Source organism: Schistocerca americana, chromosome X, assembly GCF_021461395.2.
Source record: "Schistocerca americana isolate TAMUIC-IGC-003095 chromosome X, iqSchAmer2.1, whole genome shotgun sequence".
NCBI lineage: Eukaryota > Metazoa > Arthropoda > Insecta > Orthoptera > Acrididae > Schistocerca > Schistocerca americana.
In genome coordinates, this window is record NC_060130.1 from 275,204,338 (window position 1) to 275,276,426 (window position 72,089).

Below are 72,089 nucleotides of genomic sequence, written 5' to 3' on the forward strand. Positions count from 1 at the left end.
GAAACACTGCGTACCTCACGAGTAGTAATTTCTGGGATGGATGCATCACATTCTCTCATGCCAATAACGCTCCCTCTTTCAGACTCTCTGATTTGAGATTAAGGTTTGCGCATACGTCTGCGAGACCCCCTGCACGTTTGCTCAAGTCACACTGATCCATTACCTTCTGTTTATAGCGACAACGAGAGCCGCAGGCACATTTTACCGACAGGTGGTGTTGCGCCGCGATATCGATGTTGACCTTGAACCCACAGTCTGACATGGTTCAAATGCTAACCATTTCTGCAGAGCATACTAATGCACATGTCCTGCGAATATGAACGTTCTGTCTCTGGTCGTTCATGGTATTCTGTTTTTTTTCTGAACATGTGTGTATATCATTACGGCTGAAGTCGCCGCGCTGCAGTGCACCGTAATTCAGAACAACAAGGCATTGCAATATCGTATTCGATGAAAATGTCCTCCCACGTACTGTAATGTGTGTACGAGTACAGATTGTGACGCAGGAACGACGACATATTATAGCTTGGATTCGGAAATGAGTCGTTTTCTCTTAAATTGAATGGATAAATCAATTTTGATCATTGATACACGGAGTGTGAGAGAGACCTCTTCTGATCATGGATCTATGAGGATAGTAACTTCAATGACATTATCGACCCTAGTTTTAAACTGTGAAGTGTAGCATTACAAAGTTTCACAAGATTCAGATTGCGTAATGGCATTATAATTGCAAACCAATCCAGCTTTCATTAAATACAGGTTTCTGTTAAAACCAACTGCGAGAAAGAAAACGAAACCACCCACTTTCACAGCATAGCACAGTATTTTCTTTCTCGTAGTGAATTTTAACGGAAAGCCCATACGTCTTTCTTTTTTAAACATACATGTAGTCTATGTCCATCCGAATGTTTATTAGAACACCGTGTAAAAAATCAAGTAAGTCAAACAAAAACTTTTCGAGATTGTTGCTAACAAGGTTTCCCCTTTATATACCCGCGCAAACAACAGTTCTGTAAAAACCAAAGGACGAAACTCTTTACTTGGTATCAAATAGATGACACCTACAGTCGTTTGGCCTAAATTATCAGAGTACTCGTTCAACCGTTGTTTCCAATGGTAATTTTTACGAAGAAAAGGTCAGTCTCTATGATAATCATTAGATGCTGTGCGGCATCTGAGGTAAAGGATTGTCACTTCACATTTCCTTCATTGAAGAACTAAATGTGGCAAAACGATGGGTCCGCACGGCTCTCAAATTACACTAATACTATATGAAAAAGGTTGACCTTTCGAAGACAATACATTATCTGTAACAAAGCAACGCTATACGAAATAATGGAATGTATTCGCAGTTGCGAATGCGACCAAGCATATGCTGTATAAGGGGGTAATGACAATGAAAATTTGTGTCGGATCAGGATTAGAAACCGGATTTCGCACTTTACATGAGCGGTCGCCGTAACCCAGTGGTTCCCAATATTTTTGAGACAACTACCCCTGAATAAGCTGATGTAGAAACCAATACCACCAACAGAGTGTAGTGTCTAACTAAATTTGAGAGAGGAAAAAAGATAGCAAGACGCAGTTATTCACAAACGAGCAGGAGAAAAGTCAGTCCATATACACGAAAACAATAAAACACGCTCAGAACAATCCAAATTCAGCAAAGATGACATGGTTTACTAATCTATACTTGTGGACGATTTTCATTGGCAGCCATAGGACTCAAGCTGTGTAATTTGCAAGAAAAAATGTAAGGAAAAAACTCACTGAGGATGTCGCAATTGTGATGAAACATATGTGGGTAGTAAGACAAAACGGTTGTATGCTTGCAAAAAGGCAGAATTATCCTTAATTCATGCTTCTCCAAAAAAAATTTGAACGTTCCAATTCTTAAAAAAAAACAAAAAAAACCAACTTAACTCCTCCCGAACAGGCCATGAAGGCCCTATGGTACCGACCATTGGAGGGGCATGTGGTTAGCACACTGCTCTCCTGGTCGTATGTCGGTTTTCGAGATAGCAGCTGCTACTTCTCAACGTAGTGGCTCCCTAGTTAGCCTCACAAGGGCTGAGTGGACCTCGTTTGCCAACGGAGTTCGGCAGACTGGATGGTCACCCATCCAAGTGCTAGCCCAGCCCATCAGCTTTTAACTACGGTGATCTGACGGTAACCATGTTACCACTGCGACGAGGCCGTTGGCTCTAATTCCTAAAATTACGAGTAAATACACAACATTTTAATAACGTTCAACAAAAAGTTGCCATGCTTTTGTAAGTGTTCTACTAAACCAAGGAAAAAAGAAAATCTATGAGACGGTTGGTATTGCATATTTTTAACAATCTTTTTTATATTCAGTTTGGCCTCAGCTAGTGCACATCGTAAATCGTGTTCCAAGTTCAATCGGTTCTTTGATTTTGTTTTCGTTGCCACCATAGCCGCAAAACCAATTTCACACCTATTTTTCTGTTAATAATGGATACTAGTCACCCAGCTTTCTCCAAAACGTTGCCAGTTCCGTTTTGGAGAAACCTATTTTCAGTGTATTGTCTTCACGTAGTCTAAGAAATTTTGCTTTTGCTCGAATTTCACTGTCTGAAAATATACCTTCTTTCACTGAAAACAGTCTTAAAGCCCAGGCATTTACTTGTCGATTCTCCAGTGCAGGAAGTTAATTACTAATAGAATTTATTGCTGATGTTAAGTCCTGACTTATTTCATTTATGAATGAGCATTTTTCACTGTAGGCATCGAGTATTACTGTAAATTCTGAGAACATCGAAGTGTCTTGAACTTCAACCCTGGGTTGGTGAAGCTCCAACCTCCGAAGAAAACTGTCAACTTTATCTTGTGCCGTTAAAATATTCGTCATATTTCCTTGGAAGATCATTTTCGGAAAGAAAACTACTTCGCCGAGTAATGCAGCATTTGTTCTTTTATACAAAGTTTTTTTTTTTTTTTTTTTTTTTTTTTGCGGCGAAGCAGGTGACTCAACTTTCAGCTTTCTGCTTCCCTTGAATCAAATCTACAAGCGTACACGATTCTTTGCGTGACAGGGCGGAAATGTTAGCCACAAAGAACACTGAAAGTGAGTTTGAACAGTAAGTAATTGCGTACTGCGATTTACAGTAGCAGTGCTGTCATTTTTTAAATACATGCATTGATCAGGCGTTTACAGGAGACAGCTTGGCGAGCACAAGCTCTATGATAAAATAGGGATGGCAGACAGCGGTATGTAGCGCAAAGTGTGCGCTTCCTTTCAAAGCATCACCAGATGTTAAATCTGTGGTGGCCTTTATCACAAGCAGGGCCATTCACCACGCTATGATGAGAGTAAATGCTTTCTCTTTTAATGGGAATACTGCAACAAAATACGTCTCATAGCCTTCTATAAGGATTTTTCTCGCCCTGTGTTTCCTCGGCTTACAAGCTTGTGATCAGGATTATGCCCGTGTTTGAAATCACACCTGTGTTTCCAACGCCTATTTTGCAGCGAAAAAGTCGGCTTGAAGCACATGCTGAATCTACTTCTGTCCTTACTGTGAAGTAACTTTAAATTGTAGCTGTGTACGTCATTTATAGTGATCTTCTTAGGATCATTTTTCAGTGGCAACAGAAGTAGGCTAAAAAAGAATCTTACACACCTATTTATATCTTGACATTACAATTAAATCCAGATCATTACCTGCTATCAGGCGTTGATAAATATGAAAGGGAACAGTTGAAAGCCGGCCGGTGTGGCCGAGCCGTTCTAGGCGCTTCAGTCTGGAACCGCGCGACCGCTACGGTCGCAGGTTCGAATCCTGCCTCGGTCATGGATGTGTGTGATGTTCTTAGGTTAGTTAGGTTTAAGTAGTTCTGAGTTCTAGGGGACTCATGTCCTCAGATGTTAAGTCCCATAGTGATCAGCGCCATTTGAACCATTTATTTGAACAGTTGAAAATGTGTGCCTTAATCAGGACACGAACCCAAGATCTCCTCTTTTTTTCTGTAAGGTATCGTAGGTCAAGGGGCAGAGCGGGCAGGGGTCGTGCTTGGAGGTCTGGCCACGGTGTCCCCGTCTCTTGACGTGATAAAAGAGAGGCAGCGGGAAGGAAACATTGTACATGTATTTAATTTTTTTACTTATTTATTTAATTGAAATGTCCCAGAAGAAAAATCATATATGAAAAAGAAAGGAAAGAAATGTAGGGCCGAAGTGACATCTTCGCCTCTTCACTGGGAGTAATATCCTATCCCGCGAAACTACGTGAACCTGGGACTCCCCACCGCTTCGTGGGGGATCTTGAAATATGCTGCCTAGAAAGTTCGCAAAGTGCGTTTTTTATTTGGAGTGGCGACGGATGATTTCTTGGTATTCTAGTAGATAATGCCAATAATACATGCCCGATATCGACGTCCGCGAGAGCACATAGTGCGATGCGTGTCCTCCAATCCAGCGGATTGCCGACGTTTCCTGCGAGGGGAAGAAGACAGCGTCAGGGAAAAATAAAGCGTCCGTCGCGATCGTGAATTCGACGGTGCGTCGGAGGAGTTCCATGATGCGTTGCATCAGCCGCCAAAAATCCTTTGCCTCACCGCACTGCAGAGAATGTTCGTCGGTGTCCTGCATGCCACATAGCAGGCAGAGTGGGGAATCTACCATGCGAATGTCGTACAATCGTTGGCGGTTGACTGTCTTGCGGTTCATTAATGTATACCAAGACGATCTCGCTGCCGTGGTGAGGAGAGGCGTATGGATAGCTCGCCAAATCTGTCGCCAATCCCGCGTTGGGTATTTAAGTTCGACAACATTGCTACCATGATGACGCCTCAAGTATCGATATATCTCATTGGTAGTGAGGATCCTTGTAGAAGGTATCTGTAACTGACCACAACTAAAATCGGCAAAAAATCGCGCGACGTGAGAGAAAGAAGGCGACATTGTGCCTACCGCCGTCAGCAGTTCAAAGGAAGGGGAAAGAAGCACGTCCAGGATCGCCGACGTGATGGTATGTTGCCGTTGGTTCCATGTTCGTAGCGTCGCTCTCAGGTATAGAGCTAGAGCCTTGTTCCGCACATTCGTGAGATTAAGTCCTCCAAAATGGTGTGGGAGAGTTAAAGCCTCGTATTTGACATTAAACAACATCCCTTGGCTGACACAGTATCCGAAGGCCGCCATTAACCTGCCAGCAATACCATGTGGCATTGGCGGTACCTGTGCCAGGTGCAGCAGTCGCGAGGCTAGATAAACATTAGTGTATTCTATCCTTTGGAGCAGGTCGTGGGTTCTGAGTGAATAGTTGCGTATGTGCAGTCGGACGTGCTGGAGCAGACGTCTGCAGCTCGCCGCCGCTGATTGCCGTAGCGATCGGGTGAACAATACTCCTACGCAAGATGTCCACCGTCGTAAACGGACTGTGCAGAGCGTCCAGCCCTCGACCGATGTGCATAATCTTCGATTTATTCATGTTGACCCTGCTTCCCGCAGCTACTCCGTACGTAGTAAGAACGGCAACCTCCTTACGTACTTCGTTCTCCGACCGGACGAGTATCATCAAGCATATGCACGTGAAGGAACTCGCACGGAGTCGGACGCCTGTTAAGAGTCCGTCTAAGACGCTGCCGGTTTTCGACGAGAAATAATTTTAATCATGTGCTAGCACTCGTTCCATCACGCAGATGCAGAATGTCCTACCGCTGCTTTAACATTGTTTCACGATAACTCTCCCATTCGCCTCATTCTCTAGTGATTATTTCTTGTGTTTTGCATTGATTTTAACAGGGAAACTAAAACAGTTTAAGTCTGACCCGCCAGCCGGCCGCGGTGGGCGTGCGGTTCAAGGCGCTACAGTTCGGAACCGCGGGATTGCTACGGTCGCAGGTTCGAATCCTGCCTCGGGTATGGATGTGTGTGATGTCCTTAGGTTAGTTAGGTTAAAGTAGTTCTAAGTTCTAGGGGACTGATGACCTAATATGTTAAGTTCCATAGTGCTCAGAGCCATTTGAACCATTTTCTTCTGACCCGCCACTGCCCGCACTGAAACTAGATTTATTGTGCGGTATCGCTCCGTGTATATCTAGTAAAGCCAACCAGTGCCCTTAAGTAGTGCAAGGAGTCCCTCTACCAGTTTTTTGTTAGTCACAATTTCTTCAGGTCTAGTTGTCCCGAAGATTCTGTACCGTTTACTCTCCAATGCCATGCATTTGTAGATTAGATGTGATGCAGGTACAATACCACTGGAACTCTGTTCATTATTGACAACCAACTGCCGCACAGAAATTGCCAAATCATCAACCGTCAAACCTGTTTGCTTAATCTCTTTCCTAATCTCAGATATCTCCTTCTCTGAACTGACTTTAAATTCCTGAAAATTCAGTTCTAAGCTCTGTAGTAATGTAGTATGATTATAACTTATTGTTAAACGTGAGTGATTACTTTTGGAGAAGGCACTACCTCAGTTCTCTGTGATACATCTGTCTTAATCTTCTCATGTTCCTACCTTACATCTTGAAAATTATTTTGCAACTGCTGATTTTGTTGATTAGTAACCTCCTGAAATTTGCTTGTAACCTTCTTCAACTGTGATAAATTTTTCTTCAACATCAGAACTAATCCTATCAAAATCTGATTGTAACGTTTCCCTTTATTGCGTACTAAGTACATTAAATTTTCTTGCAACATCTTCAGTAATGGGTTCTCACTTTTGCTCTAAGTTATGAATCTGGCTCTGTAAAGTGGTAACATAAGCCTGCTGTCCCCTTGCATTTGCGTCTAACTTTACAGTTAACTCCTTAGCATTAATCTCTATTCTTTCCGTTAATTTTTCATCACGTCCATGCACACTAATCTCCAATTTCTCACTCTATCCAACCTTTAGAATTATTCTTCAAACCCCCTTTTAACTTCTCATTGTGCTCTCTTGCTTTAACCGTATATTCTTTAAATTCTTTCACTGCCTCAGTGACGGACTATTCGTGCTCTGATTACAGACATTGACTGGAGAAAACTTTGAATATGTCAAGCAGCCGAAGTTGCAGAAACATCTGCTTAAACAACACAACTATTAATATAATCTAGTGGCTTGTAAGGCATGGGTCTGGCCTGTGGGTCCCTGATTCTGATCGAGATATCCAAGGAAATTCTGTATTGAAAATAAAGAATGACGTGTTTCGTCTTTTTGCTAGACACTCCCTAGTTATTGAAAAAAAATCGGGTCAATATTGATGATGGAAAATCGTATTTTCTATGCTATATATCGTAAGATCATGTAAAAGCAAACGTTTTTTATTAATTAATATGTTCAAGTCATTAACATTTCCGTGTTTTCACACTGTAGCTTGGGTGTCCGTCATCCTACGCATCTATGGTTCAAATGGCTCTGAGCACTATGGGACTTAACTGCTGAGGTCATCAGTCCCCTAGAACTTAGAACTACTTAAACCTAACTAACCTAAGGACATCACACACATCCATGCCCGAGGCAGGATTCGAACCTGCGACCGTTGCCGTCACGCGGTTCCAAACTGAAGCGCTTAGAACCGCACGGCCACACCGTCGGCCACGCATCTATGAAAGCGAGGTCGGCGGTCGAGCGGTCGAGGTGTTAGACTACTAACCCACTGGTCCATGTTCGATTCTTGGTCGTGACTTTTGTTCTTTAGATGCTTTTTTCAATGTATCTGATAATGTTCTCATAATAGGAATACTTTTCTTTGTCTTTTATTAAGTACAACATCGGGTGGTGTGATAATAATCTAATAAGTATATATAATGTATTTGCACTTATTTTCATTGTGATATAGAATAATGAAATAAATCAAAAGTATATCATTACGTAATCCTAACTGATCGTTTATTCATGAGTATTCTTGCAATCAGTGAGGTGAAACTTACTATAGAATCAGGCAAAACATAAATATATCTCTCACCATTGCGCAACACACGAATGAAATCTCGCCACATTCAAATGTTTTCTGGCACACTATTCGTGGAATATTCCGTCATCAATAGGAAAAGGGAGAGAAGGAAACATAGTAGGTGAATATGGATTGGGGGACAGAAATGAAAGAGGAAGCCGCCTGGTAGAATTTTGCACAGAGCACAACATAATCATAACTAACACTTGGTTTAAGAATCATGAAAGAAGGTTGTATACATGGAAGAACCCTGGAGATACTAAAAGGTATCAGATAGATTATATAATGGTAAGACAGAGATTTAGGAACCAGGTTTTAAATTGTAAGACATTTCCAGGAGCAGATGTGGACTCTGACCACAATCTATTGGTTATGACCTGTAGATTAAAACTGAAGAAACTGCAAAAAGGTGGGAATTTAAGGAGATGGGACCTGGATAAACTAAAAGAACCAGAGGTTGTACAGAGATTCAGGGAGAGCATAAGGGAGCAATTGACAGGAATGGGGGAAATAAATACAGTAGAAGAAGAATGGGTAGCTTTGAGGGATGAAGTAGTGAAGGCAGCAGAGGATCAAGTAGGTAAAAAGACGAGGGCTAGTAGAAATCCTTGGGTAACAGAAGAAATATTAAATTTAATTGATGAAAGGAGAAAATATAAAAAAGCAGTAAGTGAAACAGGCAAAAAGGAATACAAACGTCTCAAAAATGAGATCGACAGGAAGTGCAAAATGGCTAAGCAGGGATGGCTAGAGGACAAATGTAAGGATGTAGAGGCCTATCTCACTAGGGGTAAGATAGATACCGCCTACAGGAAAATTAAAGAGACCTTTGGAGATAAGAGAACGACTTGTATGAATATCAAGAGCTCAGATGGAAACCCAGTGCTAAGCAAAGAAGGGAAAGCAGAAAGGTGGAAGGAGTATATAGAGAGTCTATACAAGGGCGATGTACTTGAGGACAATATTATGGAAATGGAAGAGGATATAGATGTAGATGAAATGGGAGATACGATACTGCGTGAAGAGTTTGACAGAGCACTGAAAGACCTGAGTCGAAACAAGGCCCCCGGAGTAGACAATATCCCATTGGAACTACTGACGGCCGTGGGAGAGCCAGTCCTGACAAAACTCTACCATCTGGTGAGCAAGATGTATGAAACAGGCGAAATACCCTCAGACTTCAAGAAGAATATAATAATTCCAATCCCAAAGAAAGCAGGTGTTGACAGATGTGAAAATTACCGAACTATCAGCTTAATAAGTCACAGCTGCAAAATACTAACACGAATTCTTTACAGACGAATGGAAAAACTAGTAGAAGCCAACCTCGGGGAAGATCAGTTTGGATTCCGTAGAAACACTGGAACACGTGAGGCAATACTGACCTTACGACTTATCTTAGAAGAAAGATTAAGGAAAGGCAAACCTACGTTTCTAGCATTTGTAGACTTAGAGAAAGCTTTTGACAATGTTGACTGGAATACTCTCTTTCAAATTCTAAAGGTGGCAGGGGTAAAATACAGGGAGCGAAAGGCTATTTACAATTTGTACAGAAACCAGATGGCAGTTATAAGAGTCGAGGGACATGAAAGGGAAGCAGTGGTTGGGAAGGGAGTAAGACAGGGTTGTAGCCTCTCCCCGATGTTGTTCAATCTGTATATTGAGCAAGCAGTAAAGGAAACAAAAGAAAAATTCGGAGTAGGTATTAAAATTCATGGAGAAGAAATAAAAACTTTGAGGTTCGCCGATGACATTGTAATTCTGTCAGAGACAGCAAAGGACTTGGAAGAGCAGTTGAATGGAATGGACAGTGTCTTGAAAGGAGGATATAAGATGAACATCAACAAAAGCAAAACAAGGATAATGGAATGTAGCCTAATTAAGTCGGGTGATGCTGAGGGAATTAGATTAGGAAATGAGGCACTTAAAGTAGTAAAGGAGTTTTGCTATTTGGGGAGCAAAATAACTGATGATGGACGAAGTAGAGAGGATATTAAATGTAGACTGGCAATGGCAAGGAAAGCGTTTCTGAAGAAGAGAAATTTGTTAACATCCAGTATTGATTTAAGTGTCAGGAAGTCATTTCTGAAAGTATTCGTATGGAGTGTAGCCATGTATGGAAGTGAAACATGGACGATAAATAGTTTAGACAAGAAGAGAATAGAAGCTTTCGAAATGTGGTGCTACAGAAGAATGCTGAAGATTAGATGGGTAGATCATGTAACTAATGAGGAAGTATTGAATAGGATTGGGGAGAAGAGAAGTTTGTGGCACAATTTGACCAGAAGAAGGGATCGGTTGGTAGGGCATGTTCTGAGGCATCAAGGGATCACCAATTTAGTATTGGAGGGCAGCATGGAGGGTAAAAATCGTAGAGGGAGACCACGAGATGAATACACTAAGCAGATTCAGAAGGATGTAGGTTGCAGTAGGTACTGGGAGATGAAAAAGCTTGCACAGGATAGAGTAGCATGGAGAGCTGCATCAAACCAGTCTCAGGACTGAAGACCACAACAACAACAACAATATTCGTGGAAAACATATCTGATTCACGTTGTTAAACACGGATCTATCAGATATCAATGTGGATACGTACCAAGCCTGTAAAACCATATGTTGAAAGGCAGGTGCGGGTAACTGGTTATGGGCCAATGTATGTATTTTAATAGGATTCTCTCTATCTTGTAATTATCTGCTCTGCTGTGATGTTGCATGATTCTGAAGTCATGCGATGAAATTCCTTACCTGTCGTAAAAGGTAAACGTTATGCGGTTAACAAAGAGAGGTTCATTTAGATGGTATCACTTTTACGGTGCAGGTCAGGTGAGCATCATCATCCATGGACGTCATATTGTCGAGTGTCATGTCTGTTTGGCCACTCTATGAATCGAGTATCAGGCGAAATTTGTTTTGCTGCACATAAGCTTTCACAACGTCATCCACATACTCAAACCAGCAGGGTAAACAATGCATAGCGCAGCCAAAGTTAAGCCATATTCGCAAACACGAATATGATTCTTATCATCCAAATATGATTGATACAGTTAGGAGGTCAACTTTCCGATTTTGAGCACGTAATATAAACGTTTCCAAATTCCTTCTGGAGAGCTTCAACTTTTTGAGAGACCGGTGGACCGAATTTTCCATTGTGTTTTTGCAAACGCAAGGTCACTGTCAGCATCAGTTTTCCGAACGCAGTGATGGAATATTGTGCAGTGTACGAGTGTGTGACTTCATTCATGCTACCAACAGCAGCAAAAATTTTCTACTCGCCTCCATATTTCAACGTACGTCTCGTATTGACACGATATTCACATCCTGTATTGTCGGTTTTTAGAACAGAATCTCGGCCGCAGATTGCAATTAAGGCATTGGTCTGCTGTTGAAAGTATTCGGCAGCTTCAAGTGCCTTTTCAATCGATGTCACTTATTTCTTGGAAACGTATTTGATGACATGACGGTGGCGTATTCTATGTATCGCACTGGATCTCTTTGCCCACGAGGATGATGCAGTGAGCTGAAAATCACTCTCTTCTGATTCATACTGCATACTTGCTGCTGTCACTCATTGCTGAAAAACTGTTGTTGTTACGTGCTCTGAATGTTCTCTGTTATGAAACATGATCCATCCCTTCACTGACCTCTTCAGCTACAACACTAGCATCACTGGTTCAAATACTATCTAACGCACTAACGATCGTATTAACTGAATCACTATTTGCCACTCTAACGTTTCCCTGAGTAGCAAGTCTGTACAATTTACCAGATTCAGAAGGTGTCGTTGTTTTAGAACAGTTTGCAGAGACTGGTCCGAAGGTACTGCTTGAGGAACGTCACAACTGAAAGTATTGAAAGGCGACAATTTGATCTTGGGTGGCAGACAAGGGGGACGAGCTTCGAAAAGAGAGGAAGTTTATTAGGTGATCTGCCTATGGGGACAGCGTTGCTATTCCATCGGCCTACTGCGGGCTGCTTGTTGGCAGCTAATGATACGTGGTGGGCCGAACACTCGAGAGACTACATGTATTTCCCCCAATGCAAGCCAATGCGTAGCCCACAGACTTCAGTGTTCCATCTAGTGCGACGAACATCATTTTCGCCAGCACATCAGTCCGTAGCACCCGGCTCTCACAAGGGAAGATCAGACACAACGGACCTCAGAGATTCGAGAAAATTTTTAGGCGTAACTCGAAAGCAGCTAGTATAAAACGATTTACGTCATCATGCTCCTGCTTAAGAAAAAATCGAGGTGAAAAGCAATGACGCGGAGTCCGTTTTGGATAACGTGGAATCCATACAATTCTCAAAAATAATAAAATTTGACACATACATTTCAAGCCAGTAGCCTAAAACACTACAGGTAATCGGTGAATTAGTTCATTCTGTCGGTTTCACATGTGCTTGGCTGTTACGCCATCGTTAATCGGGCAGTGTTCGAGCGATCAGCGAACAAACCTACAAATGTCGACGAGGTTGGTTAGATTCTTGGTTAGAATGTACACTCCTGGAAATTGAAATAAGAACACCGTGAATTCATTGTCCCAGGAAGGGGAAACTTTATTGACACATTCCTGGGGTCAGATACATCACATGATCACACTGACAGAACCACAGGCACATAGACACAGGCAACAGAGCATGCACAATGTCGGCACTAGTACAGTGTATATCCACCTTTCGCAGCAATGCAGGCTGCTATTCTCCCATGGAGACGATCGTAGAGATGCTGGATGTAGTCCTGTGGAACGGCTTGCCATGCCATTTCCACCTGGCGCCTCAGTTGGACCAGCGTTCGTGCTGGACGTGCAGACCGCGTGAGACGACGCTTCATCCAGTCCCAAACATGCTCAATTGGGGACAGGTCCGGAGATCTTGCTGGCCAGGGTGGTTGACTTACACCTTCTAGAGCACGTTGGGTGGCACGGGATACATGCGGACGTGCATTGTCCTGTTGTAACAGCAAGTTCCCTTGCCGGTCTAGGAATGGTAGAACGATGGGTTCGATGACGGTTCTGATGTACCGTGCACTATTCAGTGTCCCCTCGACGATCACCAGTGGTGTACGCCAGTGTAGGAGATCGCTCCCCACACCATGATGCCGGGTGTTGGCCCTATGTGCCTCGGTCGTATGCAGTCCTGATTGTGGCGCTCACCTGCACGGCGCCAAACACGCATACGACCATAATTGGCACCAAGGCAGAAGCGACTCTCATCGCTGAAGACGACACGTCTCCATTCGTCCCTCCATTCACGCCTGTCGCGACACCGCTGGAGGCGGGCTGCACGATGTTGGGGCGTGAGCGGAAGACGGCCTAACGGTGTGCGGGACCGTAGCCCAGCTTCATGGAGACGGTTGCGAATGGTCCTCGCCGATACCCCAGGAGCAACAGTGTCCCTAATTTGCTGGGAAGTGGCGGTGCGGTCCCTTACGGCATTGCGTAGGATCCTACGGTCTTGGCGTGCATCCGCGCGTCGCTGCAGTCCGGTCCCAGGTTGACGGGCACGTGCACCTTCCGCCGACCACTGGCGACAACATCGATGTACTGTGGAGACCTCACGCCCCACGTGTTGAGCAATTCGGCGGTACGTCCACCCGACCTCCCGCATGCCCACTATACGCCCTCGCTCAAAGTCCGTCAACTGCACATACGGTTCACGTCCACGCTGTCGCGGCATGCTACCAGTGTTAAAGACTGCGATGGAGCTCCGTATGCCACGGCAAACTGGCTGACACTGACGGCGGCGGTGCACAAATGCTGCGCAGCTAGCGCCATTCGACGGCCAACACCGCGGTTCCTGGTGTGTCCGCTGTGCCGTGCGTGTGATCATTGCTTGTACAGCCCTCTCGCAGTGTCCGGAGCAAGTATGGTGGGTCTGACACACCGGTGTCAATGTGTTCTTTTTTCCATTTCCACAAGTGTATTTTAGTGGTGCAAATGGTTCTGAGCACTATGGGACTCAACTGATGAGGTCATTAGTCCCCTAGAACTTAGAACTAGTTAAAGCTAACTAACCTAAGGACATCACAAACATCCATGCCCGAGGCAGGATTCGAACCTGCGACCGTAGCGGTCTTGCAGTTCCAGACTGCAGCGCCTTTAACCGCACGGCCACTTCGGCCGGCTGTATTTTAGACCTCGGCATTTTCTCTTTTCTTCCTCCAACACATAGTACCCCTTCAGGGAAAACACACAACACACACACACGCACACACACACACACACACAGACGCGCGCGCGAGCTCAGGCGCAGTCGAAATGCTAAGGCCAGCGTATTATGCCGCTAACTAAGTGAAGTTTTCGTGGACAGGTGTTATCGGTGTATGTATAAAACGTACTCAGACTTCTTGCCGCGTCAGTTAAGGATGAAAGAAGTCTGAGAATGTTTTATACTACAGTGGTGCCACAAAAGGCTTCGTTCTCATTAGCAGTGCACGTTCTTCCTTTGTTTTAAAGGAATTCGTTTTGGTCCACTTGGTACATAGATACAGTAGAAGATATGTACTGTACTTATAAAAGTCTGTCAACTGTATGAATTTTATACATGTAATGTTTTCGCAGTTGCGAATATGGACAACCTTCAACTGTGTAATAGAATGAGAACAATGAAAATTTGTACCGGATCGGAACTCGAACCTGGATTTCCCGCTTGTCGCGAGAAGTCGTCTTATCAATAAATTATCCGAGTATTGCAGCTGGATTTGCCACTAACTGTTTTCATGACACATTTTTCAAACAGTATTCACATATACTGCTGGATGTACCAGGAAAATTACATCATTGTACGGCACTTGTTTTAAGAGAAATGACGTCATAAAGACGGAGATGCGTGAAAAACTACTGCATCATGTAAGACGTTAAATTTATAACTTCGTTGCTACTAACTCTACGTGCAACACTTTTCTCAGACAGTATCCACTTTTGCCACTGAATGAAAATACAAAAATATGTCATTGTACAACACATAGTTCTGGTGATATGACGTGATAAACAATGAGATGCGTGAGAGACTGTCCAGGCATGTGTGACATTTAAATGTATTACTTCTTTGCTACTAACTCTACCCAGAACACATTTCGCAGACAGAAGCACGTATACCACTGTATGTAACTACAAAACTGTATCGTTGTACAGACCACATTTCACGAGATATGACATCATAAAGATTAAGCTGCGTGAAAATGAAACTGCAAGGTGAAATTCGCTAGACATACAGGTGAAATACATGTATAAATACACTTGAAGTGTGTCAAATGTAGCTGCACAGAAAGATTTCAGTCACATGTGGTACACATCTTAGTAACGATCAGGAGAGAAATACTGTAGGGGTAAGAATCACCAGCCTCTTACTGGAGTGAGTGTGATAACTTAGAGAGAGAAGGAATGAGAAGATGGACAGACAGGGGGGTAGAAAGAAGAGAAAGTCTCAGGTAAGTGGAGGAGGATGAGGAGGAGAAGGAGATGTGCAGAAATAGGGGAGGGGGAGATGGAAAGAGACTGAGGAGGAAGAGAAAGGCAGAGAGATGGCGAAAGAGGAGACGAACAGACTGAGGGGGAGGACGAAATGGATAGCAAAAGGGAAGAGGAGAAGATAGACAGAGAGCGGGGATAGGGGGAGAAATGAAAGGTAAAGTGCAAGGAGGGAATGGACAGTGAGGTGGAGGAGGAGACTGACAAAAAGAGGGGGAGGGGGAGATGAAGCGAGGCGGAAGGAGCAGAAATAGGGGAGGGGGAAGGAGAACATTGACAGAGAGGGAGGAGGAGGAAATGGACGGAGAGATGTGCAGGATGAGATGGTCAGAAAGGGGGATGGAGGAGGTGACAGAGTGAGGGGGTGGCGGAGATGGACAGAGAGGGGAAGAGGTGGAGACGATGGACAAGGACAGGGGGGAGTGATAGAGAGAGGAGGAAGGATGATGATGATGATGATGATGATGATGATGTTTGGTTTGTGGGGTTCTCAACTTTGCGGTTATCAGGGCCTATACAAATTCCCAACCTTTGCTCAGTCCAATTTGCCACTTTCATGAATGATGATGAAATGATGAGGACAACACAAACCCCCTTGTCATCTCGAGGCAGGTGAAAATAGGAGGAAGGAGATGTGGATAAAGAGAAAGGGGATGAGTAGAGAGAGGGAGGAGGAGGAGTCAGTAAATAGAGGGAGGGGAAAGGACGACATGGACAGAGAGGGAGGGGGGGGGGCAAGAGGACATGGACAGAGAGAGGGGGGTAGAGCAAGTAGACTAGTAGAAGACTGGAATAAATAAATACCCAAGTTATTCAGTTACTAATAAATAAACTGATAAAACATACTAATTGTAAAATAAAGTTAATGTCATTTGTCAGTGCATCAGACTTGTAGAGGACTCTATACTATAGACTGATATGACGTATACTTAAGCCATCTGAGTCATAACTGTGAGCAGCGGCCCCAGTGTGAATTCAGCCTTCGCCATGAATAGACCTACTGGGGATATGTGTGTATATAAGTGGTTATATAGTTTTAACTTACATTTGCTGATACACATATTGATTTATATGGAAAGCTTAAACAACTCTGCACATAGTAAGGTATGCATGTTACTTCATTGTAACTAGTTTCTTATATGTCTTTTAGGACTGAAAATGGCCACACAGCTACCAAAATCTAGATTTGGAATAAACGGTATTTGCGAGGGATTGCTGTACTCTTTACCACTTGAAATAAATACAGTCTCTCGGCACATCTGTTTCTACACGGAATCAAACCTGGTCCTGGAAGTAGATGATATGGAACTTCAAGAAGCTGGCCGTGAGCACACTGTACAGAACAACGAAATTAAGCATAAAGTAGTTGGACCAAACAACTTTTCAAAATTAGCTCACCAGCGGCCCAACATTTAGATTTGTCGACCAAGAAGAGTACCTCAAAGACACCTCATTGGCTGCTCAAGCCAGGAGCAGGTACGAGTGACTATGCCTACCGAGGTTAAGAAGCCCTTAAAGATGGAGAACGTCCACCACCACGAGCTATATCCTGTCGTCGTACAGGCCGAATTCGACTGGGTCCTGGCACCTGTGGCACGTTGTGAAGGCGATCCCATTGCCTTTCATACAAAATCACATTGCGGGATGTACCGTATGCGGTAGTATATCAGCCTGTATGCTCGTAGAATCTAATTGCAGCAAATTCTAATTATACGTAATGGCTACTGTCTGAGCTCGAAAAATTTGCCTGGGAAGTTGAGGGTATTTATTGAAACAACATTCCCACCATCGGCTTGCATGAGACTGATGCATTATATGATCAGGCAATTGACAGTCATATTAGTGGGCTGCCACTTGATAGAAAAGCGCTAACTCCACGTAGAGGGATGTTCCGCAGAGCAACTAGTTACATGTCAACTGCGTACACAGCGTTCCATCTCATTATGTTGCCATGTGAACTGTGGACCGCGCTGGGTTATCGGTTAGTCCGATAATCGCCCCTCGACACTCGCTATCGAAACTCGTGAACAGCGGACAATAATTTACTCACATTCGAAAAACGCCTCGATCTGCTCATCCACTCAGTTTTATTCATTTCTGTTTAGTCACTACTTACTACCTAAGTGTATCAGGAGCTGATGAAGAATAGTGATCGAAACTCTCATACAGGGAGACGAAAGCTGCATTCAGTACAACATACATTGTGCACGGTCTGCAGTCCACTCAAAATTACCCTGTATCAAACAGGAAACGCATATCAATATTAAGCTCCTCACACTGAAGCCGAGTCTTGACGAACAGTTCTTGATGACGAACGATGATGTGAACAACGTCATTATATTTTCAACACATACTAATTTGAAGGTACTGAGTGAGTGTCGCAAATGTGTGCAGATGATACGTTCAAGAGTGCTTCACGGTACTTCACAATTATTCACGGTTTGGTTGTAATTTCGGCGGCGAATATGGGAGACAATCAGTCACCCTCCTCGTGGTGTCTCCCGCGTAGCGCTGGCTGACTATTCCTCTGTCCTCAGTTCACATGTCCCCAGTTTACTCCTGTCCACAGTTCACATAATTAAGAGAGGGCTGTTTACAGTTCATAAGTTGTGGAGCAGCTCATAACGCATGCAACTTGAAGTACCAGCTATCATAACACTTAAACGCCTTCTTCCACAATTTGAGCAAGTATGATGATCATCTTCTTGTTTTGAGCACTTGGGCAATTTCGGCTTGAAAGGGGATAAGGTTATTGTCATTCCTGATACCGTTGAATAGTACATTTCATTTTCTAAGCGAATGACGCAAAAAAATATAGCTCCGCTTCCTGGATGCGCTAGGCTTCATGCATGCTGAACCGTGAATTTACTTTCAAAATCTTTTCTTAAAGAATTTACTTTATTTACTGGAGATTCATCAAGAACATTGACACATTTAATCACACTAGGTGAGCGTGGAAGTAGTTGCCAGGAAGTAACTGAGGGAAAATTACCTTTAACAAATGTGAATTTATTCCTAAAAGCTTTTTCAAATCAGATTTAAAATTACAAGCAGAAAAGTATCCTCGAAATATCAAGTTATAGTTTTATTTAGAGGAAAGAACAATATTAACAGTCGGAGCCTTCGGGCTGAGAAGCTTGCCTGCTCCCTTTCTACACGGCCGTAGTCATGACCGCTCACAACAACTTCTGAAAGAGTACACTGGTGCAAATCTGCAACACACCAGATTACCTTAAACAAAAAAATTTTAACAACTTATACAAACATGTAAACTATGCATCCAGAATGAGATTGTCATTCTGCAGCGGAGTGTGGGCTGATATGAAACTTTCTGGCAGATGAAAATTGCTTGGGTAGCTCAGTTGGTGGAGCACTTGCCCGTGAAAGGCAAAGGTCGCGAGTTCGAGTCTCGGTCCTGCACACAGTTTTAATCTGCCAGAAAGTTTCATGTAAACTATGCACCCTGTAAGAGGAATGGAAATGGTACAACCCTCAAATTTTTTGCCACCGAAAGTGCAATTTTTTTTAAAGGACTCTTACGGTGGAAGGGTGGCAAGCTTATAACCAAAAATGACTATTTAAATAAAACCCATAAAATGCAGACTTACATAAAATGTACAACATGCTCTGCCTTACACATCTACCACCTCGCAAGATGATAAGCAAGATAGAAACATATTTCAAGAATTCGGCCTTTAAGCATCACCATAACCACCTTCCCACGGGTGGGCGAATGGAGAAAAATGGTGGGTCGACCCCAAAACAAAGCGGCTGGTGACCTCACCAAGAAAACAAGTAGAATTTAACAAGTAAATGAAACAACATATCTCCAATCACTTAACTTCTAATAAACTGCGATTTCTGGCGAAGACCTGGAGCAGCACCCCCAACGCTCTCCCGAACCGTCTGCAGCCAGCCGCTTCAACGGACGCAGGAAGGCGCGCCGTTCTCCCGTCGCACGGCGTCGCAGCTCGCCCTGGCCAGCCCGATGTCGTGGTTTCGCTCCTGTTGCTCTCTTGTGAACCGCGAAGCCACTACCTCTTTCTATACGGCGCTGCCCACTGGACTCACGTGGGGACCTCACATGCGCCGACGCTCAAGGCGGACAAGTCATCTCGTGTCTCAGTGCGCGACCAACCAACCGACCCATCCAACCGCCAATGACCGTTGCCCGAGCAACTCGAGCAGACTGGCGGCCTAACGCGCAGACAGATGCAGGAACTCAGCCCCGACCGGGCGACCACTAGCTGAGTTCTGTTACTGGCGGAGTGGCAAGACTCTCATTTTCTGGCTTAAAGTTTGATCCAAACGACAGACATACTCGCAATCCGACGACAGACAGACGCTGACTGCCCCACACTGAGCCCGCTGACCAACTGACTAGACTCGCCTCGACTGACCGACTCACATCTACCAACCTTTTTTTTTCTTTTCTTTATTGTATTTCAATTCACCATCGGGGCGGGCTGGCAGGATCATATGCGCTGCTCTTCAGAAGAAAGACGTAGAACAAACAATAGAATACAGTGAAAAATATACGAAGAAGGGAATATGGTGAACATAAATATAAAAAAGAGGGAACGTCATGGAAGGTCTCTGCCGACCTCATAGCGCCCCTTAAATGCACGTGAACAGGCAACCTTTCCGCTTCCCCACCAGAGGGATACACCAAAGCTGCGATTACCACAGCGGCGCCACCGCCAGAAACGGAGGGCGACTGCTTCACACAACGCGCTGCGGCGCGCTCTTCAAAACAGCATTTTTTTTTTAAACATGCGTTTCTTCCAAATACAATGCGCCATGCATATCACCATAGCTGCATATCCCGCTGAAACGCGGTGCTAGCTTGTGACGATGGAGTGCTTTCCGTACGAATATTTGGATTAGACGGAGAGACTCCTCGAAACCACACTGCCCAACGTAACTGCCTTCTCCAGCAGTATACTATCAGACACTGCAATAACAGATGCAGAGTATTAACACGAGTTGAATATTTGAAGGACTTCTATGTCTCTGGTCCAGGAGAACGTGCTGAATTATACGTGAGTACCGATGTGCACAAGTTCGCAGAGAGTGAGGTGGCGCAGTGGTAGCACACTGGACTCGCATTCGGGAGGACGACGGTTCAATCCCGCGTCCGGCTATCCTGATTTAGGTTTTCCGTGATTTCCCTAAATCGCTCCAGGCAAATGCAGGGATGGTTCCTTTGAAGGGGCACGGCTAACTTTCTTCCCCATCCTTCCCTAAACCCATGAGACCGATGACCTCGCAGTTTGGTCTCTTCCCCCAAACAATCCAAGTTCGCAGACATTTTCGAGATATTTCAGAGTGTGTGCCTGTGTATGTACTCTCTGGAGTCTGCTTTCTTTTACACTACGCCACGACTTCCGTGGAACGCAATGTGAAGAAGAACACGCGTCAGCATCGAACTTTTGACCCATGTTGAGATGCTACTCTTCTATGAACGTAGGATTTGCGCGGGACTTCCCCAGTGCGTGCAGAGTTATGCCAAGCCGAATAACCCTCGAATGAGTGAGGAGGAGTACTGGTCTTCTGATGATTTAAGGTACATCCGTCACTTGCATGTAAACAACCTCTATGTGTAAGCCAAGCAACAAACTCTATCGTTTGGATGATTCCTATGGCTGCCTGAAGAGAAAACCGCCAGAGTGAAGGGAAAGACCAGTGTGCGGGTTTGATTCTGTCGAGGGATATGTTCTGGAGAAAGAAGTAACAATCCTACCCATTTGCATGACACGCTCAGCCTCTTGATGCTGTGTTCGTATTGCCTATTGACGTGAAATGTTCCCATCACGAAGCAGTTGACAATTCTCAGAACAAACAGCGAAATATTCTACAGTTTTACAGTACAGAAAACTCTTCAAGTGTCTCAGGTTGTGGATGGAGCTTTTTAGAATCACTAGCGGCATCTGATTAAAGCTGTGTTGCTGGTTGAAAGATTGTGTACGTAAAAACCGAAGAAAGGGCTCTTGCAACCTGTGACTTCGAAAAAGATTTTACAAATTAATGTAGAATTCAGTTTACGTAAAAACAATGGAAAATGTTAGAGAATATCGTAAAATTAATTTACTATAGCGCTGTATGAGTCGTAATGCCACAAAATATTACATCGCAAGACCAAATTTCAAGCGAAACGTCACCTTCTTAAGGACTAGTCGCTGTGGAGATGACGAAGGTTTCAGTGCGATCCACGAAACCTGTCTATTTCGGCATGTGTGTCCTGGATCTGTCCAAACTCCACATATACCGATTCTCATATGAGTTAGTGAGTCCATATATCACCGATCAGAAGTTACTTTATATGGATACAGATCGTTTCATATACTGGGTGAAAGGAAGCGATTTTATCTGACGATACTAGGCAGCGACTTTCAATTAAAATGTCCTCCACCGTAGGGAATTACATAATGTGTGAACGAGTACAGGTTGTGACGCAGGAACGACGATATAAGGTAGTTTGGGTTTGATCGTGAGTCGTGCTCGGAAATCTCGATTCGCTTAAATTGAATGTATAAATCGATTGGGATCATTGGTATACGGGTTATGAGCAAGACCTCTCCCGATCCTGAATTTATGATAGTAACTTCAATGACATTACCTCGCCTAGTTTTTTAACCTGGGAACAGATAGCATTACAAAGTTTCAGACGATTCAGATTGCATAGTAGTATTATAACGATTAGCCAAGCCAACTTTCATAATAAACAGGTCTTCTGTTCAAAACAGCTGCGAGAATGAAAACAAAGCTGCCCACTTTCACAGTACACCACAGCGTTTTCCTTCTTGCAGTGAGTTGCAACAGAAAGGCTGTACATTTTTCCACAAAATATGTAGCCTATGTCCATGGGTGTGTTCATAAGAGAATCGTGTAAAAATCTGAAGTAAAACGACCAAGAAGTTTTCGAGATTTTTGCTAACAACAATTCGCCTATATATATTCGTCTAGATAATAGTTCTGTAAAAACTGAAGGACGGAATTGTTTACAGGGTATCAAATAGATTAGGTCTACAGTCGTTTGGCTTTAATTAGCATATTACTCGTATAACCGTTGTGTCATAGCTATAAACTACTTATGGCAATGGTACAAAACACTTATAAGCATTTCCTGAAAAGGGATTACTTGCCCCCCTTCCCCCCGCGCACCTACCTACATCCCCCCTCTCTCTCTCTATCTATCTCTATCTGTCTATCTCTATTTCGAACATTCATACACTCCGTTTTTCCTAGTCTTAACTGAAGTACTTGAGAGACGAAATCTGCACGTTGGGCGGCCATTGAGCTCTAGGGCTTTTGACTTCCCACTTGTTCCATTCGAGAGCAAAATGTGGCAAAATGCATGACTCAAAATACACTAATGTTGTATGAAAGAGTTGACCTTTCAAAGACAATATTGTATCCGTAACAAAGCGATGTTATATGAAATACATGAAATGTATACGTCGTTGCGGATACGAACAGCCATCAGTTGTAGAAGGTAACGGCGACACTCAAAATGTATGTCGGTCGGAGATTCGAATGTGGATTTCCTTCTTTAAGCAAGCAGTCGCCTCATGCGCTTTGGCTATCCATTCACGACTCGCCGCCACACCCCAACTTTCATATACGTAAATAGTTCTGGCAATACCGGCCGTGAACTCCTCCTTCTGTGCGGAATGAAACGTTTTACCCGAACCCTTACAGGACTTGGTAAGAATGTCTTCCACGAGTAATGAGTATGTTGGGGGGGGGGGGGGGGGGGACACTACGAATGTAGTGTGTGGACATATAAGGTGAGAATGTGGGTCTCGCGGGAGGCGAGCGCGAGATAATCCCTGCACTCGCACTATCCTCTGTGCCCTCGGTGGCTCCGATGGATAGAGCGTCTGCCATGTAAGTAGGAGATCCCGGGTTCGAGTCCCGGTCGGGCCACACATTTTCACCTGTCGTCGTCGATATATATCAAAGCTCGTCAGCAGCTGAAGGTATTAACGTATAATTCAAATTTCAAACTTTGATATGTCGTCGTTCCTCTGTCAAAACCTTTTCTCGTACGCACATAATGTAATTCGTATATGCATGTTTGAAGCAACACTGAATCGTTCTTGTTAATAAAACTGGCAGTGCAATATCGTATTTATCCGACGATACCAGGTAGCGACTTTCAATTAAATCTCCTCGCCTGTACTGGAATTACATAATGTGTTTACGAGTTTAGTTTGTGACTCAGGAACAACGACATATGGAAGTTTGGATCGCCTTGAGTCGTGCACATATAGCCAAATGGCCCATACGAATCGCAGCCTCGATGCATCACTGATGTGTGGCATTATCGCTGGCGTCTCGATGTAAACAGCGGCTGCGTCGCTGTTTATAAGGTCTGTTTTCAGCCGCTTATTTTTTATTGTGGCGTTGCTTGAACCGATTTTGAAGACAGGATTAATGCGATCAACCTCTTGAGGAAAGGTTAAGCAGTGTTTCATGGAGAAACTACAGATTTAGGGCGATGATGTTGTTGGTGTTCACTCATTGTTTGTTTCTAATGCTGCATTTGTTAATTTGAAAAATCCAGAATAATGTTCTTCTATTGTAGACGAATGTGGTAGTGTTATAAAGTTTAATAATTCAGATGCTTCTGTGAGTGACGTTATAGTTTCGCATTGCAGAGTTAGGTAGATGAACTGTTAGGGTGTTTGAGTTGTCCTCTGAAGTTCCAGCGAAAAAGATTACTGAAGTTCTTAGGTCCTATGGAAGATTTCTTTCGAATATTGCAGAGAAACGGTCAGAGGCATACATGTTCCCTCTATTGAATGGTATTCGTCAAATTAAGATTGAACTCCAGAGGAACATAATTTCATATACAGGGTGTTACAAAAAGGTACGGCCAAACTTACAGGAAACATTCCTCACACACAAAGAAAGAAAATATGTTATGTGGACATGTGCCCGGAAACGCTTACTTTCCATGTTAGAGCCCATTTTATTACTTCTCTTCAAATCACATTAATCATGGAATGGAAACACACAGCAACGGAACGTACCAGCGTGACTTCAAACACTTTGTTACAGGAAATGTTCAAAATGTCCTCCGTTAGCGAGGATACATGCATCCACCCTCCGTCGCATGGAATCCCTGATGCGCCGATGCAGCCCTGGAGAATGGCGTATTGTATCACAGCCGTCCACAATACGAGCACGAAGAATCTCTACATTTGGTACCGGGGTTGCGTAGACAAGAGCTTTCAAGTGCCCCCATAAATGAAAGTCAAGAGGGTTGAGGTCAGGAGAGCGTGGAGGCCATGGAATTGGTCCGCCTCTACCAACCCATCGGTCACCGAATCTGTTGTTGAGAAGCGTACGAACACTTCGACTGAAATGTGCAGGAGCTCCATCGTGCATGAACCACATGTTGTGTCGTACTTGTAAAGGCACATGTTCTAGCAGCACAGGTAGTGTATCCCGTATGAAATCATGATAACGTGCTCCATTGAGCGTAGGTGGAAGAACATGGGGCCCAATCAAGACATCAGCAACAGTGCCTGCCCAAACGTTCACAGAAAATCTGTGTTGATGACGTGATTGCACAATTGCGTGCGGATTCTCGTCAGCCCACACATGTTGATTGTGAAAATTTACAGTTTGATCACGTTGGAATGAAGCCTCATCCGTAAAGAGAACATTTGCACTGAAATGAGGATTGTCACATTGTTGGATGAACCACTCGCAGAAGAGTACCCGTGGAGGCCAATCAACTGCTGATAGTGGCTGCACACGCTGTACATGGTACGGAAACAACTGGCTCTCCCGTAGCACTCTCCATACAGTGACGTGGTCAACGTTACCTTGTACAGCAGCAACTTCTCTGACGCTGACATTAGGATTATCGTCAACTGCACGAAGAATTGCCTCGTCCATTGCAGGTGTCCTCGTCATTCTAGGTCTTCCGCAGTCGCGAGTCATAGGCTGGAATGTTCCGTGCTCCCTAAGACGCCGATCAATTGCTTCGAAGGTCTTCCTGTCGGGACACCTTCGTTCTGGAAATCTGTCTCGATACAAACGTACCACGCCACGGCTATTGCTCCGTGCTAATCCATACATCAAATAGGCATCTGCCAACTCCGCATTTGTAAACATTGCACTGACTGCAAAACCACGTTCGTGATGAACACTAACCTGTTGATGCTACGTACTGATGTGCTTGATGCTACTACTGTATAGCAATGAGTCGCATGTCAACACAAGCATCGAAGTCAACATTACCTTCCTTCAATTGGGCCAACTGGCGGTGAATCGAGGAAGTACAGTACATACTGACGAAACTAAAATGAGCTCTAACATGGAAATTAAGCGTTTCCGGACACATGTCCACATAACATCTTTTCTTTATTTGTGAGTGAGGAATGTTTCCTGAAAGTTTGGCCGTACCTTTTTGTAACATCCTGTATGAGGGTGTGTGGCTATCGAGTTGTTATGTATGACGGACAACCTCAAACGTGCGCTCTATGTAACTGCCCTGAGCCCATACGGAATGAGTGCAGTAAAAGGCGCGTCCCGCTGATGCCGACTTCAGAGGTTACAATTCCTGGCCCGACGGGTAACCTCAAGTTAACTTACGCTGCCGCCGCATCGATCGCTCGCCGCACTACCTTCAACAGCAGGGCTGGGAGAGGCTCCTGTGACACTGGCGGTGCCCAGAAACGACAGAATTCCGAGTCCAGGTGAAACCGATCGAAAATCTGACAAGCGGCCTCCAAATGAGGAAACAAATGAATTATCCGGTATGACGAAGTCTGTCAACTATGCAGCAGACAATACTGAACACCACAGAAACTGAAAGCGCACTGCGCTCTTCGCTTTTGTAACTCGAAGAGCTGATGATTTCAGATAGGTCAGCAATGGATATTGAAGGTACGCCAGACCCACGTACAGAGTTAAATGAAGAACAAACGTAAAGGGGGCCAAAAAAAAAAGAGAAGTGGAAAAAGCCAGTTGAGAAGGACACCAAAGTGTACAGAAAGAAGATACAGGCAAACAATCTAAAGTTACAAATGTAACTGTGAAAGAACCAAACATCGAACTTCACAATGACACCCCCAAAAGAAATTCTGATAAAAAGAAGGAACACACGTCGACTGAGGATTCCCCCATCAACTCAACAGAAAAATCGTCTGACTTGTCTCCTATGGGATCCTCAAGGAGAAAAAGGAACGCCAAATAGCGGAGACTGGCACACGAAGCCGCAGAGAGTTTGGCCCCTTCTTTAAGAGTCAAACTCAGGTCCATACTGGAGCAAGACAAGAAAATGGAAGACTCTACAACAGAAAATGCCAATGAGTGTCCTGCAGGAAGCAAAAGTCTGATGAATTCTGAAAATGGACAACAATCGTCACATAACGAGATCGGAAACAAAACTGGAGAAACAGGAGACGAACCGCTACTTAGTCAAAGTACGTCAGAGACAAGATTAGACTGGGCAGACGATGGAGAGGAACGAACAGACGAAGATATAGACGACAACTCTATACAACACGAAGATATTTTTTATTAAAAGAGTGGCAAATGCTGTAGAAAGAAGGAAAGCGGAAGAAGACATGAAAGGAAAAATTCAGTGACCTTTATGAAAGCTTCGACTTCAGATGAATAACACATCTTGATGGAACAAACTTATAATGTGAGTACTTTGAATATAAATGAAATACAAAATGCAATTAAAGCAGCTCTCCTTAAAACTTCTTTCTTGTTAGTCAGACACCAATACAGTGTTTTTGAAAGAAGTCAATATTAGGGGTCTGTATGTAGCTGGCTAGAATAAAATTTTAAACATAGCTCATGAGCACAACTCTGGGACAGTTATCCTTGCCAGGGAAGGAATTGAAATGACAGATGTCTGTTTTTTAGAGTCGAGAAGCGCCATAGATGTAAAATTTTTAATACAACGTTTAGGAATATCTAAAGGGAGAGCGAGGTGGTTGAGAAACACAACCGAATTCCATTTTACTCTCGTATACGCAAACCTCTACGAGCAACCAATGTCACAAGATATTTTAACGCATATTAACAGACCAGAGCCAAGCTTATAAATATCAAGAGATCAAAGTTAGAGGACTAAAAAATAAATTCACACACACAAAACCGTTATAGAAGACGAAAATATCTCAATATATCATCTCATACGATATGAACAACAAAGGAGAAGAAATTTTATTGAGTACCTCCTAGCGGAGGACACGAGAGTTCTGACAGGTGAAAAAGCTATCATGAATGAGCCTTTTCGAATTTGTGATACACTCTACAGTCAAAAGCAGGTTGAAGACAATGTGGTGAGAGATTTTTTATCCATATCTGGAGCCGAAGACACAATAACAGAAGAGGGTAACCTAAATATGACGGCGGAAATAACCGCAGAAGAAGTTTTAGATATATAGAAGTCATCACCTTCTAAAAAGTCACCAGGCCCTGATAGGTTGCCATTAGAATTTTATAGAACATATTGGCATACAACAGGAATAATATTTACTGAAATTATAAATGAAGTCTTGAAAGGAGAAGCTGTCCCAGTATAGGCTTTAAGCAGAGTGTCACTGTGCTTCTTTTAAAAAGAAGGAACACAGAAATAAAGGATATAACTAAAATGAGACCTATCACCCTAATGAGCTCAGATAAAAAAAAAAAAAAAACAGCGAGGGTTGTCAAGGAAAGACTAAATCCAGTCTTAGAAAAGATCATTGGATGCCATCAAACTTGTCTTCCAGGGTGTAGCATATTCAAGATGATAAGTGAATACAGGGACTTGGTCGTAATCTTCCCAAACGGAATATGGCGGTCTTGCTTTTACAGACTTTGCAAAGCCGTTCAACAGAGTAAACCACGGATACCTTTCCCAAACCTTGAAGTACATGGGATTAACTAATACTAAAGCGAATGTGTTAGCTAACAGTTTAACAGGTATCAAATCAAAGGTATCACTGAATGGACAGTATACTAAGGACATTCTGATTGGAAATAGAGTCTCGCAGGGGAGTCAGTTACCAGTGATGCTGTACGTTGTAGCACTGGAACCTCTTATGAGACCTTTAAATGACGCACTAGATGGCATATCAGTCTCAGATCCTAAGGAAGTTTTTAATGCGTACCCTGACGACGCTTGTTTGATAATAAGAAGCAACGATGACGCAGTGCGTATAATAGAAAATTTACTGCTATACTGCAACGCAATGCGTGCAAAAGTTAATGAGGCGAAGAGCGCATTTTTAAATCTTAACGGTCTCAAAAACGTTCAGATTGCTTGGGCCAAACGCGTCGAGCACCATTCTGCCTTGGGTGTAACTTTTTATGGCTGGCCCCTTCGAACAATAGCATCCAACTGAAAAAAGGTGTAGGCAGAATTTGTGGCACCCTCAAATTACATCATATGAGAGATCTCAACATAAAGAAAAAATTAAAATCATCAGTTGTGCAGTTCTCTAAAAAGCGACGTGTGTGTGGCAAATTTTACCCAGCTTAAGAAGTAAAAAATAGTTAACATGACAACTGTTTGTCGCTACATTGTGCAAGGAGAAATTTTTAGAGTTGCTACAGCAATAATAACCATAAAATGGAAGTGGGAGTACCTACAGAAATCCAGACACAGGCTACGACATTGTTTATAAAGAGATCCCGGAAGCTCATACATAAATCCAGAAGAAAACTACTACTTTATTTATAAAGAGATCTCTGCAACTAATTGACAGCCATCCAACCAGCGTAAAAGCTAAGTTATTCCAGTTTTTTAGACCTGAAAGCTTGCAGGCTTTGTCAACGTAAGTACACACATCAAGAAAAATTTTGCATCACCTCGGGTCTGAGCGTTCCGGAACCTGTAGAGAAAATTGGAGTAGAGATCAACATAAACATCATTTCCGCCCTTTTTATTGCTAATGAAAACCACACATGGCATGTTGTACCACCATACCGCGAGACCTCCAGAGGCGGTGGTCCAGATTGCTGTACACAGCGGTACCTCTAATACCCAGTAGCACGTCCTCCTGCATTGATGCATGCCTCTATTCGTCGTGGCGTACTATCCACAAGTTCATGAAGGCCCTGTTGGTCCAGATTGTCCCACTCCTCAACGGCGACTCGGCGTAGATCCTTCACAGTTGTTGGTTTGTCACATCGTCCATAATCAGCCCTTTTCATTCTATCCCACGCATGTTCGATAGGGTTCATGTCTGGAGAACATGCTGGCCACATTAGTAGAGCGATGTTGTTATCCAGAAGGAAGTCATTCACAAGATGTACACGATGGGGGCGCGAATTGTCATCCATGAAGACGAATGCCTAGCGAATATGCTGCCGATATGGTTACACTGTCGTTCGGAGGATAGCATTCACGTATCGTACAGACGTTGTGGCGCCTTCCATGACCACCAGCTGCCTACGTCTGCCACAAGTAATGTCATCCCAAAACAGCAGGGAACCTCCACCTTGCTGCACTCGGTGGACAGTGTGTCTAAGGCGTTCAGCCTGATCGGGTTGCCTCCAAACAGGTCTCTGACGAACGTCTGGTTGCAGGCATATGCGACACTCATCGGTGAGGAGAACGTGATGATAATCCTGAGCGGTCCATTCGGCATGTTGTTGGGCCCATCTGTACCGCGCTGCATAGTGTCGTGGTAGCAGTGATGGACCTCGGATTGGACGTCGGGAGTGAAATTGAGCATTCTGTAGCCTATTGCGCACAGTTTGAGTCGTAACACGGCGTCATGTGGCTGCACGAAAAGCATTATTCAACATGGTGGCGTTGCTGTCAGGGTTCCTCCGAGCAATTATCCGCAGGTAGCGGTCATCCACTGCACAAGTAGCCCTTGGGCGGCCTGAGCGAGGAATGTCTCGACAGTTCCTGTCTCTCTGTATCTCCTCCATGTCCGAAAAACATCGCTTTGGTTCACTCTAAGACACCTGGACACTCCCCATGTTGAGAGCCCTTCCTGGCAGAAAGTAAAAATGCGGACGCGATCTAATCGCGGTATTGACCGTCTAGGCATGGTTGAATTACAGACAACACTACTAGCTGTGTACCTCCTTCCTGGTGGGATGAGTGGACCTGATTGACTGTCGGCCCCTCCGTCAAATAGGCACTGCTCATGCATGGTTGTTTACATCTTTGGGCGGGTTTTTTGACATCTCTGAACAGTCAAAGGGGCTGTGTGTGTGATACAATATACACAGTCAACGTTTATCTTCAGCCGTTCTGGGAATGGGGGTGATGCAAAACTTTGTGCAATAAATCCCAAAGTGAAACACATTAGATTTTTACTACTTGGAACTCAGCTACATGAGATGTATTTTGCAGGACAAAAACAGGAGGAACTGTCGATATTTGGTCGGTAGACTAAGATCAAGGGCTAACCAAAAAAAGATGGAGACAAAGTTTCCAATCAGAAATTAAAAAATAATTTGGTGAAATTTACATATGTTGAAAAGAAAAACTAAATAAATCAGAAAGAAAAAAACGAAAAGAAAAAAATGGTAATACGACCGCTCGCTGTAAGCGGAAAATCCGGGCTCGAGTCCTGGTCGAGCACAAATTTCCACTGTCGTCATACCCTTCTGCCTTTGATGGTTGTCCATATTCGCACTTTCGAATACATGTAAAATATTTCATGACGGTTTGAAGCGACTGGAGGTACAAACATCTTAATGAAGATTTGGTGTTTCTAAATTAAATAGTGTGAGACGTATGAGCGTGTGAACTTTCTCGTCGTAGTAACAACTTCGCGTGGCCTGTTTCGTGCTCTGTACAGAACATTTTGGCAAGCACCTGTTACGAAGAAGACCACTGAAACGACCGAATGTTTAACTCGCGAATAGTTGTGGATCTGTGACTGGTAGAACGTGAAAATTAGTCGGTCGGACTTACTAAAATTCTGGCTGCTTTTGGAGTGAATATTTGTTATAGAGAGAGAGAACTTTGAATGATAACGTTTTACAATATTAAATTCTGGCTTGATAGCCATTTCATATGTTTCAATATGAATAAAAAGCATCGTTAATCTAATTTTAAACGCTTTTCACACTGAAGATCCAGAACGCCCGATTTTTTAATCATGAACTTTCAGGAACTCACTTTCAACTAGAGTTACACGGCCTCTGCGTGGTAGGTATTTGGTGGTGATTTCATCAACGCTGCTTTACACTGCCTATCACGTATCTGATACCACAGAGTGAAGGGACATCGGCAAGAATCCCATCGAGGTAGGTGGACTGAACGATAGCCTTGACAAAAACGCAGACGACCGACCCCGTCCCGCCGAAGGGCGTATTCGCCGCAGTGCCTGTTACTTTGCACATGCATGGATGTCCAGAGGAACTTTGCATTGTAATTCAGAATAAAAAAGGCACTGCAATATCGGATTCAATTAAAATATCCTCTCCCAGTATCGGAATTACATGATGTGTGTACGAATGCAAGCTGTGACGCACGAGCGACGACATATGAAAGTTCGGGTTCGGCTATGAGTCGTGTCAAGAAACGCTCATTCTCTTAAACTGAATAGATAAATCGGTTTTAATCATTGGTATACCGGTTATGAGACAGACCACTCCCGATCATGGATCTATGAGGATCTACATCTACGTCTACGTGATTACTCTGCTATTCACAATAAAGTGCCTGGTAGAGGGTTCAATGAACCATCTTCAAGCTGTCTCTACAATTCCACTCTCGAACGGCGCGCGGGAAAAACGAGCACTTAAATTTTTCTGTGCGAGCCCTAATTTATATTATTTTACCGTGATGATCATTTCTCCCTATTTAGGTGGCTGCCAACAGAATGTTTTCGCAACCGGAGGAGAAAACTGGTGATTGAAATTTCATAAGAAGATCCCGTCGCAACGAAAAACGCCTTTGTTTTAATGATTGCCACTCCAATTCACGTATCATGTCTGTCACACAATCTCCCCTATTGCGCGATAATACAAAACGAGCTGCCCTTCTTTGTACTTTTTTGATGTCATCCGTCAGTCCCACCTGATGCGGATCCCACACCGCACAGCAATACTCCAGAATAGGGCTAACAAGCGTGGTGCAAGCAGTCTCTTTAGTAGACCTGTTGCACCTTCTAAGTGCTTTGTCAATGAATCGCAGTCTTTGGTTTGCTCTACCTACAATATTATCTATGTGATCGTTCCAATTTAGGTTATTTGTAATTGTAAGCCCTAAGTTTTTAGTTGAATTTACAGCCTTCAGATCTATGTGACTTATCGTGTAATCGAAATTTAGCTGATTTCTTTTAGTACTTATGTGAATAACTTTACACTTTTCTTTAGTCAGGGTCAATTGCACCATACAGATATCTAAATCATTTTGCAAGTCGTGTCGATCATCTGATGGCTTTACAAGACGGTAAATGAGAGCATCATCTGCAAACAATCTAAGACGGCTACTCAGATTGTCTCCTATGTCGGTAATATAGATCAGGAACAATAGAGGGCCTATAACACTTCCTTGGGGAACGCCGGATATTACTTCTGTTTTACTCGATGACTTTCCGTCTATTACTACGAACTTTGACCTTTCTGACAGGAAATCAAGAATCCAGTCGCGCAACTGAGGCGATACTCCGTAGGCACGCAGTTTGGTTAGAAGAGGCTTGTGAGGAACGGTGGCGAAAGCCTTCTGGAAATCTAAAAATATGGAATTAATTTGACATTCCCCGTCGATACCACTTATTACTTCATGAGCATAAAGAGCTAGTTGCGTTTCACAAGAACGATATTTTCTGAAACCGTACTGAGTATGTGTCAATGAATCGTTTTCTTCGAGGTACTTCATAATGTTCGAATGCAGTATATGTTCCAAAACCCTACTGCAAATCGACGTTAGTGATATAGGCCTGTAATTCAGCGGATTACTCCTACACTTCCCTTTATGGGTATTGGTGTGTCTTTAGGTACGGATCTTTCTGTGAGCGAGTGGTTGTATATAGTTGCTAAATATGGAGCTATTTTATCAGCATACTCTGAGAGGAACCTGACTGGTATACAATCTGGACCGGAGGCCTTGCCTTTATTAAGTGATTTAAGCTGCTTCGTTACTCCGAGGATATCTACGTCTATGTTTCTCATCTTGGCAGTTGTTCTTGATTTGAATTCAGGAAGACCTACTTCGTCTTCTTTGGCGAAGGAGTTTCGGAAAACCGTGTTTAATAAATGTGCTTTAGTGGCATTGTCATCTGTGACTTCACCGTGGTTATCGCGCAGTGAAGGTATTGATTGCGGCCTGCCACTGGTGTGCTTTATGTATGACCAGAATCTCTTTGGGTTTTCTGCCAGATTTCGAGACAGAATTTTGTTGTGGAAATTATTAAAAGCATCTCGCATTGAAGTACGCGTCATATTTCGAACTTCTGTAAAACTTTGCCAATCTTGGGGATTTTGCGTTCTTTTAAATTTGTCATGGTTTTTTCGTTGCTTCTGCAACAACGATCTGATCCGTTTTGTGTACCATGTGGGATCAGTACCATAACTTATTAGTTTATGTGGTGTATATAGCTCAATTGTTGTCGATACTATCTGTCTGAAAACATTCCACAACTTTTCTACACTTACATGATCAGATCGGAAGGAGTGAAGACTGTCTCTTAAAATGGCGTAAAGAGCATTTTTATCAGCTTTTTTAAATAGATATACGTTGTGTTTCTTTTTGATGGTTGTAGATGTTACGGTATTCAGCCTAGCAGCAACTGCATTGTTGTCGCTAATCCCTGTATTCGTCACAATACTCACTATTTGTCCAGGATTATTTGTTGCTAATAGGTCAAGTATGCTTTCGCAACCATTTACGCTTCGAGTGGGCTCATGAACAAATTGTTCAAAATAATTTTCTGAGAAAGCATTGAGTACAATTTCGGATGATGTTTTATGCCTGCCGCCGGCTTTAAACGTATAATTTTTCCAGCATATCGAGGGTAGATTAAAGTCACCACCGACTATAACTGTATAAGCGGGGTACTTATTTGAATTGAGACTCAACTTTTCTTTGAACTGTTAAGCAACTAAATCTTCTGAGACGGGGGGTCGGTAAAACGATGCAATTAATAGTTTAGTCCGATTGTCAGGTATAACCTTTACCCATACTATTTCACACGAACTATCTACTTCAATTTCACTGGAAGGCAAATTACTTATGACAGCAATAAATACTCCTCCACCAACTGTATTTAATCTATCCCTTCTGAACACTGTTAGATCGTTTGAAAAAAAAATTCGGCTGAACTTATATCCGGCTTTAGCCAGCTCTCTGTACCTACAAATATTTGAACTTTAGTGCTTTCTATTAGGGCTTGGAGCTCTGGTTCTTTCCCAACACAGCTACGACAATTTACAACTACAATACCAATCGTTTCTACAACTACCTTACTGTGTTTTACCTGCCCACTTTTAGACGGACTTCCCTTCTGTGGTTCCCTGAGGCCTAAAAAACCGCCCCGTCCCTTCCAGACAGCCACCGCTATACGTGTAGCCGCCTCCTGTGTGGACTCCTGACCTATTAAGCGGAACCCGGAATCCCACCTCCCGATGGCCAAGTCAAGGAATCTGCAGCCTACACGGTCACATAACCGCCTGAACCTCTTATTCAGACCCTCCATTCGGCTCTGCACCAAAGGACCGCAGTCGATTCTATCGACGATGCTGCAGATGGTGAGCTCCGCCTTAATCTCGCAAGCCAAGACTGGCAGTCTTTACCATTTTCGCTAGCCGCCCAAAACCAAAGAGAATCTCCTCCGATCCAAAACGACACACGTCATTGGTATCGACATGAGCCACCACCTGCAGTTGGCTGCACCCTGTACTATTCATGGCATCCGGAAGCACCCTTTCCATATCCGGTTTGGCTCCCCCCGGAATGCACACGGAGTGCACGCTGGCTTCCTTCCCCTGGAGAGCATAGTAATTTCAGTGACATTATCTCGCCTAGTTTTAATCTTTGAACGTGTAGCATTACAAAGTTTCGAACGATTCAGACGTAATGGGATTATAATAGTAAACTGATCCAATCTCCATTCCATACAAGTTTCTGTTAAAACCAACTACCAGAAAGAAAACGAAATCTCCCACTTTCACAGCATAGGACAGCATTTTCTTCCGCGCATTGAGTTTTAATAGAAAGCTTGCATTTTTTTAAAGATGTAGTCTATGTCCATCGAATGTTTATTTGAGTATCGTATAAAGTCGGAAGTACGTCGAACGAAAACTTTTCGAGATTACTGCTAACAACGTCCCCCCCCCCCCCCCCCCCCTCACAGATAATAGTTCTGTAAAAACCAAAGGACAGGTTAAGTAGTGTGTAAGCTTAGGGACTGGTCACCTTAGCTGTTAAGTCCCATTAGATTTCACACACATTTGAACATTTTTGTTTCAATTAGCAAAGTACTTGTACAACCGTTGTTTCCAAAATCAATGGTAATTTTTACGAAGAAATGGTCAATCTCTTTGTGGTAATCATCATATTGTAGAATAAAATGACTTCCATAGCTATAAAGAACTTGTGGCAATCGTCAAAAACACCTACAAACATTCTCTGAAATGTGACCGACTTAGCTCCCCCCCACCCCCTCTGTCTCTCTGTCTATCTATCTGTCTATGTGTCTCTATTAGGAACATTCCGATACTCCATCGTTTACTACCCTTAACTGAAGTAGTTGTGTTACGCAATTTACACTTAGGGCCGCCTTTAAGCTTAAGGGCTTTTGACTTCACAATTGTTCCATTTAAGAACAAAATGTGGCAAACCTATGGGCCTGTACAACTCTGAAAATACACTAATGCTATATGAAAAACGTAGACCTTTCAAAGACAATAGTGTATGCGTAACAACGCAATGTGATACGAAATACATGAAATACGTACGAACAATGATCAGTTGTATAAGGGAATGACGACAATGAAAATATGTCTCGGACGGGGACTCATAAACACGATTTCCCACTTTATGCTAGCTGACACCTGAGGCCGGCCGGAGTGGCCGTGCGGTTCTAGGCGCTACAGTCTGGAACCGAGAGACCGCTACGGTCGCAGGTTCGAATCCTGCCTCGGGCATGGATGTGTGTGATGTCCTTAGGTTAGTTAGGTTTAAGTAGTTCTAAGTTCTAGGCGACAGATGACCTCAGAAGTTAAGTCGCATAGTGCTCAGAGCCATTTGAACCATTTCACACCTGAGACCACTTTGGCTATCCGTACATGACTCACAGCCTGACCCAAACTTCCATATTTTGTCGCCCCTCCGTCACAACCTGCAATCGGACACACATTATGTAATTCATGCAAGCATGTCCGAAGGAAAATTGCATCGTTCTTCTTAACACGACAGACAGTGCAGTGTAGTATTTATGCGATGGTACCAGGCAGCGACTTTCAATTTTTTTTTTGTGTGTGAGAAATCTTATGCGACTTAACTGCTAAGGTCATCAGTCCCTAAGCTTACACACTACTTAACCTAAATTATCCTAAGGACAAACACACACACACTCATGCTCGAGGGAGGACTCGAACCTCCGCCGGGACCAGCCGCACAGTCCATGAGTGCAGCGCCTTAGACCTCTCGGCTAAGACTTTCAATTAAAATGTCCTCCCCCATACGGGAATTACATAATGTGTGTACGAGTACAGTTTGTGACTCAAAAACGATCACATATGGAAGTGCACGGATAGGCAAATGGTAAGGCGACCGAAGGCGATAAGCAGGATATACGATTTCGAGTTCCGGTCCAGCACAAATTTTCATTGTCGTCGTTCCAGTCTGCAGGTGGCGGTTGTCCATATTCGCAATTGCGAATAAATGTAATGTACATTCATGTTCAGAACAAAAAGAACACGTTGAACCATTAGAGACACGATGTTCATATTCACAGGTCATGTCCATTAGTATGTCCTGCGAAATGATTAGTATTTCAGTCATCTCGGTTCAGCATGTGTCCTGATGCCTAGTAGACACAGTATGTGACATGGGCCCCGATGACTTCTCTCTGCGTAATGGCATCGGCTCGTATAAGGCGCGAATAACGTCCTGTGGTATAGCCATCCGTGCTGCATTCACCTGGTTCCAAAGTTCATCTGTGGTGGTTGGTATTGGGTCACAGCGTTACATCTGTCATATCACCATATCTCACACTTCTCGATTGGCGACAATTCTGGTGATCTGGAGGGTCAGGGCAAAAGTCTGTCATCCTGTGACAGCAAGAAGGCACGTGTTCATGCAGGAAGATGTGGTTGCAAATTGTCTTGCTGAAAAATTGCGTCTTTCGTGTTGTGCAGAAAGGGTGTGGCTACGGGTCGCTGGATGTCATTCACGTAGGTCACACTGGTCGCAGTGTCCTGGACGCGCATCAAATGTGATTTGCCATTGAAGCCAATAGCAGCCCACACCATAAGGTCTTGAGCTGGCGCTGCATGTCATGTGCAAATACAGTCACTCTGATGCCGCTCCCCCTGCCTGCAGCGAACCAAATGTGATCATTTTCAAACAAACAGAACATGGTTTCGTCCGAAAACACTATCCGATGCCATTCCTGTCCCCAGTGACGTCGTTCTGCACAACATTGGCGTCTAAAGGTAGGCGGAGAAGTGGACGACGCGCACGTAACCCATACCGTTATAAACGGCGACGGACTGTCACGCTTGGTAGTGTAAGGTGTGTCACACAGCTACACTGTTGCGCCAGAGCTGAGGAGAATGCAGATGTGTCCTGACCCATCTTGCGTTGTTCTACGGCCTTCTGTGAACCATTCTGCACGCACCCAATGCACTGACGAAACACTGCGTACCTCACGAGTAGTAATTTCTGGGATGGATGCATCACATTCTCTCATGCCAATAACGCTCCCTCTTTCAGACTCTCTGATTTGAGATTAAGGTTTGCGCATACGTCTGCGAGACCCCCTGCACGTTTGCTCAAGTCACACTGATCCATTACCTTCTGTTTATAGCGACAACGAGAGCCGCAGGCACATTTTACCGACAGGTGGTGTTGCGCCGCGATATCGATGTTGACCTTGAACCCACAGTCTGACATGGTTCAAATGCTAACCATTTCTGCAGAGCATACTAATGCACATGTCCTGCGAATATGAACGTTCTGTCTCTGGTCGTTCATGGTATTCTGTTTTTTTTCTGAACATGTGTGTATATCATTACGGCTGAAGTCGCCGCGCTGCAGTGCACCGTAATTCAGAACAACAAGGCATTGCAATATCGTATTCGATGAAAATGTCCTCCCACGTACTGTAATGTGTGTACGAGTACAGGTTGTGACGCAGGAACGACGACATATTATAGCTTGGATTCGGAAATGAGTCGTTTTCTCTTAAATTGAATGGATAAATCAATTTTGATCATTGATACACGGAGCGTGAGAGAGACCTCTTCTGATCATGGATCTATGAGGATAGTAGCTTCAATGACATTATCGACCCTAGTTTTAAACTGTGAAGTGTAGCATTACAAAGTTTCACAAGATTCAGATTGCGTAATGGCATTATAATTGTAAACCAATCCAGCTTTCATTAAATACAGGTTTCCATTAAAACCAACTGCGAGAAAGAAAACGAAACCACCCACTTTCACAGCATAGCACAGTATTTTCTTTCTCGTAGTGAATTTTAACGGAAAGCCCATACGTCTTTCTTTTTTAAACATACATGTAGTCTATGTCCATCCGAATGTTTATTAGAACACCGTGTAAAAATCAAGTAAGTCAAACAAAAACTTTTCCAGATTGTTGCTAACAAGGTTTCCCCTTTATATACCCGCGCAAATAACAATTCTGTAAAAACCAAAGGACGAAACTCTTTACTTGGTATCAAATAGATGACACCTACAGTCGTTTGGCCTAAATTATCAGAGTACTCGTTCAACCGTTGTTTCCAATGGTAATTGTTACGAAGAAATGGTCAGTCTCTTTGGTAATCATTATAGTGGAGAATAAGATGGGTTTCATAGCGATAAACAACTTACGGACGTGATACAAAACACCTACAAGCATTATCTGAAACATGATTGACTTGTCCGCCGTCTCGCTCCCTCTCTCTCTCTCTCGCATTCTCTCTCTGTTTGGAACACTCGGATACTCCATCATTCCCTTGCCTTAACTGAAGTAATTGTGTTACGAAATCTGCACGCTGTGCGGCATCTGAGGTAAAGGATTGTCACTTCACATTTCCTTCATTGAAGAACTAAATGTGGCAAAACGATGGGTCTGCACGTCTCTCAAATTACACTAATACTATATGAAAAAGGTTGATCTTTCGAAGACAATACATTATCTGTAACAAAGCAACGCTATACGAAATAATGGAATGTATTCGCAGTTGCGAATGCGACCAAGCATATGCTGTATAAGGGGGTAATGACAATGAAAATTTGTGTCGGATCAGGATTAGAAACCAGATTTCGCACTTTACATGAGCGGTCGCCGTAACCCAGTGGTTCCCAATCTTTTTGAGACAACTACCCCTGAATAAGCTGATGTAGAAACCAATACCACCAACAGAGTGTAGTGTCTAACTGAATTTGAGAGAGGAAAAAAGATAGCAAGACGCAGTTATTCACAAACGAGCAGGAGAAAAGTCAGTCCATATACACGAAAACAATAAAACACGCTCAGAACAATCCAAATTAAGCAAAGATGACATGGTTTACTAATCTATACTTGTGGACGATTTCCATTGGCAGCCATAGGACTCAAGCAGTGTAATTTGCGAGAAAAAATGTAAGGAAAAAACTCACTGAGGATGCCGCAATTGTGATGAAACATATCTGGGTAGTAAGACAAAACGGTTGTATGCTTGCAAAAAGGCAGATCCATCCTTAATTCATGCTTCTCCAAAAAAAATTTGAACGTTCCAATTCTTAAAAAAAAAAAAAACAAAAAAAACCAACTTAACTCCTCCCGAACAGGCCATGAAGGCCCTATGGTACCGACCATTGGAGGGGCATGTGGTTAGCACACTGCTCTCCTGGTCGTATGTCGGTTTTCGAGATAGGAGCTGCTACTTCTCAATGTAGTGGCTCCCTAGTTAGCCTCACAAGGGCTGAGTGGACCTCGTTTGCCAACGGAGTTCGGCAGACTGGATGGTCACCCATCCAAGTGCTAGCCCAGCCCATCAGCTCTTAACTACGGTGATCTGACGGTAACCATGTTACCACTGCGACGAGGCTGTTGGCTCTAATTCCTAAAATTACGAGTAAATACACAACATTTCATTAACGTTCAACAAAAAGTTGCCATGTTTTTGTAAGTGTTCTACTAAACCAAGGAAAAAAGAAAATCTATGAGACGGTTGGTATTGCATATTTTTAACAATCTTTTTTATATTCAGTTTGGCCTCAGCTAGTGCACATCGTAAATCGTGTTCCAAGTTCAATCGGTTCTTTGATTTTGTTTTCGTTGCCACCATAGCCGCAAAACCAATTTCACACCTATTTTTCTGTTAATAATGGATACTAGTCACCCAGCTTTCTCCAAAACGTTGCCAGTTCCGTTCTGGAGAAATCTATTTTCAGTGTATTGTCTTCGCGTAGTCTAAGAACTTTTGCTTTTGCTCGAATTTCACTGTCTGAAAATATACCTTCTTTCTCTGAAAACGGTCTTAAAGCCCAGGCATTTACTTGTCGATTCTCCGGTGCAGGAAGTTAATTACTAATAGAATTTATTGCTGATGTTAAGTCCTGACTTATTTCATTTATGAATGAGCATTTTTCACTGTAGGCATCGAGTATTACTGTCAGTTCTGAGAACATCGAGGTGTCTTGAACTTCAACCCTGGGTTGGTGAAGCTCCAACCTCCGAAGAAAACTGGCAACTTTATCTTGTGCCGTTAAAATATTCGTCATATTTCCTTGGAAGCCGAGTTTAAGCGTATTGATTTCCGCAAAGGAATCTGGAAGATACGCCACTTTGGAAATGAATATATTATCTGTTATTTTGGCATGTAAAGCTTTCTCCTTTTCCATCCTCGCCCTTTTCAATAACAAAGCAATTTGTGGTCGGAGCTCAAGTATTCTATGCAGCACCTTGCCACGTGACAGCCATCGAACTTCTGTGTGAAACAAGAGCGCATCGAATTTCACTCCAGTCTCTTTGCACAACCCTTTGAGAACTCTTGTCTTTGTTGAACTACCTCGGATATGGTTTACAATCGTCTATTTGAGTGAGTACATTCAACAAATCAGGTGGAAATGTTTTCGCTGCCAAAGCATAGCGAAGTATACTGTAGTGGCTAAATGTTGCATTTGGAGCAACTTCTTTCAACAATCTGTGGAATGCAGAGCGAACACCCAAGATAGGAGGTGCTCCGTCTGTGCATACACTCATAAACTTCGACCACTGCAACTTATTTCCTTCAACAAAATTCTTTACTGATCAAAAAACATCCTCACGGCGTGTAACATGTCCAATGATTCCGAGTACAAGTATTCTTCTTTCAGGCCATCATCTTTTATGCATTGAACATAGAAAAGCAGCTGCAAACAAGCTGCAATGTCAGTCGATTCATCTAATTGCAGTACAAAGAAATTACTTAATCTGATTTTGTTCCGTACTGTGTAAAAAATAACCAAATTCATGTCCTCGATGCGACTTTTAGCCATGTTGTTAGAAGGAGATTGCTTGTTCATCTTTTCTACATGTTGCTCTGCCAGAAATAACTTGACTGCATCTAGTAAGCAAGGTGATGTGCCGACAGAAGTGCCGACACAGTGTGATTTGAGGGGACCGCAATGCACACTATAAACACACGAAGGATGGCGTGAGGTCTGAAACAGGATACGTAATGAATGCTATAAAGAAAAGTACGTAGCTTTTGGAATACTTAACTTTAATCCATCCTTGTTGTATACATCGTTCTTGATGAGACATGCTTTATACGATAAGTATCAATTGCTATGTAAGGCTAATGGCGCCTTGCTAGGTCGTAGCCATGGACTTAGCTGAAGGCTATTCTAACTATCTGCTCGGCAAAGGAGCGAGGCTTCGTCAGTGTAGTCGCTAGCAAAGTCGTCAGTACAACTGGGGCGAGTGCTGTTCCGTATCTCGAGACCTGCCTTGTGGTGGCGCTCGGTCTGCGATCACACAGTGGCGACACGCGGGTCCGACATGTACTAATGGACCGCGGCCGATTTAAAACTACCACCTAGCAAGTGTGGTGTCTGGCGGTGACACCACACAAGGCGTGATGAGATCCTCTTCTATTGTACGAGGTTTCTTGTTTTCAGCGATTCGAAGAGCGATTTGGTGTGATGCTTCAAGACATGCTTCTATCGATTGGAAAAAGTAGCCCTATTAATTCATGCATACACTTTTCAGTGCAGCTTCTTTGCGTTTGAAGGATTCAATGTCTTTTCCGACGAATTCTGTATGACTTCTTTCAAAGTGATCTTTTAATTTGCATGATTTCATGCTCTCTACTGTTAGCACTATACTGCGGAGAACTCACAGGGACTTTTCGGTACTTCTGTCAATTGTGGTAAAACCCAACTGCAGAAAAGCTTCTTTGTACGATTTTTTTCCAGGTGTCATGGATCCTGGAAGAAAGAAAAGTTGTCTTAAGTGCGGGTACTTAAGAGAAAGAAACACAACATAATGCATTTTTGTAAAAAAAAGATCGCGAGAATGTAACATTAATAGCAAAAGACACAATGCAACTGATGTTGATGATTTCCGGTTTACGTCTATTTGCAAATGAATGAATTTAATTTATATTTTGCCGTAAACGTTTCGTCTCAATTTATTGGTTGGTTGGTTTGTGGGTGTAAAGGGACCAGACTGCTACGGTCATCGGTCCCCGTCTCAATTTATTATGAAGCACTCTAAGTAGCCTGAAGTGTAAACATATTTTGGTACTGCCCCTGCCATTTATTCAGCTGCACTTGGATGTAATCTCAGAACCGTCACTATAGTGTTGCTATATTTTGTTCATCGTAAGCTTAACACGGGTGTCAGCATTGCTTTTGCTGTACTTTATTCATTGTAAGTTTAACACGAATGTTAAAATTGCTCTATGTAAGTTAAGTAAACCTTCATTAGTCCGAAGACTGTTTTCAACACCACAGTTGTTTGTTACGCGTGGTCCTATTGGAGGTAGTATATCCATGCTTCCTCCGTCTTTTGAACTGACTTACCCAGCCGGCTATAGACGAAACTACTGTCTATCGTGGATTCCGAACAACGGTGTAACTCTGCATTTTTCACATAAACAAACATTGTCAGAAGGGAAAGAAGTAATAAGTGAGAGATAAAAAATCCTAGGTCGGACCGGGGATCGAACCCGAGACTTCTAGATTTGTAGTTTACCACTGAGCTCTCTACATTAACTGGTAAAGGGAAGAGAAGATCTGGCCAGACTAACAGCACCATGTTTACGTCTGAGAAAGAGTCGGAGAGAATAAAAGCGTACGCTGCAGTAATCTAAAGCCTAGTACGCTCTGAGACGCAAAGGTGCGACTCATTGTCGCAAGGCTGTTTCTGTACGGCAACTCATATGAGTTCGTGGCATTGCATCTTGAATCCATTGCTTGCAGGGCAGTATTTCCCAGGCATTTTAATTCTACACGAAATGGGATTCTCAGACTCGGTATTCAGGATGACTTACAGTGTGGACACGACTCAGAGAAAATCGACAAGTGACGATCGCTCTGTGACACCAAGCAATGTACAGTCTGACAAGTTACAGCATACCACATACTGCATATATGGCTTAATGTTCGCAGGTGCAGTTACCCAGTGAGTGTTTATATACGCAATGCTTCAGTGTGTTCTCACTAATTATGGCATGTAACAGTAAAGAAACTGAATAACTTATAGCTCTTTGTAGAGGAAATCAGGAATTTTGGGATCCTAAGGGCAATAAATATGACATAAAAACAAAACTAAGTGATGAATCTGAGTGGGTCACCAGTGATGTCACATTCGAATCCGATGAGTCGAAGAACAATATGCATACTTCGATGACAATAGCTGATATACACTACTGGCCATTAAAATTGCTACACCTCGAAGATGAGGTGCTACAGACGCGAAATTTAACCGACAGGATAAAGATGCTGTGATATGCAAATGATCAGCTTTTCAGAGCATTCACACAAGGTTGGCCCCAGTGGCGATACCTACAACGTGCTGACATTAGGAAAGTTTCCAACCGATTTCTCATACACAAACAGAAGTTGACCGGCGTTGCCTGGTGAAACGTTGTTGTGATGCCTCGTGTAAGGAGGAGAAATGCGTACCATCACGTATCCGACTTTGATAAAGGTCGGATTGTAGCCTATCGCGATTGCGGTTTATCGTATCGCGACATTGTTGCTCGCGTTGGTCGAAATCCAATGACTGTTAGCAGAATATGGAATCGGTGGGTTCAGGAGGGTAATACGGAACGCCGTGCTGGATCCCAACGACCTCGTATCACTAGCAGTCGAGATGACAGGCATCTTATCCGCATGGCTGTAACGGATCGTGTAGCCACGTCTCGATCCCCGAGTCAACAGATGGGGACATTTGCAAGACAATAACCATCTGCACGAACAGTTCGACGACGTTTGCAGCAGCATGGACCATCAGCTTGGAGACCATGGCTGCGGTTACCCTTGACGCTGCATCACAGACAGGAGCGCCTGCTATGGTGTACTCAACGACGAACCTGGGTGCACGAATGGCAAAACGTCATTTTTTCGGATGAATCCAGGTTCTGTTTACAGCATCATTATGGTCGCATACGTGTTTGGCGACATCGCGGTGAACGCACATTGGAAGCGTGTATTCGTTATCGCCATACTGGCGTATCACCCGGCGTGATGGTATGGGGTGCCATTGGTTACACGTCTCGGTCACCTCTTGTTCGCATTGACGGCACTTTGAGCAATGGACGTTACATTTCAGATGTTACGACCCGTGGCTCCACCCTTCATTCGATCCCTGCGAAACCCTACATTTCAGCACGATATTGCACGACCGCATATTGCAAGTCCTGTACGGGCCTTTCTGAATAAAGAAAATGTTCGACTGCTGCCCTGGCTAGCACATTCTCCATATCTCTCACCAATTGAAAACGTCTGGTCAATGGTGGCCGAGCAACTGGCTCGTCACAATACGCCAGTCACTACTCTTGATGAACTGTGGTATCGTGTTGAAGCTGCATGGGCAGCTGTACCTGCACACGTCATCCAAGCTCGGTTTGACTTAAAGCCCAGGCGTATGAAGGCCGTTATTACGGCCAGAAGTGGTTGTTCTGGGTACTGATTTCTCAGGGTCTATGCACCCAAATTGCGTGAAAATGCAATCACATGCCAGTTCTAGTGAAATATATTTGTCCAATGAATGCCCGTTTATCGTCTGCATTTCTCCTTGGTGTAGCAATTTTAATGGCCAGTAGTGTATTTTGGATAGCTTGAATAGGTACATGAAACTTATAGAAGAATCTGCCGTTGCCAAAAAGATTGCTTGACACTGATGTTGTGCAACCTGTGTCCATAATTCGTGGTTCATATACAACAGATGTTAAGTCTTCGAACGACATTTGACAAAAAAATCAAACTGTTGTGCCTTGCCAAGATGTAGTACAACGAAATGATTATTTCCACCGCACATTTCCATACTTATAACACTGGTCTTAACCACTGACAACATCTCTTTTTTAGATGACGGTACAGCACGATAAATGCGGCACTTGTAATCTTAACTCAAGACTGCAGCGCCCCAACTTGAACCACTATACACGGCGCCGCGCAGCTCAACTCAGACTGAGTGAGCGTGAACTGTCATACACTATGTGATCAAAAGTATTCGGACGCCCCCAAAAACATACGTTTTTCATATTAGGTACATTATGCTGCCACATACTGCCAGGCACTTCGTATCACTTCATATCACTTCACATCAGCGTAAGAGAGCAGAATGGGGCGCTCCGCGGAACTCACGGACTTCGGACGTAGGTAGGTGATTGGCTGTCACTTGTGTCATACGTCTGTACGCGAGATTTCCACAGTCCTAAACATCCCTAGGTCCACTGTTTCCGATGTGATAGCGAAGTGCAAACGTGAAGGGACACATACAGCACAAAAGCGTACACGCCGATGTCGTCTGTTGACTGACAGTCACCGCCGAAAGTTGAAGAGGGTCGTAATGTGTAATAGGTAGACATCTGTCAAGCAGGAATTCCAAAATGCATCAGGATACACTGGAAGTACTATGACAGTCAGGCGGGAGGTGAGAAAACTTGGATTTCATGGTAGAGCGGCTGCCCATAAGCCACGCATCACACCGGCATATGCCAAACTACGCCTCGCTTGGTGTAAGGAGCGTAAACATTGGACGATTGATTAGTGGAAAAACGTTGTGTGGAGTGACGAATCACGGTACACAATGTGGCGATCCAATGGCAGGGTGTGGGTATGGCGAATGCACAGTGAACGTCATCTGCCAACGTGTGTACTGCCAAACAGTAAAATTCGGAGGCGGCGGTGTTGTGGTGTGGTCGTGTTTTTCATGGAGGAGGATTGCACCCCTTGTTGTTTTGCGTGGCACTACCACAACACAGGCTTACATTGATGCTTTGAGCACCTTCTTGCTTCCCACTGTTGAAGAGCAATTCGGGGATGGCGATTGCATCTTTCAACACGATCGACCACCTGCTCATAATGCACGACCTGTGGCGGAATGGTTACAGGACAACAACATCCCTGTAATGGACTGGCCTGCTCAGAGTCCTGGCCTGAATCCTATAGAAACCTTCGGGATGTTGTGGATCGCCGACTTCGTGCCAGGCCTCACCGACCGACATCGACATCTCTCCTCAGTGCAGCACTCCGTGGAGAATGAGCTGCCGTTCCCCAAGAAACCTTCCAGCACCTGACTGAACGTATGCCTGCGAGAGTGGAAGCTGTCATCAAGGCTAAGGGTGGGCCAACACCACACTGAATTCTAGCATTACCGATGGAGGGCGCCACGAACTTGCAAGTCATTTTCAGCCAAGTGTCCGGATACTTTTGATCACATAGTTTATTCCTTTGACGTACCGACAACATGCGGAACGTGTTCAACGCGGAGCGCTCGGTGTAGACGCGCTTTAACGTATTCAGACTTTTTTAAGGAAACGTTTAAGTTATACACACGACTGGTAAACGAATCTCCACTGCCGAGAAATAGATATTGGTCTGATATGAACATAAACAATTATTTCGATATGTTAGCTGCTTTCGTTTGCAGAAATATATGACCTGAAGTTCAACAACCAAAAAGTAGAAGCATTGCTTATAAACGTTGGTGGATACATTGTATTCTTTAAGTAAGAAACACACATGGGTACAACCATCTAGATACCTAAGAAAGGAGGATGGAATGGGATTCAGAAATTACTTGCGGATGACTACAAAAGTTTTCGAAACGTTTGTAGAGATGGTTGGGCGACGCGTTTCGAAAAAAATTCGACTTTTTCAGACTTCCAATTTCTGCCTCTCTCGCGTCAGCAGTCGCACTTTGCACTCATAATTCACTGCATATTCTTCGAACAACAAGGAAGCGTGATACTTAACTTCGAAGAAATGTAATTAATATGACCAATAATGAAAACATAGCCACCTCATCATCAGACTGCGATATGAGACTGAGGTTCAAAAGAATCAAATATTTATACCGAATAATTTCCCTGCAATAGTTTGAGAATAACTGCATAGCGAAAAACATGCGAATCCAAAATCTGTTCTTTTTAATTTTTTATGCAAAAAGTAGATCATTTTCGGAAAGAAAACTACTTCGCCGAGTAATGCAGCATTTGTTCTTTTATACAAAGGTTTTTTTTTTTTTTTTTTTTTTTTTTTTTTTTTTTTTTTTTTTTTTTTTTTTTTTTGCGGCGCAGCAGGTGACTCAACTTTCAGCTTTCTGCTTCCCTTGAATCAAATCTACAAGCGTACACGATTCTTTGCGTGGCAGGGCGGAAATGTTAGCCACAAAGAACACTGAAAATGAGTTTGAACAGTAAGTAATTGCGTACTGCGATTTACAGTAGCAGTGCTGTCATTTTTTAAATACATGCATTGATCAGGCGTTTACAGGAGACAGCTTGGCGAGCACAAGCTCTATGATAAAATAGGGATGGCAGACAGCGGTATGTAGCGCAAAGTGTGCGCTTCCTTTCAAAGCATCACCAGATGTTAAATCTGTGGTGGCCTTTATCACAAGCAGGGCCATTCACCACGCCATGATGAGAGTAAATACTTTCTCTTTTAATGGGAATACTGCAACAAAATACGTCTCATAGCCTTCAATAAGGATTTTTCTCGCCCTGTGTTTTCTCGGCTTACAAGCTTGTGATCAGGATTATGCCCGTGTTTGAAATCACACCTGTGTTTCCAACGCCTATTTTGCAGCGAAAAAGTCGGCTTGAAGCACATGCTGAATCTACTTCTGTCCTTACTGTGAAGTAACTTTAAATTGTAGCTGTGTACGTCATTTATAGTGATCTTCTTAGGATCATTTTTCAGTGGCAACAGAAGTAGGATAAAAAAGAATCTTACACACTTATTTATATATTGACATTACAATTAAATCCAGATCATTACCTGCTATCAGGCGTTGATAAATATGAAAGGGAACAGTTGAAAGCCGGCCGGTGTGGCCGAGCGGTTCTAGGCGCTTCAGTCTGGAACCGCGCGACCGCTACGGTCGCAGGTTCGAATCCTGCCTCGGTCATGGATGTGTGTGATGTTCTTAGGTTAGTTAGGTTTAAGTAGTTCTGAGTTCTAGGGGACTCATGCCCTCAGATGTTAAGTCCCATAGTGATCAGCGCCATTTGAACCATTTATTTGAACAGTTGAAAATGTGTGCTCTAATCAGGACACGAACCCAGGATCTCCTCTTTTTTTCTGTAAGGTATCGTAGGTCAAGGGGCAGAGCGGGCAGGGGTCGTGCTTGGAGGTCTGGCCGCGGTGTCCCCGTCTCTTGACGTGATAAAAGAGAGGCAGCGGGAAGGAAACATTGTACATGTATTTAATTTTTTTACTTATTTATTTAATTGAAATGTCCCAGAAGAAAAATCATATATGAAAAAGAAAGGAAAGAAATGTAGGGCCGAAGTGACATCTTCGCCTCTTCACTGGGAGTAATATCCTATCCCGCGAAACTACGTGAACCTGGGACTCCCCACCGCTTCGTGGGGGATCTTGAAATATGCTGCCTAGAAAGTTCGCAAAGTGCGTTTTTTATTTGGAGTGGCGACGGATGATTTCTTGGTATTCTAGTAGATAATGCCAATAATACATGCCCGATATCGACGTCCGCGAGAGCACATAGTGCGATGCGTGTCCTCCAATCCAGCGGATTGCCGACGTTTCCTGCGAGGGGAAGAAGACAGCGTCAGGGAAAAATAAAGCGTCCGTCGCGATCGTGAATTCGACGGTGCGTCGGAGGAGTTCCATGATGCGTTGCATCAGCCGCCAAAAATCCTTTGCCTCACCGCACTGCAGAGAATGTTCGTCGGTGTCCTGCATGCCACATAGCAGGCAGAGTGGGGAATCTACCATGCGAATGTCGTACAATCGTTGGCGGTTGACTGTCTTGCGGTTCATTAATGTATACCAAGACGATCTCGCTGCCGTGGTGAGGAGAGGCGTATGGATAGCTCGCCAAATCTGTCGCCAATCCCGCGTTGGGTATTTAAGTTCGACAACATTGCTACCATGATGACGCCTCAAGTATCGATATATCTCATTGGTAGTGAGGATCCTTGTAGAAGGTATCTGTAACTGACCACAACTAAAATCGGCAAAAAATCGCGCGACGTGAGAGAAAGAAGGCGACATTGTGCCTACCGCCGTCAGCAGTTCAAAGGACGGGGAAAGAAGCACGTCCAGGATCGCCGACGTGATGGTATGTTGCCGTTGGTTCCATGTTCGTAGCGTCGCTCTCAGGTATAGAGCTAGAGCCTTGTTCCGCACATTCGTGAGATTAAGTCCTCCAAAATGGTGTGGGAGAGTTAAAGCCTCGTATTTGACATTAAACAACATCCCTTGGCTGACACAGTATCCGAAGGCCGCCATTAACCTGTCAGCAATACCATGTGGCATTGGCGGTACCTGTGCCAGGTGCAGCAGTCGCGAGGCTAGATAAACATTAGTGTATTCTATCCTTTGGAGCAGGTCGTGGGTTCTGAGTGAATAGTTGCGTATGTGCAGTCGGACGTGCTGGAGCAGACGTCTGCAGCTCGCCGCCGCTGATTGCCGTAGCGATCGGGTGAACAATACTCCTACGCAAGATGTCCACCGTCGTAAACGGACTGTGCAGAGCGTCCAGCCCTCGACCGATGTGCATAATCTTCGATTTATTCATGTTGACCCTGCTTCCCGCAGCTACTCCGTACGTAGTAAGAACGGCAACCTCCTTACGTACTTCGTTCTCCGACCGGACGAGTATCATCAAGCATATGCACGTGAAGGAACTCGCACGGAGTCGGACGCCTGTTAAGAGTCCGTCTAAGACGCTGCCGGTTTTCGACGAGAAATAATTTTAATCATGTGCTAGCACTCGTTCCATCACGCAGATGCAGAATGTCCTACCGCTGCTTTAACATTGTTTCACGATAACTCTCCCATTCGCCTCATTCTCTAGTGATTATTTCTTGTGTTTTGCATTGATTTTAACAGGGAAACTAAAACAGTTTAAGTCTGACCCGCCAGCCGGCCGCGGTGGGCGTGCGGTTCAAGGCGCTACAGTTCGGAACCGCGGGATTGCTACGGTCGCAGGTTCGAATCCTGCCTCGGGTATGGATGTGTGTGATGTCCTTAGGTTAGTTAGGTTAAAGTAGTTCTAAGTTCTAGGGGACTGATGACCTAATATGTTAAGTTCCATAGTGCTCAGAGCCATTTGAACCATTTTCTTCTGACCCGCCACTGCCCGCACTGAAACTAGATTTATTGTGCGGTATCGCTCCGTGTATATCTAGTAAAGCCAACCAGTGCCCTTAAGTAGTGCAAGGAGTCCCTCTACCAGTTTTTTGTTAGTCAGAATTTCTTCAGGTCTAGTTGTCCCGAAGATTCTGTACCGTTTACTCTCCAATTCCACGCATTTGTAGATGAGATGTGATGCAGGTACAATACCACTGGAACTCTGTTCATTATTGACAACCAACTGCCGCACAGAAATTGCCAAATCTTCAACCGTCAAACCTGTTTTCTTAATCTCTTTCCTAATTTCAGATATCTCCTTCTCTGAACTGACTTCAAATTCCTGAAAATTCAAAAAATGGTTCAAATGGCTCTGAGCACTATGGGACTTAACATCTATGGTCATCAGTCCTCTAGAACTTAGAACTACTTAAACCTAACTAACCTAAGGACAGAACACAACACCCAGCCATCACGAGGCAGAGAAAATCCCTGACCCCGCCGGGAATCGAACCCGGGAACCCGGGCGTGGGAAGCGAGAACGCTACCGCACGACCACGAGATGCGTGCCCTGAAAATTCAGTTCTAAGCTCTGTAGTAATGTAGTATGATTATAACTTATTGTTAAACGTGAGTGATTACTTTTGGAGAAGGCACTACCTCAGTTCTCTGTGATACATCTGTCTTAATCTTCTCATGTTCCTACCTTACATCTTGAAAATTATTTTGCAACTGCTGATTTTGTTGATTAGTAACCTCCTGAAATTTACTTGTAACCTTCTTCAACTGTGATAAATTTACTTCAACATCAGAACTAATCGTATCAAAATCTGATTGTAACTTTTCCCTTTATTGCGTACTAAGTACATTAAATTTTCTTGCAACATCTTCAGTAATGGGTTCTCACTTTTGCTCTAAGTTATGAATCTGGCTCTGTAAAGTGGTAACATAAGCCTGCTGTCCCCTTGCATTTGCGTCTAACTTTACAGTTAACTCCTTAGCATTAATCTCTATTCTTTCCGTTAATTTTTCATCACGTCCATGCACACTAATCTCCAATTTCTCACTCTATCCAACCTTTAGAATTATTCTTCAAACCCCCTTTTAACTTCTCATTGTGCTATCTTGCTTTAGCCGTATATTCTTTAAATTCTTTCACTGCCTCAGTGACGGACTATTCGTGCTCTGATTGACTGGAGAAAACTTTGAATATGTCAAGCAGCCGAAGTTGCAGAAACACCTGCTTAAACAACACAACTACTAATATAATCTAGTGGCTTGTAAGGCATGGGTCTGGCCTGTGGGTCCCTGATTCTGATCGAGATATCCAAGGAAATTCTGTATTGAAAATAAAGAATGACGTGTTTCGTCTTTTTGCTAGACACTCCCTAGTTATTGAAAAAAAATCGGGTCAATATTGATGACGGAAAATCGTATTTTCTATGCTATGTATCGAAAGATCATGTAAAAGCAAACGTTTTTTATTAATTAATATGTTCAAGTCATTAACATTTCCGTGTTTTCACACTGTAGCTTGGGTGTCCGTCATCCTACGCATCTATGAAAGCGAGGTCGGCGGTCGAGCGGTCGAGGTGTTAGACTACTAACCCACTGGTCCATGTTCGATTCTTGGTCGTGACTTTTGTTCTTTAGATGCTTTTTTCAATGTATCTGATAATGTTCTCATGATAGGAATACTTTTCTTTGTCTTTTATTAAGTACAACATCGGGTGGTGTGATAATAATCTAATAAGTATATATAATGTATTTGCACTTATTTTCATTGTGATATAGAATAATGAAATAAATCAAAAGTATATCATTACGTAATCCTAACTGATCGTTTATTCATGAGTATTCTTGCAATCAGTGAGGTGAAACTTACTATAGAATCAGGCAAAACATAAATATATCTCTCACCATTGCGCAACACACGAATGAAATCTCGCCACATTCAAATGTTTTCTGGCACACTATTCGTGGAAAACATATCTGATTCACGTTGTTAAACACAGATCTATCAGATATCAATGTGGATGCGTACCAAGCCTGTAAAACCATATGTTGAAAGGCAGGTGCGGGTAACTGGTTATGGGCCAATGTATGTATTTTAATAGGATTCTCTCTATCTTGTAATTATCTGCTCTGCTGTGATGTTGCATGATTCTGAAGTCATGCGATGAAATTCCTTACCTGTCGTAAAAGGTAAACGTTATGCGGTTAACAAAGAGAGGTTCATTTAGATGGTATCACTTTTACGGTGCAGGTCAGATGAGCATCATCATCCATGGACGTCATATTGTAGAGTGTCATGTCTGTTTGGCCACTCTATGAATCGAGTATCAGGCGAAATTTGTTTTGCTGCACATAAGCTTTCACAACGTAATCCACATACTCAAACCAGCAGGGTAAACAATGCATAGCGCAGCCAAAGTTAAGGCATATTCGCAAACACCAATATGATTCTTATCATCCAAATATGTTTGATACAGTTGGGAGGTCAACTTTCCGATTTTGAGCACGTAATATAAACGTTTCCAAATTCCTTCTGGAGAGCTTCAACTTCTTGAGAGACCGGTGGACCGAATTTTCCATTGTGTTTTTGCAAACGCAGGGTCACTGTCAGCATCAGTTTTCCGAACGCAGTGATGGAATATTGTGCAGTGTACGAGTGTGTAACTTCATTCATGCTACCAACAGCAGCAAAAATGTTCTACTCGCCTCCATATTTCAACGTACGTCTCATAATGACACGATATTCACATCCTGTTTTGTCGGTTTTTAGAACAGAATCTCGGCCGCAGATTGCAATTAAGGCATTGGTCTGCTGTTGAAAGTATTCGGCAGCTTCAAGTGCCTTTTCAATCGATGTCACTTATTTCTTGGAAACGTATTTGATGACATGACGGTGGCGTATTTTATGTATCGCACTGAATCTCTTTGCCCACGAGGATGATGCAGTGAGCTGAAAATCACTCTCTTCTGATTCATACTGCATACTTGCTGCTGTCACTCATTGCTGAAAAACTGTTGTTGTTACGTGCTCTGAATGTTCTTTAATATGAAACATGATCCATCCCATCACTGACCTCTTCAGCTACAACACTAGCATAACTGGTTCAAATACTATCTAACGCACTAACGATCGTATTAACTGAATCACTAGTTGCCACTCTAACGTTTCCCTGAGTAGCAAGTCTGTACAATTTACCAGATTCAGAAGGTGTCGTTGTTTTAGAACAGTTTGCAGAGACTGGTCCGAAGTTACTGCTTGAGGAACGTCACAACTGAAAGTATTGAAAGGCGACAATTTGATCTTGGGTGGCAGACAAGGGGGACGAGCTTCGAAAAGAGAGGAAGTTTATTAGGTGATCTGCCTATGGGGACAGCGTTGCTATTCCATCGGCCTACTGCGGGCTGCTTGTTGGCAGCTAATTATACGTGGTGGGCCGCACACTCGAGAGACTACATGTATTTCCCCCAATGCAAGCCAATGCGTAGCCCACAGACTTCAGTGTTCCATCTAGTGCGACGAACATCATTTTCGCCAGCACATCAGTCCGTAGCACCCGGCTCTCACAAGGGAAGATCAGACACAACGGACCTCAGAGATTCGAGAAAATTTTTAGGCGTAACTCGAAAGCAGCTAGTATAAAACGATTTACGTCATCATGCTCCTGCTTAAGAAAAAATCGAGGTGAAAAGCAATGACGCGGAGTCCGTTTTGGATAACGTGGAATCCATACAATTCTCAAAAATAATAAAATTTGACACATACATTTCAAGCCAGTAGCCTAAAACACTACAGGTAATCGGTGAATTAGTTCATTCTGTCGGTCTCACATGTGCTTGGCTGTTACGCCATCGTTAATCGGGCAGTGTTCGAGCGATCAGCGAACAAACCTACAAATGTCGACGAGATTGGTTAGATTCTTGGTTAGAATGTACACTCCTGGAAATTGAAATAAGAACACCGTGAATTCATTGTCCCAGGAGGGGGAAACTTTATTGACACATTCCTGGGGTCAGATACATCACATGATCACACTGACAGAACCACAGGCACATAGACACAGGCAACAGAGCATGCACAATGTCGGCACTAGTACAGTGTATATCCACCTTTCGCAGCAATGCAGGCTGCTATTCTCCCATGGAGACGATCGTAGAGATGCTGGATGTAGTCCTGTGGAACGGCTTGCCATGCCATTTCCACCTGGCGCCTCAGTTGGACCAGCGTTCGTGCTGGACGTGCAGACCGCGCGAGACGACGCTTCATCCAGTCCCAAACATGCTCAATGGGGGACAGATCCGGAGATCTTGCTGGCCAGGGTAGTTGACTTACACCTTCTAGAGCACGTTGGGTGGCACGGGATACATGCGGACGTGCATTGTCCTGTTGGAACAGCAAGTTCCCTTGCCGGTCTAGGAATGGTAGAACGATGGGTTCGATGACGGTTTGGATGTACCGTGCACTATTCAGTGTCCCCTCGACGATCACCAGTGGTGTACGGCCAGTGTAGGAGATCGCTCCCCACACCATGATGCCGGGTGTTGGCCCTGTGTGCCTCGGTCGTATGCAGTCCTGATTGTGGCGCTCACCTGCACGGCGCCAAACACGCATACGACCATAATTGGCACCAAGGCAGAAGCGACTCTCATCGCTGAAGACGACACGTCTCCATTCGTCCCTCCATTCACGCCTGTGGCGACACCACTGGAGGCGGGCTGCACGATGTTGGGGCGTGAGCGGAAGACGGCCTAACGGTGTGCGGGACCGTAGCCCAGCTTCATGGAGACGGTTGCGAATGGTCCTCGCCGATACCTCAGGAGCAACAGTGTCCCTAATTTGCAGGGAAGTGGCGGTGCGGTCCCTTACGGCACTGCGTAGGATCCTACGGTCTTGGCGTGCATCCGTGCGTCGCTGCGGTCCGGTCCCAGGTTGACGGGCACGTGCACCTTCCGCCGACCACTGGCGACAACATCGATGTACTGTGGAGACCTCACGCCCTACGTGTTGAGCAATTCGGCGGTACGTCCACCCGGCCTCCCGCATGCCCACTATACGCCCTCGCTCAAAGTCCGTCAACTGCACATACGGTTCACGTCCACGCTGTCGCGGCATGCTACCAGTGTTAAAGACTGCGATGGAGAGCTCCGTATGCCACGGCAAACTGGCTGACACTGACGGCGGCGGTGCACAAATGCTGCACAGCTAGCGCCATTCGACGGCCAACACCGCGGTTCCTGGTGTGTCCGCTGTGCCGTGCGTGTGATCATTGCTTGTACAGCCCTCTCGCAGAGTCCGGAGCAAGTATGGTGGGTCTGACACACCGGTGTCAATGTGTTCTTTTTTCCATTTCCACAAGTGTATTTTAGTGGTGCAAATGGTTCTGAGCACTATGGGACTCAACTGATGAGGTCATTAGTCCCCTAGAACTTAGAACTAGTTAAAGCTAACTAACCTAAGGACATCACAAACATCCATGCCCGAGGCAGGATTCGAACCTGCGACCGTAGCGGTCTTGCAGTTCCAGACTGCAGCGCCTTTAACCGCACGGCCACTTCGGCCGGCTGTATTTTAGACCTCGGCTTTTCCTCTTTTCTTCCTCCAACACATAGTACCCCTTCAGGGAAAACACACAACACACACACACACACACACACACACACACGCACGCACGCACACACACACACACACACACACACACACACACACACACACACACAGACGCGCGCGCGCGCTCACGCGCAGTCGAAATGCTAAGGCCAGCGTATTATGCCGCTAACTAAGTGAAGGTTTCGTGGACAGGTATTATCGGTGTATGTATAAAACATACTCAGACTTCTTGCCGCGTCAGTTCAGGATAAAAGAAGTCTGAGAATGTTTTATACTACAGTGGTGTCACAAAAGGCTTCGTTCTCATTAGCAGTGCACGTTCTTCCTTTGTTTTAAAGGAATTCGTTTTGGTCCACTTGGTACATAGATACAGTAGAAGATATATACTGTACTTATAAAAGTCTGTCAACTGTATGAATTTTATACATGTAATGTTTTCGCAGTTGCGAATATGGACAACCTTCAACTGTGTAATAGAATGAGAACAATGAAAATTTGTACCTGATCGGAACTCGAACCTGGATTTCCCGCTTATCGCGAGAAGTCGTCTTATCAATAAATTATCCGAGTATTGCAGCTGGATTTGCCACTAACTGTTTTCATGACACATTTTTCAAACAGTATTCACATATACTGCTGGATGTACCAGGAAAATTACATCATTGTACGGCACTTGTTTTAAGAGAAATGACGTCATAAAGACGGAGATGCGTGAAAAACTACTGCATCATGTAAGACGTTAAATTTATAACTTCGTTGCTACTAACTCTATGTGCAACACTTTTCTCAGACAGTATCCACTTTTGCCACTGAATGAAAATACAAAAATATGTCATTGTACAACACATAGTTCTGGTGATATGACGTGATAAACAATGAGATGCGTGAGAGACTGTCCAGGAATGTGTGACATTTAAATGTATTACTTCTTTGCTACTAACTCTACCCAGAACACATTTCGCAGACAGAAGCACGTATACCACTGTATGTAACTACAAAACTGTATCGTTGTACAGACCACATTTCACGAGATACGACATCATAAAGATTAAGCTGCGTGAAAATGAAACTGCAAGGTGAAATTCGCTAGACATACAGGGGAAATACATGTATAAATACACTTGAAGTGTGTCAAATGTAGCTGCACAGAAAGATTTCAGTCACATGTGGTACACATCTTAGTAACGATCAGGAGAGAAATACTGTAGGGGTAAGAATCACCAGCCTCTTACTGGAGTGAGTGTGATAACTTAGAGAGAGAAGGAATGAGAAGATGGACAGACAGGGGGGTAGAAAGAAGAGAAAGTCTCAGGTAAGTGGAGGAGGATGAGGAGGAGAAGGAGATGTGCAGAAATAGGGGAGGGGGAGATGGACAGAGACAGAGGAGGAAGAGAAAGGCAGAGAGATGGCGAAAGAGGAGACGAACATACTGAGGGGGGAGGACGAAATGGATAGCAAAAGGGAAGAGGAGAAGATAGACAGAGAGAGGGGATAGGGGGAGAAATGAAAGGTAAAGTGCAAGGAGGGAATGGACAGTGAGGTGGAGGAGGAGACTGACAAAAAGAGGGGGAGGGGGAGATGAAGCGAGGCGGAAGGAGCAGAAATAGGGGAGGGGGAAGGAGAACATTGACAGAGAGGGAGGAGGACAAAATGGACGGAGAGATGTGCAGGATGAGATGGTCAGAAAGGGGGATGGAGGAGGTGACAGAGTGAGGGGGTGGGGGAGATGGACAGAGAGGGGAAGAGGTGGAGACGATGGACAAGGACAGGGGGGAGTGATAGAGAGAGGAGGAAGGATGATGATGATGATGATGATGATGATGATGATGATGATGATGTTTGGTTTGTGGGGCTCTCAACTTTGCGGTTATCAGGGCCTATACAAATTCCCAACCTTTGCTCAGTCCAATTTGCCACTTTCATGAATGATGATGAAATGATGAGGACAACACAAACCCCCTTGTCATCTCGAGGCAGGTGAAAATAGGAGGAAGGAGATGTGGATAAAGAGAAAGGGGATGAGTAGAGAGAGGGAGGAGGAGGAGTCAGTAAATAGAGGGAGGGGAAAGGACGAAATGGACAGAGAGGGAGGGGGGGGGCAAGAGGACATGGACAGAGAGAGGGGGGTAGAGCAAGTAGACTAGTAGAAGACTGGAATAAATAAATACCCAAGTTATTCAGTTACTAATAAATAAACTGATAAAACATACTAATTGTAAAATAAAGTTAATGTAATTTGTCAGTGCATCAGACTTGTAGAGGACTCTATACTATAGACTGATATGACGTATACTTAAGCCATCTGAGTCATAACTGTGAGCAGCGGCCTCAGTGTGAATTCAGCCTTCGCCATGAATAGACCTACTGGGGATATGTGTGTATATAAGTGGTTATATTGTTTTAACTTACATTTGCTGATACACATATTGATTTATATGGAAAGCTTAAACAACTCTGCACATAGTAAGGTATGCATGTTACTTCATTGTAACTAGTTTCTTATATGTCTTTTAGGACTGAAAATGGCCACACAGCTACGAAAATCTAGATTTGGAATAAACGGCATTTGCGAGGGATTGCTGTACTCTTTACCACTTGAAATAAATACAGTCTCTCGGCACATCTGTTTCTACACGGAATCAAACCTGGTCCTGGAAGTAGATGATATGGAACTTCAAGAAGTTGGCCGTGAGCACACTGTACAGAACAACGAAATTAAGCATAAAGTAGTTGGACCAAACAACTTTTCAAAATTAGCTCACCAGCGGCCCAACATTTAGATTTGTCGACCAAGAAGAGTACCTCAAAGACACCTCATTGGCTGCTCAAGCCAGGAGCAGGTACGAGTGACTATGCCTACCGAGGTTAAGAAGCCCTTAAAGATGGAGAACGTCCACCACCACGAGCGATATCCTGTCGTCGCACAGGCCGAATTCGACTGGGTCCTGGCACCTGTGGCACGTTGTGAAGGCGATCCCAGTGCCTTTCATACAAAATCACATTGCGGGATGTACCGTATGCGGTAGTATATCAGCCTGTATGCTCGTAGAATCTAATTGCAGCAAATTCTAATTATACGTAATGGCTACTGTCTGAGCTCGAAAAATTTGCCTGGGAAGTTGAGGGTATTTATAGAAACAACATTCCCACCATCGGCTTGCATGAGACTGATGCATTATATGATCAGGCAATTGACAGTCATATTAGTGGGCTGCCACTTGATAGAAAAGCGTTAACTCCACGTAGATTGATGTTCCGCAGAGCAACTAGTTACATGTCAACTGCGTACACAGGGTTCCATCTCATTATGTTGCCATGTGAACTGTGGACCGCGCTGGGTTATCGGTTAGTCCGATAATCGCCCCTCGACTCTCGCTATCGAAACTCGTGAACAGCGGACAATAATTTACTCACATTCGAAAAACGCCTCGATCTGCTCATCCACTCAGTTTTATTCATTTCTGTTTAGTCACTACTTACTACCTAAGTGTATCAGGAGCTGATGAAGAATAGTGATCGAAACTCTCATACAGGGAGACGAAAGCTGCATTCAGTACAACATACATTGTGCACGGTCTGCAGTCCACTCAAAATTACTCTGTATCAAACAGGAAACGCATATCAATATTAAGCTCCTCACACTGAAGCCGAGTCTTGACGAACAGTTCTTGATGACGAACGATGATGTGAACAACGTCATTATATTTTCAACACATACTAATTTGAAGGTACTGAGTGAGTGTCGCAAATGTGTGCAGATGATACGTTCAAGAGTGCTTCACGGTACTTCACAATTATTCACCATTCATGATCTGAAAGGTAGTGCCTACGTAACACCTGTATTCGTCCACCTGGTTGATAAACGTTCGTGTTCATACACAACAGCGTTATAGCATGTTGCGCAAAATTCTCATGCCCGCGATATCCAACCGAAAGATGTTTTCATCTATTTTGAAATTGCCATTCATGAAGCACTGAACGCCACAAGAACTGAAGAAGAAGAAACCTAGCTACTTATCTGTGACGATTTGATGTTTGTCAATTATGTGTTTGTTGACTGACGGTTTGGTTGTAATTTCGGCGGCAATATGGGAGACAATCAGTCACCCTCCTCGTGGTGTCTCCCGCGTAGCGCTGGCTGACTATTCCTCTGTCCTCAGTTCACATGTCCCCAGTTTACTCCTGTCCACAGTTCACATAATTAAGAGAGGGCTGTTTACAGTTCATAAGTTGTGGAGCAGCTCACAACGCATGCAACTTGAAGTACCAGCTATCATAACACTTAAACGCCTTCTTCCACAATTTGACCAAGTATGATGATCATCGTCTTGTTTTGAGCACTTGGGTAATTTCGGCTTGAAAGGGGATAAGGTTATTGTCATTCCTGATACCGTTGAATAGTACATTTCATTTTCTAAGCTAATGACGCAAAAAAATATAGCTCCGCTTCCTGGATGCGCTAGGCTTCATGCATGCTGAACCGTGAATTTACTTTCAAAATCTTTTCTTAAAGAATTTACTTTATTTACTGGAGATTCATCAAGAACATTGACACATTTAATCACACTAGGTGAGTGTGGAAGTAGTTGCCAGGAAGTAACTGAGGGAAAATTACCTTTAACAAATGTGAATTTATTCCTAAAAGCTTTTTCAAATCAGATTTAAAATTACAAGCAGAAAAGTATCCTCGAAATATCAAGTTATAGTTTTATTTAGAGGAAAGAACAATATTAACAGTCGGAGCCTTCGGGCTGAGAAGCTTGCCTGCTCCCTTTCTACACGGCCGTAGTCATGACCGCTCACAACAACTTCTGAAAGAGTACGCTGGTGCAAATCTGCAACACACCAGATTACCTTAAACAAAAAAATTTTAACAACTTATACAAACATGTAAACTATGCATCCAGAATGAGATTGTCATTCTGCAGCGGAGTGTGGGCTGATATGAAACTTTCTGGCAGATGAAAATTGCTTGGGTAGCTCAGTTGGTGGAGCACTTGCCCGTGAAAGGCAAAGGTCGCGAGTTCGAGTCTCGGTCCGGCACACAGTTTTGATCTGCCAGAAAGTTTCATGTAAACTATGCACCCCGTAAGAGGAATGGAAATGGTACAACCCTCAAATTTTTTGCCACCGAAAGTGCAATTTTTTTTAAAGGACTCTTACGGTGGAAGGGTGGCAAGCTCATAACCTAAAATGACTATTTAAATAAAACCCATAAAATGCAGACTTACATAAAATGTACAACATGCTCTGCCTTACACATCTACCACCTCGCAAGATGATAAGCAAGATAGAAACATATTTCAAGAATTCGGCCTTTAAGCATCACAATAACCACCTTCCCACGGGTGGGAGAGCGGAGAAAAATGGTGGGTTGACCCCAAAACAAAGCGGCTGGTGACCTCACCAAGAAAACAAGTAGAATTTAACAAGTAAATGAAACAACATATCTCCAATCACTTAACTTCTAATAAACTGCGATTTCTGGCGAAGACCTGGCGCAGCACCCCCAACGCTCTCCCGAAGCGTCCGCTGCCAGCCGCTTCAACGGACGCAGGAAGGCGCGCCGTTCTCCCGTCGCACGGCGTCGCAGCTCGCCCTGGCCAGCCCGATGTCGTGGTTTCGCTCCTGTTGCTCTCTTGTGAACCGCAAAGCCACTACCCCTTTCTATACGGCGCTGCCCACTGGACTCACGTGGGGACCTCACATGCGCCGACGCTCAAGGCGGACAAGTCATCTCGTGTCTCAGTGCGCGACCAACCAACCGACCAATCCAACCGCCAATGACCGTTGCCGAGCAACTCGAGCAGACTGGCGGCCTAACGCGCAGACAGATGCAGGAACTCAGCCCCGACCGGGCAACCACTAGCTGAGTTCTGTTACTGGCGGAGTGGCAAGACTCTCATTTTCTGGCTTAAAGTTTGATCCAAACGACAGACATACTCGCAATCCGACGACAGACAGACGCTGACTGCCCCACACTGAGCCCGCTGACCAACTGACTAGACTCGCCTCGACTGACCGACTCACATCTACCACCATTTTTTTTTTCTTTATTGTATTTCAGTTCACCATCGGGGCGGGCTGGCAGCATCATATGCGCTGCTCTTCAGTAGAAAGACATAGAACAAACAATAGAATACAGTGAAAAATATACGAAGAAGGGAATATGGTGAACATAGATATAAAAAAGGGGAACGTCATGGAAGGTCTCTGCCGACCTCATAGCGCCCCTTAAATGCACGTGAACAGTTAACCTTTCCGCTTCCCCACCAGAGGGATACACCAAAGCTGCGATTACCACAGCGGCGCCACCGCCAGAAACGGAGGGCGACTGCTTCACACACCGCGCTGCGGCGCGCTCTTCAAAACAGCATTTTTTTTTTAAACATGCGTTTCTTCCAAATACAATGCGCCATGCATATCACCATAGCTGCATATCCCGCTGACATGCGGTGCCAGCTTGTGACGATGGAGTGCTTTCCGTACGAATATTTGGATTAGACGGAGAGACTCCTCGAAACCACACTGCCCAACGTAACTGCCTTCTCCAGTATACTATCAGACACTGAAATAACAGATGCAGAGTATTAACACGAGTTGAATATTTGAAGGACTTCTATGTCTCTGGTCCAGGAGAACGTGCTGAATTATACATGAGTACCGATGTGCACAAGTTCACAGAGAGCGAGGTGGCGCAGTGGTAGCACACTGGACTCGCATTCGGGAGTACGACGGTTCAATCCCGCGTCCGGACATCCTGATTTAGGTTTTCCGTGATTTGCCTAAATCGCTCCAGGCAAATGCAGGGATGGTTCCTTTGAAAGGGCACGGCTAACTTCCTTCCCCGTCCTTCCCTAATCCGATGAGACCGATGACCTCGCAGTTTGGTCTCTTCCCCCAAACAATCCAAGTTCGCAGACATTTTCGAGATATTTCAGAGTGTGTGCCTGTGTATGTACTCTCTGGAGTCTGCTTTCTTTTACACTACGCCACGACTTCCGTGGAACGCAATGTGAAGAAGAACACGTGTCAGCATCGAACTTTTGACCCATGTTGAGATGCTACTCTTCTATGATCGTAGGATTTGCGCGGGACTTCCCCAGTGCGTGCAGAGTTATGCCAAGCCGAATAACCCTCGAATGAGTGAGGAGGAGTACTGGTCTTCTGATGATTTAAGGTACATCCTTCACTTGCATGTAAACAACCTCTATGTGTAAGCCAAGCAACAAACTCTATCGTTTGGATGGTTCCTATGGCTGCCTGAAGAGAAAACCGCCAGAGTGAAGGGAAAGACCAGTGTGCGGGTTTGATTCTGTCGAGGGATATGTTCTGGAGAAAGAAGTAACAATCCTACCCATTTGCATGACACGCTCAGCCTCTTGATGCTGTGTCTGTATTGCCTATTGACGTGAAATGTTCCCATCACGAAGCAGTTGACAATTCTCAGAACAAACAGCGAAATATTCTACAGTTTTACAGTACAGAAAACTCTTCAGTGTCTCAGGTTGTGGATGGAGCTTTTTAGAATCACTAGCGGCATCTGATTAAAGCTGCGTTGCTGGTTGAAAGATTGTGTACGTAAAAACCGAAGAAAGGGCTCTTGCAACCTGTGACTTCGAAAAAGATTTTACAAACAATGGAAAATGTTAGAGAATACCGCAAAATTAATTTACTTTAGCGCTGTATGAGTCGTAATGCCACAAAATATTACATCGCAAGACCAAATTTCAAGCGAAACGTCACCTTCTTAAGGACTAGTCGCTGTGGAGATGACGAAGGTTTCAGTGCGATCCACGAAACCTGTCTATTTCGGGATGTGTGTCCTGGATCTGTCCAAACTCCACATATACCGATTCTCATATGAGTTAGTGAATCCATATATCACCGATCAGAAGTTACTTTATATGGATACAGACCGTTTCAAATACCGGGTGAAAGGAAGCGATTTTATCTGACGATACTAGGCAGCGACTTTCAGTTAAAATGTCCTCCACCGTAGGGAATTACATAATGTGTGAACGAGTACAGGTTGTGACGCAGGAACGACGATATAAGGTAGTTTGGGTTTGATCGTGAGTCGTGCTCGGAAATCTCGATTCGCTTAAATTGAATGTATAAATCGATTGGGATCATTGGTATACGGGGTATGAGCAAGACCTCTCCCGATCCTGAATTTATGATAGTGACTTCAATGACATTACCTCGCCTAGTTTTTTAACCTGGGAACGGGTAGCATTACAAAGTTTCAGACGATTCAGATTGCATAGTAGCATTTTAACGATTAGCCAAGCCAACTTTCATAATAAACAGGTCTTCTGTTCAAAACAGCTGCGAGAATGAAAACAAAGCTGCCCACTTTCACAGTACACCACAGCGTTTTCCTTCTCGCAGTGAGTTGCAACAGAAAGGCTGTACATTTTTCCACAAAATATGTAGCCTATGTCCATGGGTATGTTCATAAGAGAATCGTGTAAAAATCTGAAGTAAAACGACCAAGAAATTTTCGAGATTTTTGCTAACAACAATTCGCCTTTATATATTCGTCTAGATAATAGTTCTGTAAAAACTGAAGGACGGAATTGTTTACAGGGTATCAAATAGATTAGGTCTACAGTCGTTTGGCTTTAATTAGCATATTACTCGTATAACCGTTGTGTCATAGCTATAAACTACTTATGGCAAAGGTACAAAACACTTATAAGCATTTCCTGAAAAGGGATTACTTGCCCCCCTTCCCCCCGCTCACCTACCTCCATCCCCCCCCCCCCCCTCTCTCTCTATATATCTCTATCTGTCTATCTCTATTTCGAACATTCATACACTCCGTTGTTTCCTAGTCTTAACTGAAGTACCTGAGAGACGAAATCTGCACGTTGGGCGGCCATTGAGCTCTAGGGCTTTTGACTTCACACTTGTTCCATTCGAGAGCAAAATGTGGCAAAATGCATGACTCAAAATACACTAATGCTGTATGAAAGAGTTGACCTTTCAAAGACAATATTGTATCTGTAACAAAGCGATGTTATATGAAATACATGAAATGTATACGTCGTTGCGTATACGAACAGCCATTAGTTGTAGAAGGTATCGACGACACTGAAAATGTACGTCGGTCGGAGATTCGAATCTGGATTTCCTTCTTTAAGCAAGCAGTCGCCTCATGCGCTTTGGCTATCCATTCACGACTCGCCGCCACACCCCAACTTTCATATACGTAAATAGTCGTGGCAATACCGGCCGTGAACTCCTCCTTCTGTGCGGAATGAAACGTATTACCCGAACTCTTACGGGACTTGGTAAGAATGTCTTGCACAAGTAATGAGTATGTTGGGGGGGGGGGGGGACACTACGAATGTAGTGTGTGGACATATAAGGTGAGAATGTGGGTCTCGCGGGAGGCGAGCGCGAGATAATCCCTGCAGTCGCACTATCCTCTGTGCCCTCGGTGGCTCCGATGGATAGAGCGTCTGCCATGTAAGCAGGAGATCCCGGGTTCGAGTCCCGGTCGGGCCACACATTTTCACCTGTCGTCGTCGATATATATCAACGCTCGTCAGCAGCTGAAGGTATTAATATATAATTCAAATTTCAAACTTTCATATGTCGTCGTTCCTCTGTCAAAACCTTTTCTCGTACGCACATAATGTAATTCGTATGTGCATGTTTGAAGCAACACTGAATCGTTCTTGTTAATAAAACTGGCAGTGCAATATCGTATTTATCCGACGATACCAGGTAGCGACTTTCAATTAAAATCTCCTCGCCTGTACTGGAATTACATAATGTGTTTACGGGTTTAGTTTGTGACTCAGGAACAACGACATATGGAAGTTTGGATCGCCTTGAGGCGTGCACATACAGCCAAATGGCCCATACGAATCGCAGCCTCGATGCATCACTGATGTGTGGCATTATCGCTGGCGTCTCGATGTAAACAGCGGCTGCGTCGCTGTTTATAAGGTCTGTTTTCAGCCGCTTATTTTTTATTGTGGCCTTGCTTGAACCGATTTTGAAGACAGGATGAATGCGATCAACCTCTTGAGGAAAGGTTAAGCAGTGTTTTCTGGAGAAAGTACAGATTTCAGGCGATGATGTTGTTGGTGTTCACTCATTGTTTGTTTCTAATGCTGCATTTGTTAATTTGAAAAATCCAGACTTATATTCTTCTATTGTAGACGAATGTGGTAGTGTTATAAAGTCTAATAATTCAGATGCTTCTGTGAGTGACGTTATAGTTTCGCATTGCAGGGTTAGGTAGATGAACTGTTAGGGTGTTTGAGTTGTCCTCTGAAGTTTCAGCGAAATAGATTACTGAAGTTCTTAGGTCCTATGGAAGATTTCTTTCGAATATTGCAGAGAAACGGTCAGAGGCATACATGTTCCCTCTATTGAATGGTATTCGTCAAATTAAGATTGAACTCCAGAGGAACATAATTTCATATGCACGGTGTTACAAAAAGGTACGGCCAAACTTTCAGGAAACATTCCTCACACACAAAGAAAGAAAATATGTTATGTGGACATGTGCCCGAAAACGCTTACTTTCCATGTTAGAGCCCATTTTATTACTTCTCTTCAAATCACATTAATCATGGAATGGAAACACACAGCAACGGAACGTACCAGCGTGACTTCAAACACTTTGTTACAGGAAATGTTCAAAATGTCCTCCGTTAGCGAGGATACATGCATCCACCCTCCGTCGCATGGAATCCCTGATGCGCCGATGCAGCCCTGGAGAATGGCGTATTGTATCACAGCCGTCCACAATACGAGCACGAAGAATCTCTACATTTGGTACCGGGGTTGCGTAGACAAGAGCTTTCAAATGCCCCCATAAATGAAAGTCAAGAGGGTTGAGGTCAGGAGAGCGTGGAGGCCATGGAATTGGTCCGCCTCTACCAACCCATCGGTCACCGAATCTGTTGTTGAGAAGCGTACGAACACTTCGACTGAAATGTGCAGGAGCTCCATCGTGCATGAACCACATGTTGTGTCGTACTTGTAAAGGCACATGTTCTAGCAGCACAGGTAGTGTATCCCGTATGAAATCATGATAACGTGCTCCATTGAGCGTAGGTGGAAGAACATGGGGCCCAATCAAGACATCAGCAACAGTGCCTGCCCAAACGTTCACAGAAAATCTGTGTTGATGACGTGATTGCACAATTGCGTGCGGATTCTCGTCAGCCCACACATGTTGATTGTGAAAATTTACAGTTTGATCACGTTGGAATGAAGCCTCATCCGTAAAGAGAACATTTGCACTGAAATGAGGTTTGACACATTGTTGGATGAACCACTCGCAGAAGAGTACCCGTGGAGGCCAATCAACTGCTGATAGTGCCTGCACACGCTGTACATGGTACGGAAACAACTGGCTCTCCCGTAGCACTCTCCATACAGTGACGTGGTCAACGTTACCTTGTACAGCAGCAACTTCTCTGACGCTGACATTAGGATTATCGTCAACTGCACGAAGAATTGCCTCGTCCATTGCAGGTGTCCTCGTCATTCTAGGTCTTCCCCAGTCGCGAGTCATAGGCTGGAATGTTCCGTGCTCCCTAAGGCGCCGATCAATTGCTTCGAACGTCTTCTTGTCGGGACACCTTCGTTCTGGAAATCTGTCTCGATACAAACGTACCGCGCCACGGCTATTGCCCCGTGCTAATCCATACATCAAATAGGCATCTGCCAACTCCGCATTTGTAAACATTGCACTGACTGCAAAACCACGTTCGTGATGAACACTAACCTTTTGATGCTACGTACTGATGTGCTTGATGCTACTACTGTAGAGCAATGAGTCGCATGTCAACACAAGCATCGAAGTCAACATTACCTTCCTTCAATTGGGCCAACTGGCGGTGAATCGAGGAAGTACAGTACATACTGACGAAACTAAAATGAGCTCTAACATGGAAATTAAGCGTTTCCGGACACATGTCCACATAACATCTTTTCTTTATTTGTGAGTGAGGAATGTTTCCTGAAAGTTTGGCCGTACCTTTTTGTAACATCCTGTATGAGGGTGTGTGGCTATCGAGTTGTTATGTATGACGGACAACCTCAAACGTGCTCTCTATGTAACTGCCCTGAGCCCATACGGAATGATTGCAGTAAAAGGCGCGTCCCGCTGATGCCGACTTCAGAGGTTACAATTCCTGGCCCGACGGGTAACCTCAAGTTAACTTACGCTGCCGCCGCATCGATCGCACGCCGCACTACCGTCAACAGCAGGGCTGGGAGAGGCTCCTGTGACACTGGCGGTGCCCAGAAACGACAGAGTACCGAGTCCAGGTGAAACCGATCGAAAATCTGACAAGCGGCCTCCAAATGAGGAAACAAATGAATTATCCGGTATGACGAAGTCTGTCAACTATGCAGCAGACAATACTGAACACCACAGAAACTGAAAGCGCACTGCGCTCTTCGCTTTTGTAACTCGAAGAGCTGATGATTTCAGATAGGTCAGCAATGGATATTGAAGGTACGCCAGACCCACGTACAGAGTTAAATGAAGAACAAACGTAAAGGGGGCCAAAACAAAAGAGAAGTGGAAAAAGCCAGTTGAGAAGGACACCAAAGTGTACAGAAAGAAGATACAGGCAAACAATCTAAAGTTACAAATGTAACTGTGAAAGAACCAAACACCGAACTTCACAATGACACCCCCAAAAGAAATTCTGATAAAAAGAAGGAACACACGTCGACTGAGGATTCCCCCATCAACTCAACAGAAAAATCGTCTGACTTGTCTCCTACGGGATCCTCAAGGAGAAGAAGGAACGCCAAATAGCGGAGACTGGCACACGAAGCCGCAGAGAGTTTGGCCCCTTCTTTAAGAGTCAAACTCAGGTCCATACTGGAGCAAGACAAGAAAATGGAAGACTCTACAACAGAAAATGCCAATGAGTGTCCTGCAGGAAGCAAAAGTCTGATGAATTCTGAAAATGGACAACAATCGTCACATAACGAGATCGGAAACAAAACTGGAGAAACAGGAGACGAACCGCTACTTAGACAAAGTACGTCAGAGACAAGATTAGACTGGGCAGACGATGGAGAGGAACGAACAGACGAAGATATAGACGACAACTCTATACAACACGAAGATATTTTTTATTAAAAGAGTGGCAAATGCTGTAGAAAGAAGGAAAGCGGAAGAAGAAATGAAAGGAAAAATGCAGTGACCTTTATGGAAGCTTCGACTTCAGATGAATAACACATCTTGATGGAACAAGCTTATAATGTGAGTACTTTGAATATAAATGAAATACAAAATGCAATTAAAGCAGCTCTCCTTAAAACTTCTTTTTTGTTAGTCAGACACCAATATAGTGTTTTTGAAAGAAGTCAATATTAGGGGTCTGTATGTAGCTGGCTACAATAAAATTTTAAACATAGCTCATGAGCACAACTCTGGGACAGTTATCCTTGCCAGGGAAGGAATTGAAATGACAGATGTCTGTTTTTTAGAGTCGAGAAGCGCCATAGATGTAAAATTTTTAATACAACTTTTAGGAATATCTAAAGGGAGAGCGAGGTGGTTGAGAAACACAACCGAATTCCATTTTACTCTCGTATACGCAAACCTCTACGAGCAACCAATGTCACAAGATATTTTAATGCATATTAACAGACCAGAGCCAAGCTTATAAATATCAAGAGATCAAAGCTAGATGACTTAAAAATAAATTCACACACACAAAACCGTTATAGAAGACGAAAATATCTCAATATATCATCTCATACGATATGAACAACAAAGGAGAAGAAATTTTGTTGAGTACCTCCTAGCGGAGGACACGAGAGTTCTGACAGGTGAAAAAGCTATCATGAATGAGCCTTTTCGAATTTGTGATACACTCTACAGTCAAAAGCAGGTTGAAGACAATGTGGTGAGAGATTTTTTATCCATATCTGGAGCCGAAGACACAATAACAGAAGAGGGTAACCTAAATATGACGGCGGAAATAACCGCAGAAGAAGTTTTAGATATATAGAAGTCATCACCTTCTAAAAAGTCACCAGGCCCTGATAGGTTGCCATTAGAATTTTATAGAACATATTGGCATACAACAGGAATAATATTTACTGAAATTATAAATGAAGTCTTGAAAGGAGAAGCTGTCCCAATATAGGCTTTAAGCAGAGTGTCACTGTGCTTCTTCTAAAAAGAAGGAACACAGAAATAAAGGATATAACTCAAATGAGACATATCACCCTAATGAGCTCAGATAAAAAAAAAAAAAAAAAACAGCGAGGGTTGTCAAGGAGAGACTAAATCCAGTCTTAGAAAAGATCATTGGATGCCATCAAACTTGTCTTCCAGGGTGTAGCATATTCAAGATGATAAGTGAATACAGGGACTTGGTCGTAATCTTCCCAAACGGAATATGGCGGTCTTGCTTTTACAGACTTTGCAAAGCCGTTCAACAGAGTAAACCACGGATACCTTTCCCAAACCTTGAAGTACATGGGATTAACTAATACTAAAGCGAATGTGTTAGCTAACAGTTTAACAGGTATCAAATCAAAGATATCACTGAATGGACAGTATACTAAGGACATTCTGATTGGAAATAGAGTCTCGCAGGGGAGTCAGTCACCAGTGATGCTGTACGTTGTAGCACTGGAACCTCTTATGAGACCTTTAAATGACGCACTAGATGGCATATCAGTCTCAGATCCTAAGGAAGTTTTTAATGCGTACCCTGACGACGCTTGTTTGATAATAAGAAGCAACGATGACGCAGTGCGTATAATAGAAAATTTACTGCTATACTGCAACGCACTGCGTGCAAAAGTTAATGAGGCGAAGAGCGCATTTTTAAATCTTAACGGTCTCAAAAACGTTCAGATTGCTTGGGCCAAACGCGTCGAGCACCATTCTGCCTTGGGTGTAACTTCTTATGGCTGGCCCCTTCGAACAATAGCATCCAACTGAAAAGAGGTGTTAGACAGAATTTGTGGCACCCTCAAATTACATCATATGAGAGATCTCAACATAAAGAAAAAATTAAAATCATCTGTTGTGCAGTTCTCTCAAAAGCGACGTGTGTGTGTGGCAAATTTTACCCAGCTTAAGAAGTAAAAAATAGTTAACATGACAACTGTTTGTCGCCACATTGTGCAAGGAGAAATTTTTAGAGTTGCTACAGAAATAATAACCATAAAATGGAAGTGGG